This window comes from Gorilla gorilla, chromosome 9 (genome assembly GCF_029281585.2).
Source record: "Gorilla gorilla gorilla isolate KB3781 chromosome 9, NHGRI_mGorGor1-v2.1_pri, whole genome shotgun sequence".
Classification (NCBI taxonomy): Eukaryota; Metazoa; Chordata; class Mammalia; order Primates; family Hominidae; genus Gorilla; species Gorilla gorilla.
Window position 1 is genome coordinate 75,630,992 of NC_073233.2, and position 66,071 is coordinate 75,697,062.

General features: G+C 48.2%; 1 protein-coding gene and 2 pseudogenes across 1 annotated transcript; all 3 read right to left on the reverse strand.

Moving 5' to 3' along the window:
• Window positions 1-2,121: 2,121 nt before the first annotated feature.
• Window positions 2,122-8,943, reverse strand: LOC134756504 (protein unc-93 homolog B1-like). Its single transcript, XM_063693709.1, has 4 exons — window positions 8,938-8,943; window positions 6,576-6,849; window positions 4,637-4,755; window positions 2,122-2,833 (listed from the first exon to the last, which is right to left on the reverse strand). Exons 1-4 carry the CDS (start codon window positions 8,941-8,943, stop codon window positions 2,285-2,287), a joined length of 948 nt encoding a protein of 315 aa, XP_063549779.1. The 3' UTR covers window positions 2,122-2,284.
• A 10,386-nt stretch (window positions 8,944-19,329) lies between these two features.
• LOC115936290 (olfactory receptor 7E24-like) lies at window positions 19,330-20,438 on the reverse strand (annotated as a pseudogene).
• Window positions 20,439-32,219: 11,781 nt separating this feature from the next.
• LOC101123949 (olfactory receptor 7E24-like) lies at window positions 32,220-54,051 on the reverse strand (annotated as a pseudogene).
• Window positions 54,052-66,071: the final 12,020 nt, after the last annotated feature.

Consider the following 66,071-nt stretch of genomic DNA (forward strand, 5'->3'; position numbering starts at 1 on the left):
CATTGCACTCCAGCTTGGGCAACAAGAGTGAAACTCCGTTGCAAAAAAAAAAAAAAAAGAAAAGAAAAAGAAAAATCCCCACAGTGTAGATGGAGAAAATCACAGAGTTGCTTTGGGAGCAAGGGTGGCAATCAGATACGGAGGCCATGACACAACCTGCTCATCCACTCAGGGGTCCAGAACCTCCACCCAGTCACCTTATCCTGGGGTGATGGAGACAGGGGAGGTGCCACCTACGCCAGTGTCATCTCTTACAATGAGCTCTTCTCCTGCTCGAAAAGAGCCAGCCTGCTGAGCTTGCTGCCAGGGCCCGTCGCACTGCCTGCGCTGTGTTTCCCATTGCACAGCCTGTGATATGTGTTTCCCATCACATGGCCTGTGATATGTGTTTCCCATCATGTGTGCACGTGTGTTGTCATGTAGTGTCTGTCACAGGTGTTACCCATCACGTGTGTTTGCATGTTGCATGTGTGTGGCCTATCAGGTGTAAATATGTGTTGTCTGGCACATGTCAGCATCTGGGCATTCTCCGTGTGCCAGGAGCAGCCAGGTGGCCTGTGAAGCCTTCTCATGGGAAATGCCCAGATAGGAAGAGCACAGCCAGGAGCCAAGCCCCTGAGTGGCCACTCCATGTGCCTGGATCACCTTCAAGTCTGCTCAACATCAGAGCCTCTGTTCCTTGGCACCATGGACATTGGAATTGACTCGGAACTGGGAGGATCTGTAGGCCCACTATCCAGGCACCCGCTCCCCGTTTGCCCAGCATCCCAGGGGCCCACACCCTTCCAAATATCACCTTGCCCTCCATTCAGAGGTGAATCATCCCAGCGTCAGGTTGCCCAACTCCGACTGGTTTTGCTGGAGCCTGCCTGGAGGATGTGGCCAGCCACCTCCAGAGAACACTCAGTCTACAGATGCCGAGGGGGAACTGGAAGCACACAGTGCTGGCCTTCACCCAGCTTACGGTGGCACCTCGGGACCGCTTCTGGGTCTGCTTGTCACTGAAGGTCGGCGTGAGGCAGGCAGCGTTCCCTCCCAGATTTAGAAAATGTCAAGTCTCCCGCCGCACCCTTTTGTGTTTCTTACAGGGCCTGGGGCGCTTGCTGCCACCACACTAAGGGCTCCAACATGTTCCCTCACACACTCCACAGAGAAGGAACCTGTGGCTCAGATGGGAGACTCCCTGTCCAAGGCCACAGAGTCTGGCCCCAGGGACCACTAGAGGCTTCAAGAACCAAACTCACATGAGGGCAGAGAGGAGAGATGGGGCCAGTTTAGGGCTGGGAGAATCCATAGAGCGATGCTGAGGACGAGGGTCTCGCCAAAGTCAGGGGTAGAGAGGCTGTGGGGAGTGAGGAATGGTGTGGGCCAGCCCCGGGCCTGCTGGGGTGCAGCTGGGGGCTCCGTGGCCCTCCCACGGCCCCCACTTGTCCTCACCCAACCATTCAGAGCTCTTCATGGCGGGGGTGTCCCTCTCCTCTGGCCACAAGAGGAGCGGGTGGAGGAACGGCACCTTAAGGCCTTGTAGGAGGTCTGCCCCTCCACCAGCCTGTTTCTCGTGGGCATCGCAGCTGAGGCTGTAGCCGGGAAAGGGTAGTAACCGAGCGTACCTGGCCTCCAACCACCACTTCCAAGGCCCCTACTGGGCACAGGGTGACCCCACCGTGGCTCGGAAGTGGACCCTGTCCGACGCGGGGGTGGTCGCTGGAGGGCCGAGGATGCCTACACAGGCCCCTAGAAGGTGTGCCTCCGGAGTCTGTCTCGCCCTCTGGACGCATGGGGGACCAGCAACGCCGTCACACCCTCCTCTGTCTCTGCCAGCCGCTCCGCCGCTCCCTTCTCCTGGCTGGGGCTGGCAAAGGCAGGCAGGTATGTGGGGGCGGGGCCTCAGGAGGGAGGAAGGGCTGGTGGGCGGGGCCTACGGATACCTCACCCCGCCCCCAGTAGGGCTCCGCATTCCCCACACCCCGCGGTCCCCCTAGGTCAGGGCATCCCACCACCGCGCCCAGAGGCCGGGCCAGCCGGGCGTGCATCCCAGGGGCGCTCCGTCCCCCGCGGCCTGGGACTCCCCAGTCAGGACAGTACAAAAAAAAATCTCTTTATTGCTCATTTTCTGTAAAAAATCGTGGCTCTCGGCGGACCCTGGGGATAGGAGGTGCAAAGCGCGCTCACACGCGGCCCGGGTCCGCGGCCGACAGCTGGGGGGATCTGGAGCGGGGCCGGGTCGCAAGAAGACCCTGACCCTGCTCTGGGGCTGGGGCGCGTGCTAGGGGCCCGCGGGGTTTCAGCTGTATTTTCGAACCCCTGTGCTTGGCCGAGGGCTTCCCAAGGCTCCACTCCGCCTTGGAGGGGGCTGCGGAAGCCCGGAGGTGACCCGGGCTCTGGGAGGGGCGTCCCCAACATAGGGGAGGGGAGACAGGGGCCTTTGAAGACAGCGCGGGACTCGGAGGGGGTCCCCCCGACCTAAGACGTGGTAAACTGAGGCGGGCGAGGAGGGAGGCTGAGTCCGGGGACCAGGCGGACCCTCACTGCTCCTCCGGCCCGTCTCCCCCCTGCGCCTGTTCGTACGGGCAGGGCCGGCGGCCGAGTCCAGCGGGCTTGGGCCAGGCCTGGGCCCCGCGGGCGGCGCCTCCTCCTCCGCGCCGTCCCCATGCTCGCCCTCCGCGTCGCTCTCGTCCGAGTTGTCTTCCAAGTAGCGGTAACCGGGCACCTTCTGCTGGAGCCGCGGGATGCGGGGCTGAGGCGGGGCCACGCCCCGCCGCAGCTTCTGCTCCATCCGCAGGTAGGAGACCGCGGCCGCCACCAGCGTCACCAGCAGCACCGCCAGCTTAGCCTGGGCGTAAGGAGAGGGATGCCAGGGACCCGCGGCCGCCTCGCTCCGCACCTTCTCCGCCTATGCCCCTCGCTGAGATAGGCCCTTCCCTCCTCCGGGAGCCTCCGGGGCCACGCGGCCCTCAACTTCTCCAGCCCCTCCACCCACACTTCCTGGACCGCCTCCTGCAGGGGAGGCTCACATCCAGCACTGTCCCTTACAGTCGCCACGCCCCTGGCGACCTCAGTGTCCCATGCTGTAAGGGGACAATGCAAATCCCTTTGCCTCATAGGGTGCATGCGCCAGTGTTGATAAAGTGCTGGCCACAGGCCCTGCCTTCCCAGGGCTCACAACACTGTGTCCCTGACACACCCGTGGGCTGTAGTGATGCTTTTCATGGGGTTTTGACTATAACCCGCAGTCAGGAATGATTTTACACCATAGTTCAGTACATACACACATATCTGTATGCATACTTCCTGCTCTTTTCTTTTTTCCAGACACGGTCGCTCCGTTTCCCCACCGCCCCCCCACCCACTGCTGGAGCGCAGTGGCACGCTCACTTCAGCCTCAATCTTCCAGGCTCAAGCCGTCCTCCCACCTCAGTCTCCCAAATAGCTGGAACTACAGGCACGCGCCACCACGCCCAGCTAATTTTTAAATTTTTTGTAGAGACAGGGTCTCCTATGTTGCCCAGGCTGGTCTTGAACTCCTGGCCTCAAGCAATCTTCCTGCCTCAGCCTCCCAAAGTGTTGGGATTACAGGCGTGAGCCACCATGCCCAGCCCACTCACTGCTTTTCTTTTTTCTTTTTTTTTGGGAGACAGAGTCTCACTCTGTCCTCCAGGCTGAAGTGCGGTGGCGCGATCTTGGCTCACTGCAACCTCCATCTCCCAGGTTCAAGCCATTCTCGTGCCTCAGCCTCCAGAGTAGCTGGGATCACAGGGACGTGCCACCATGCCCAGCTAATTTTTGTGTTTTTAGTAGAGACAGGGTTTCACAGCCTGTTACCCAGGCTGGTCTCGAACTCCAGACCTCAGGTGATACCTCCACCTCAGCGTCTCAAAGCGCTGGGATTACAGGCATGAGCCACTGCTCCCGGCCCACTCCCTAGTATTTTTAGTTCTATTTTTATTTTTATTTATTTTTTTTTTGAGACGGAGTTTCGCTCTTGTTGCTTAGGCTGGATGGAGTGCCAAGGCCCTGTCTCGGCTAACTGCAACCTCCGCCTCCCAGTTCAAGCGATTCTCCTGCCTCAGCCTCCAGAGTAGCTGTGATTACAGGCACCTGCCACCATGCCTGGCTAATTTTTGTATTTTTAGTAGAGACCAGGTTTCACCATGTCAGTCAGGCTGGTCTCAAACTCCCTACCTCAGGCAATCCACTCGCCTCAGCCTCCCAAAGTGCTGGGATTACAGGCGTCAGCCACCGCGCCGGGCCTTTAGTTCTATTTTTTAAAAATGTTTAGCAACTGGGACTTGCTAGACCGAGCCACCATCTTTTGGGAGCAGAGCATGAGGAGCCTGCTCCCGTTCAGGCCATGAAGGGAGACAGACCCAACATCTGGAGAACAGGGTACCAAACAGCCCACAGGATGGCTGTGATGCACCCACAAATCCCCTCAGAGATGGGCAAACAGACTGGCTGGAGGTGGGCCAGTAAATGGGGTGCTGAGTTGGGGGCCACCCAATGGGCTGCAGGAATGGGGCCTTGGCCCAGAGACTGGCTTGGGAAGGGGTGGCATTTAGGAAGCTGTGAAGCCAGGGCAGGGGCTAAGGAAGTACCTGTCATTGGGCATGGGGCCCCCAACCCTGCCCAGTCTCACCTTCATGTGCAGGCTCGAGCCCAGGTACACGGTGAAGATGGCCACAGCCTGCCACCAGTGGTAGATGGTGAAGATGAAGTCCTGTCTCTCCTTGTCTTCGTACAAGATTCCCAGGAGTGCTGCAGGCAGGCAGTACAGGGCAGGCAGGGGAGAGGTGTCACCTGGGGCCTAGGGCTGCTGAGCTACCATCTATAAACTTTACTAAGCCCTGTATGTGTCCCAGCCCGGGACCAGAGAGCGCCTAGAAAGTGCTGTGAGCCGGTCCTGGCCTGCCCCCTTGTGGAGACCCTGGTCACCACACTGCTCACACGCAAAGCAGAAGTAGGAGCAGGTGCGTCGGGCTGTGTGGATGCAGGTGGTCCCGCTCCGCACCACATGCGTGGCCTCAAAAGAAGAAAGCTCTGTGCTTAGTCATGTCCTGTCCCCAACTCCAGGTGTGCAGTGCCAAGCTTGCAGGCGCTGTTTCTTCTCCTCAGCCGGGACTAGAGGGATTGAACTGTTTGCAGCTGCCAACTCTGCAAATCAAACCTGAAGCTAAGCATGGAGAGGGGGGCTTCCTTTCCAGTGAGTCCTCCCAGGGTGGGCAACAAGAGTAATGGATTGGGAGTCAGAAGATGCACGCTCGTTCTCAGGGCTGTAATGTTGGCTCTGTGGGTGATTTGGGTCCTTAACTCCCCAGAGCTGCTTTTCCCAATGGTGAGATGAGCTTATGCCTACTGTGTGCTGTGTTCTGAAGTTCTAAAGTGAGAAAGTGGGCATGGCACCTGCCAAATAATAGGGGCCACTATTAACACCTTCACCAGGCACTCAGGACATGAACACTCCTGTCTTGGGGCCCTGCAGGGTGACTTTACCCCCACAGTGCTGCTATGAAGAGACAAGGATCCCCCGGGGTTCACCAGAGGAGATGGGATATGGAGCTGGGCAGAGGGGATGCCATGACCAGACAGGGCACAACATGGGTCCAAGATACCCAGCTTGGACTCTGCCCAGAATTGGCTATCCTTGGGCAAAACGGCCAAGAGACTGTGGTGCAGTATGAGGCTCCAGCCCCTGCTACAGAAAGAGACACCGAGCCAGCCTCTGCCCTGCCAGCAGCAGGCATGACCTCTGCCACTCCACAACCCCAAGGATGACGTTCAAAACTGTTCACAGCTTCGGCCCATCAGAACAGACACTGACATGGATGCCCGGCAGGACTGCCTATGTGTGCTAGCTGTGTGTCACTGCGTGTGCCCATCTGTGGGCAGGGAGCATCCTGGAGCTGAACATGGGCCCACCTGCTGCCTTCTGCAAACAGGGCCCTGTTCCCCAGCAGCCCAGACCTGGGGCCTGGACTCTGGTACTGAGCAGACTGGGTTGGGGCTGCAGGCCTGCTCCTCTCTATACAAAGGCCCATTTCTGTATCTATGCCATGGATGTACAACAGGGCACTTGCTCCTACCACATGCTCCGTGAGGCAGAGACCAAAACATCTGCTCCAAGTGTCACGAAAACAATGCCAGGGTAAGCCCTGTCCCCTGGTATGAAAAGGGAGACTCCCTGATGTGTTTTTCACACTGTCCCTAGGGGGTGTCCACAGAGCCCCACACCTGCCCCGTGTAGCCACGAGATTTCACACTGACCCTCCAGTGTTGATGGGGCCCTGTGCCCGCCCTGGGCTATTAACGGAATATCCATGGTGTGGAACCCCCATACCTGTCTCCAGGGTGTCCACGCCCTACCCATCTGTCCCCAGTATGTCCATGAGACTTTCCTTCCACCCTCGGAGTGTCCACAGGAAGCCCCACCTGCTTCTGCCATGTCCACAGGACCCTATGTGACCATGGGACCCCATATCTGTCCCTGGGATGTCTACGTCTAGCCAACCACCCACAGATAGCCATAAAGCCCCCTGCCCCGCCCCCCCCCCCCCCCCAGTGCCCACAGCTATACTCACTGCTGGGTCCAGTATTGTTCAGGGTGCTTCCCACACCCCAAAGGGCGGCTGCCACACAGAGGATCCAGATGTGTTGCAGGACCCGAGGCACAGGGGCCCAGAAAAAGAGGATGAAGGTGAGCAGCAGGTGCACCCCTGCCCCAGCCACGAGGGGCACCAGGCGTGGCAGCCACAGGCCCAGCAGGCCCAGGAGTGAGGCGGCTGAGGCACCCAGGCTGTAAGCCATGAGGAGGTAAGCCAGCCGCTCCAGCCCCACCAAGCACATGCCATAGCCCTGCGTGGGGACAAGGGGTGAGTGTTGAAGTCCGGAACAGCCCAGACCCCAGTCTCAGCCCTCCCCGCATTATGGGATGTGCCTCACCCCCCTGCGATAGGTGTCCTAAGAGCCAGGGGAGGAGAGGGGCTGGCTCGTACTCCCCGCATCGTGGGTGGTGCCTCACCCCCCTGCAATGGGGGTCCTAAGAGCCAGGGAGGGAAAGAGGGGCTGGCTCTTACTATTCCTGAGGGAATAGTTTAGAGGGACTGATTCCCTGCTATCGTGGGTGAGATGTCTATGAAAAGGACAACCAGTGGGGGAGGAGAGCAAAATTTTGAATAAGATTTCTGAGACCCCCAGCACAACCAAGAACAGAAACTGCACAGTCTGCTGAGCGGACAGTTTGCACATTGGTCTCCTCCCATCTGCCCAGTGCACTCTTCTGTTTGTCCTGAGGAGGAGGAAACAAAACAAGGCTCCCGACTGTCCCTCAGCACTCACTTGAAAGGGTGGCCTGCCCCTCCACACCTGTGGGTATTTCTAGTTGGGTGGGAAGAGACTGAGAAAAGAAATAAGACACAGAGACAAAGTATGGAGAAACAACAGTGGGCCTAGGGGACCGGTGCTCAGCATACCAAGGACCTGCACTGGCACAGGCCTCTGAGTTCCCTCAGTTTTTATTGATTATTATTTTTATTATTTTAGCAAAAAGGAATGTTGTAGGAGGGCAGGGTGATAATAAGGAGAAGGTCAGCAACAAAGATGTGAGCAATAGAATCTATGTCATAAGGAAGTTCATGGGAAGGTACTATGACTGGAAGAGTATGTGAGCCAGATTTATGTTTCTCTCCACCCAAACATCTCAGTGGAGTAAAGAATAACAAGGCAGCATTGCTGCAAACATGTCTCGCCTCCCACCATAGGGCGGTTTTTTCCCCCATCTCAGAATTGAGCAAATGTACAATCAGGTTTTATACCGAGACATTCAGTTCCCAGGGTCAGGCAGGAGACAGTGGCCTTCCTCTCTCTCAACTGCAAGAGGCTTTCCTCTTTGACTAATCCACCTCACCACAGACCCTTTACGGGTGTCGGGCTGGGGAACGGTCAGGTCTTTCTCCTCCCATGAGGCCACTTTTCAGACTATCTATGGGGAGAAACCTTGGACAATACGCCGCTTTCAAGGGCAGGGCTCCCTGAGGCTTTCCACAGTGTATCGTGCCCCTGGTTTATTGAGACTAGAGAATGGCGATGACTTTTACCAAGTATACTGCTTGGAAACATCTTGTTAACAAGGCACGTCCTGCACAGTCCTAGATCCCTTAAACCTTGATTTCATACAACACATGTTTTTGTGAGCTTCAGGTTGGGTCAAAGTGGCTGGGGCAAAGCTACACATTAACAACATCTCAGCAAAGCAATTGTTGAAAGTACAGGTCTTTCTCCAAATGGAGTCTCTTATGTCTTTCCTTTCTACATAGACACAGTGAGTCTGATCTCTCTTTCTTTTCCCTACACTCACTGAACTGCCCTTCCCTTCTGCTGGGCCATGACCATGGAGAACAGGTCCACTGTCCTCCCTGTGTGGTGCACCATGGAGGCTCAGACTCCGTCCTCAAGGCTGGCAAGAAGGCAGGGTGAGACGTGAGCCTCCTGATACAGGTGACGGGAGTGGAGCCCACAGGACTGGAACCTCACACTGCAGGGCTGGAGGCACAGACTGACTATTTACTATTCTGTGACCTGGGGGGCTCAAGGCACAGAGCTCCTTATTAGCCAAAGTCACCCAAGTTCCCCAGCCTCTAAGGATTTCCTCATAATAAAGCAAGAAGAAGAGAAAAGCGAGTGTCCATAGAAGCTTTGGGGCTCTTCCTCCAATCAGGAGAAAGCTGGTGTGTATTCTTCGCTTCTTTCTTTTCTTTTTAAACATCCAACTGCTTTAATTTTCATCTTTTATTATGGGAAAATATACCACGTATAAATATTAAAAATTATAAATATATGTTAGTTCATATAGAAAGGCCAGTATAAACATTTAACAGTTTCCACTGTTCTTCAGTTTACAGTTTCATGACATTAAGTACGTTCACATTGTTTAGCACCCATCACCGTCATCGTGTCCGGAACAGTTTTATCTTTCAAAATGGAAATTGCACCCATTCACCAAGCTCTCCACTCCTCTCTCTCGCCCGCCCCTGGGGGCCACCTTTCCAGTTTGCAACTCTATGAGTTTAACTACTCTAGACACTTGATAGATAACTGGAATCATACCGTGTTTAATTTTTTTGTTTTGGAGACAGAGTCTTTCTCTGTCACCCTGGCTGGAGTGCAGTGGCGTGATGTCGCCTCACTGCAACCTCCACATTGTGGGTTCAAGTGATTCTTGTGTCTCAGTCTCCCGAGTAGCTGGGATTACAGGCGTGCGCCACCATGCCCAGCTAATTTTGGTATTTTTAATAGAGACCATATTGGCCAGGCTGGTCTCGAACTCCTGACCTGAAGTGATCCGCCTGGCTCAGCCTCCCAAAGTGCTGGGGCTACAGGGGTGAGCCTCTGAGCCTGGATGTGTTTATCCTTTTGGGATTTATTTATTTCACTGACGATAATGTTTTTGAAAGGAGCCGGGCACATTCCTCAGCCCTGGGCTCAAAACAAACAAGCCCAGTACAAACACATCCCATCCTCCCATCCCACCACATATCGCCATATATCTCTCAAACTTCCTGAGCCCAGTACAAACACCAGCAGGAAAGTCTCCGATAAGGAGACAGCCGTTCAAAGTTTTACTGAAAGAGCGGGAACCAAAAGAATTCCTTTGTTCCCCTGTAACTTTCAGGCTATAAAAAGCAACACTCGCATTGTTCAGGGCCCTCTTGTATGCTGTGGAATGGAGGGACCAGGTTCGAACTTGTAGTAAAGATCCTTGCCACTTGGCTTTGACTCTGGACTCTGGTGGTCTTCTTTGGGGAACTAACGGTCTGGGCATAACATCTGGGGGCCCGTCCGGAATTCCCCAAGCCCACCAGACCCCTGGTCAACGGATCTGCTAGGATCGATCTACTGATAGGTGAGCTGGCTCATCTCCGTTTGTCTGTCTGTGTCTGTTCTGAATCTGAATCTGTGACTCGCGAGGTCTGAAACTGGAGCTGGCACAGTCCTGGCGGACGCGCTATAGGACGGCCAGCGGAGACCGGTGGGAGACGTCCCCTGGCTCTCATCTGATCTATATTGCGATCTGAACTGCCCCGGTTTGGCGGGCAGCAGCTGTCTCTAATCTGGGCTGCCCCAGCGCGACCGCGATCCAGGCAGCTAACTCTGACCAGGGCTGCCAAAGTGCGCCTGCGATTAGATATCATTAATAAGTCAGATCAGATTTCCTTTACAGGGATTCAAACCCACATTCCTTTACAGGAAGAGACTACAAATTATTACAGGATAGGTAATACCCAGAGCACTCCTCTATCTCTCCTTACGAGTAATTTCAAAGAAGTTAGAGCAAGGGGCCATGATCTTGGTATAGAAATCAGGAAAAGAAAGCTAATTACTCTGTGTCGCTCTGAATGGCCTGCCTTTGATGTGGGGTGGCCGCCCGAAGGGACCTTCCGACTTGCTGTCATCACTAGGGTAAAGTCCAAGATTTTCCTACCTGGGCATGCGGGCCACTTAGATCAAATCCCATATATCCTCATATGGCAGGACCTTGTTGAGAACCTGCCTCCTTGACTGTCCCCTTTCCAATTAGCCTCTGAACCCTGTAAGGCACTGGTTGCTCGACCACTAAAATCCAAGCAACCAACTGCCCCCCCCATCCTGTTCTACCTGACAGCGGGGACCCACTGTTCACAGAACCCCCTCCGTACCCCTCTGGGCCCCAGGCCCCAGCCCCCCTGGCTGAGCTGCAGGAGGGAGAAGGCGGACGGGAGGCAGCCGGCACACATGGGCCCGCTGAAAGGGAAAGTAACTTTGAAGGGCCGGCGGGGCGGATGCGAGGGCGCACTTCGCGGACTAGCCCCCCTCAGCCGCCTGACTCCACGGTGGCATTACCCCTTTGGGAAATAGGACCCCCAGATGACACAGGAATCCCCAGGCTCCAGTACTGGCCATTCTCCACCAGTGATCTGTATAACTGGAAGACTCAGAGTGCTCGGTTTTCAGACAACCCCAAAGATTTACTGGCTTTACTGGATAGTGTCATGTTCACCCACCAGCCCACTTAGGATGATTGTCAGCAGCTCCTCCGAATCTTGTTCACCACGGAGGAGCGAGAGAGAATACAGATAGAAGCTAGAAAGCTGGTCCCGGGGGACGACGGTCAACCGACTGCCAACCCCAACCTCATAAACGCAACCTTTCCTCTGACCAGGCCGGCGTGGGACTACAACACGGCAGAAGGTAGGGGACGGCTACACCTTTATCGCCAGACTCTAATGGCAGGTCTCCGGGCAGCTGCTCGCAAGCCCACTAATTTGGCTAAAGTATATTCTATTCTGCAGGGGAAGACAGAGAGCCCAGCTACCCACTTAGAAAAATTAATGGAAGCTTTTAGACAGTACACCCCCATAGATCCAGAGGCTCCCGGAAGTCAGGCAGCTGTTGTAATGTCTTTCGTAAATCAGGCAGCCCCAGATATTAAGGGAAAACTCCAGAAATTAGAAGACTTGGAGGGAAAGCGGATTCAGGACCTCCTTCAGATAGCCCAGTGGGTTTACAATAACAGAGATACTCCAGAGGAAAAGCAATTTAAGGCCACTGAAAAAATGACCAAGGTCCTGGCAGCAGTGGTACAGAAAGAGCATCTACAGCCAGAGTACACCCAACCTAGGCGGCCCCCCCGGCATGATAATCTGAGCAAAGACCTGCAGGACCGCCCACTTCCTGACGCTGACCTCGTCTGGTTCACTGATGGGAGCAGCTTCATGCATCAAGGCCAGAGGTACGCTGGAGCGGCAGTAACTTCAGAGACTGAGGTAATCTGGGCGGAACCCCTGCCCCTGGGAACATCGGCCCAGAAGGCCGAACTGATAGCACTCACCCAAGCTCTTACCTTAGGGGCGGGGAAAAAGCTGACAGTATATACAGACAGCCGATATGCTTTTGCAATGGCGCATATACATGGGGCCATTTACAGGGAGCGAGGGTTACTGATGGCTAAAGGAAAAGAGATAAAAAACAAGCAAGAGATCCTAGCCCTGCTAACAGCCCTATGGAGGCCAGAAAAATTAGCCATTGTACATTGCCCAGGGCATCAGAAACTAACTACTCCAACTGCTCAAGGCAACTTTCTGACAGACCAAACTGCAAGGAATGTGGCGAAGGCTCCCAGCCAACTCCTTCCACTCCAGCTCCCTGACCCGGGCCCCTGGGACTTGCCATATTTCCCTGAATATTCAGAACAAGATCTCCAGTGGATTGACAAACTTCCCCTGAAACAAATCCAGAATGGGTGGTGGACTGATACTAATGACCAAACCATCCTACCAGAAAAATTAGGACAACAGGTGTTAGAACACATCCACCGAACCACCCATCTGGGGGCCTGGCGGATGAAAGACCTGATCAGATGCTCCAAGCTCAAAATCAGACATATAGCTGAGACGGCCAGCAGTATCGTGACAAGTTGCAAAGTCTGCCAGCTTAACAACGCATACCCCCAATCTCAAGCTGCAACAGGAACAAGGCTCAGGGGAACCAGGCCCAGTATCTACTGAGAAGTAGATTTTACTGAAATAAAGCCAGGAAAGTACGGGTACCGGTACTTACTTGACTTTGTAGATACTTTTTCAGGGTGTACTGAAGCATTCCCAACCAAAAGAGAAACTGCTCAGGTCGTAGCAAAGAAAATTCTGGAAGATATCCTTCCGAGGTATGGCTTCCCCATCCAGATAGGGTCAGATAATGGGCCCGCTTTCGTCGCTAAGGTAAGTCAGGACTTGGCTTCCATCCTTGGGGCAAATTGGAAACTACATTGCGCTTACAGGCCCCAGAGTTCAGGACAGGTAGAAAGGATGAATCGGACCTTAAAAGAGACCTTAACTAAATTGACTATAGAGACTGGCGCTAATTGGGTAGTCCTTCTCCCCTATGCTCTGTTCCGGGCCCGTAATACCCCTTACAAACTGGGCCTTACCCCTTATGAAATCATGTATGGCAGACTTCCACCCCTGGTTCCTAGCTTAAAAGATGATCTGCTTAAGTCTGAAACAGAAAATGTCTCTGAATTCTTATTTTCCCTACAAGCCTTACAGAAAATTCACCAAGAAATCTGGCCCAAGCTGAAAGAGCTATATGAGACCAGTCCTCCACCGACACCCCATCCGTACCAGCCGGGAGACTGGGTCCTGGTTAAGCGACACTGACAAGAGACCCTAGAGCCCAGGTGGAAAGGACCACTCCAAGTACTCCTGACCACACCCACCACCCTGAAGGTAGAAGGCATTGCGTCGTGGATCCACTACACCCACATCAAGCCAGTGGACCCAACCTCCGACCTTCTGGGGCCAATCACGGCGGCGGCTAAAGCACCGGACACGTGGACTGTGGACAGAGCTAAGAACAACCCCTTAAAACTCACCCTGCGCCGGCAGCATAGCTCACTGCAAACATGCAGTTAGGTAGTCTAACTCTAACATTAGTCGCCCTAGTGGCCGCTGGAGAAAACATAAAGCCAGCTCCTAATCCCTTTGTCTGGAGATTCTGGCTTTATAAAAACCAAACCCACCCTGGGCAACCTCATAAGCCTGGGAAATTAGTGGCCAGTGCAGATTGCCCCTCCTCAGGGTGCAATAGCCCAATTTTACTAAATTTTACCAATTTCCCAATAGCCAAACCAGTAGCACCAATAATATGCTTCGAGTATGATCAGACTAAATACAATTGTAAGCACTATTGGTGGCACCAAAGTGCCGGCTGCCCTTATAACTATTGTAACATCCATAAATACCAATGGTGGGGTGAAAAAAAAAACAGATAGATCCCAGATAGCCCTTCCATCGCAGACAAGATAGAGACCTTTCATATACATAGATAGTTAGAGACCCCTGGAACTCCCGCTGGACCACGCCTCAACACGGGGCTGTATACTACTCCTCCGCCTCCACATGGCCTAGCAGTCACCTCTATCTGTGGCGGGGTCTAGTGCAGGTACGGCCCCTGGTCCATGGAAATATCCAGCAACAAGAAAACTGCCTGACACAAGATTTACGTCCTTTTTCCTGGTTAAAATTATTGCAAGAAGGATTAGAACTTGCCAACCTTACAGGACTTCACAGCCTGTCTGGCTGCTTTCTGTGTGCCACTCTAGGGCGTCCACCGCTAACCGCTGTCCCCCTGCCATGGGGATCCTCCACCTCTGCCCAAGCTAACAACCACCGAAACCTCTCATATGCCCCTATCCCTAACGTGCCACTATACCTAAACCCCAGTCAAGAAAAGTTTCCCTACTGTTTCTCAGGAACTAATTCCAGCCTCTGCAACATCACTGCAACGCCCCCTAACATCACCTTAAGGGCTCCGTCAGGCATATTCTTCTGGTGTAATGGAACACTATCTAAAAACCTATCAAGCCCCTCTGTTACCAACCTACTGTGTATTCCTGTCACCTTAGTTCCCCGGTTAACTCTACTTACTGCCGGCGAGTTCCTAAGGTATACCGGTAACTGGACTAGTGCTGTTATTCACCCAGACCCTAGACCGAGACCTGCACGAGCCATATTTCTCCCCCTCATTGCAGGAATCTCCCTCACCGCATCCTTCATGGCGGCCGGACTGGCTGGGGGAGCCCTAGGTCACACCCTCATAGAAAGTAACAAGCTGTACCAACAATTTGCCGTTGCTATGGAGGAGTCAGCTGAGTCCCTTGCCTCCCTCCAGCGGCAGCTCACGTCCCTAGCACAGGTAACCTTGCAGAACCGGAGGGCCTTAGACCTACTCACTGCTGAAAAAGGGGGTACGTGTATGTTTCTAAAGGAAGACTGTTGTTTCTACATAAATGAATCAGGGCTTGTGAAAGACCAAGTCCAACAGTTACGCAAGTTAAGCACAGAAGTAAGAACACGGCAGTTTGCTTCAGCTGCAGACCAATGGTGGAACTCATCTATGTTTTCTCTGTTAGCCCCCTTCCTTGGACCCCTGCTGAGTCTACTATTTCTGCTTACCGTAGGACCTTGTGTTGTTAACAGAATTTTGCGGTTCGTTAGAGAAAGGTTTGACACTGTACAACTCATGATCCTCAGAGCCCAATACCAACCTGTAAACGCTGAAACAGAATCAGACTTATAAGACCCAAGATTGGCTCTAAAAATACCTGAAAAGAAAGGGGGGGAATGAAAGGAGCCGGGCACATTCCTCAGCCCCGGGCTCAAAACAAACAAGCCCAGTACAAACACATCCCATCCTCCCATCCCACCACATATCGCCATATATCTCTCAAACTTCCTGAGCCCAGTACAAACACCAGCAGGAAAGTCTCCGATAAGGAGACAGCCATTCAAAGTTTTACTGAAAGGGCAGGAACCAAAAGAATTCCTTTGTTCCCCTGTAACTTTCAGGCTATAAAAAGCAACACTCACATTGTTCAGGGCCCTCTTGTATGCTGTGGAATGGAGGGACCAGGTTCGAACTTGTAGTAAAGATCCTTGCTGCTTGGCTTTGACTCTGGACTCTGGTGGTCTTCTTTGGGGAACTAACGGTCTGGGCATAACATCTTCAAGGTTCATCCATGTTGTGGCCTGCGTCAGAAGTGCCTCTCTGTTTTTTTTTTGTTTTGTTTTTTGTTTGTTTGTTCGTTTGACTTTGTTTTGTTTTGTGTTTCCATGGAGTCTCACTCTGTCGCACAGGCTGGAGTGCAGTGGCACAATCTGGGCTCACTGCAACCTCCGCCTCCCGGGTTCTAGTGATTCTTGTGCCTCAGCCTCCCGAGTAGTTGGGACTATAGGCACATGCCACCACGCTCGTCTCATTTTTTGCATTTTCAGTAGAGACAGGGTTTCACCAAGATGGCCAGGCTGGTCTTGAATTCCTGACCTCAGGTGATCCGCCCACCTCGGCCTTCCAAGATGCTGCGATTACAGGCGTGAGCCACTGCACCAGCCAGAAGTGCCTGCTTTTTTAAGGCTGAATAGTCTTCCATTGTATGAAGGAACTGCAGTGTGCTTTTTCATTCATCTGTCCACGAACCCTTGGGTTGCTTCCACATTTTGGCTGTTGTGAATAATGCTGCTATGAATATGGGTGTACACAAATCTGTCTTCCACTCCTGGCTTCTAATTCTTTTTGGTAGGTACCCACAAATGCAACTGCGGGAACATCTGATCATTCTGTTTCTAATTTTTCCAGTAGACGCCATACTATTTTCCCCGTTCCTTCCTGGTTTTACATTCCCTCTGATCATATTCGAGCATTCCTACTCCCTCTAGTCTCACCAATGCTTGTTTGTTTGTCATATCCATCCTAATGTGTGGTATCACATTCTTGGTTTGATTTGCGCTTCCCTATGATGAGTGATTTTGAACATCATTTTAGATGCTTATTGGCCATTGCTATATCTTCTTTAGGAACACGTCTACTCGAGTCTTCTGACCATTGTTGATGGGATGCTTTGGGTTTCTTGTTGTTTAGTTCTAGCTGTTCTTTATATATGATGGATATCAGCCTCTTTTCAGATATATGTTTTGTAAATATTTTTCCTCATCCATGGGTTATCTTTTCACTCAGTTCGCAGTGTTTTTTGCTGCACAAAAGTGTCTGTCATTTAGATGTAATCCAAGGAATCTAATTTTCTTTTGTTGCCTATGCTTTTGGTGTCATATCCCAGAGAACATTGCCCAATCTGATGTTATGAAAGCATGGCCAATGTTTTCTTTTAGGCGTATGATACTTTTAGCGCTTGGGGTGAGGTCTTTGATCCAGTTTGTGTTAATTTTTGCACCTGGTGTGACATAGGGTCCACCTTCATTCTTCTGCATGTGGAAATCAAGTTTCTCCGACACAATTTCTTGAAAAGGCTGCTTTTCCACCAATGAGCTTTCTTAGCACTCGTGTGAAAAATTGTTTGAACATATAGGTGAGAAGTTATTTCTGGGCTCCAAAACAAACAAACAACAACAGATAACAGATAAGGATACAGCATGGGCCGGGCACGGTCGCTCATGTCTGTAATCCCAGCACTTTGGGAGGCTGAGGCGGGCGGATCATCTGAGGTCAGGAGTTGAAGACCAGCCTGACCGACAGGGAGAAACTCCCGTCTCTACTAGGAATACAACATTAGCTGGGCGTGCTGGCGCATGCCTGTAATCCCAGCTACTCGGGAGGTGGAGGCAGGAGAATCGCTTGAACCCAGGAGGCAGAGGTTGCGGTGAGCCAAGATTGCACCATGACACTCCAGCCTGGGCAACAAGAGTGAAACTGCATCTCAAAACAAACAAACAAACAAAAAACCAGCATGATTTCAAGAGCAGAAAGAGAAGAGCTTAAAAACCAGCATAATGAGAAAGTTAGGAAGCTTCTTACCAAAGCATCTGGAAATATGCAAGCAATTCTTGTGAATTAAAATTTTCATACTGTACTATCAAACACTAGAACTCACTTATTCCATCTTTCTGTATTTTGGGACCCAATTATCCAGTTGTCTTCATTCCCTATCCCACCCCTTTTCTTCCTAGCGTCTGCTAACCACCTTTATACTTTCCACCTTCCTGAGATTCCTTTTGTGTGTAGGTGTGTGATGGAGTCTCTTTCTGTTGCCCAGGTTGGAGTACATAGGCACAATCCGGGCTCAGTGCAAGCTCCGCCTCCCGAGTTCAAGCGCTTCTTGGGCCTCAGCCCTCCGAGTAGCTGAGACTACAGGCACGCGTCACCACACTGGACTCATTGTGTTTTCCGTAGAGACGGGGTTTCACCATGTTGGCCAGGCGGGTCTCGAACTCCTGGACTCAAGTGATCTGTGCGACTGGGCCTCCCAGAGTGCTGGGATTACAGGCCTGAGCCACCACACCTGGCCAAGGTGTCCTTTTTTCTTCCTACATAGAAGTGAGGACATGAAATATTTGTCATTCTGTGCCTGGCTTCTTTCATTTAATGTACGGACCTGCAATCTCATCCATTTTGTCGGCAGCGGAGAGGAGTTTCTTCCTTTTTAGGCTGAATAATACTTCATTGGGTGTGTATACCACAGTCTCTTCATTGAAACAAATTTCTGAAGAGCAAATATTTTTAAAATGTCTCAGAATGTGAAACTTCAGGGATACTGTGCCCATTTATTCTTTTCTATTTCCCATCTTATGTATATGCAAGTGTATAACAAAGCAGCAATCAATGTGTGTATAAATCTATAACTTCAACAAATGTAAAATGTAAATGCTAAGTGGTGGCTGGGCACGGTCGCTCATGCCTGTAATCCCAGCACTTTGGGGGGCGGAAGCGGGTGGATCACCTGGGGTCGCAAGACCAGCCTGACCAAAATGGAGAAACACTATCTCTATTAACAATAATAATAAAAAAAAATTAGCCAGGCATGATAGCGCATGCCTGTAATCCCAGCTACTTGGAAGGCCGAGACAGGAGTATTGCTTGAATATGGGAGGCAGAGGTTGCAGTGAGCCGAGACCGTGCCATTGAACTCCAGCCTGGGCAACAAGAGTGAAACTCTGACTCAAACAAAAAGGAAAAGAAAGAAATAGAAAATGCGAAATGGTAAGAAAAAAACAGCATAATAAACATTTGTATGGTGTTGATGGACAATGCATTTAAAGATAATATTTGAAGAAATCATATTACAATTAATTTCTGTTCTTACTCATTGGAGCTTGATGCCCCTAAAAACTTCGTCATTGGAACCACCTCTGGTGCTTTAAAAGAAAAAAAAAAAAAAAAATCCACACGCTCACACAGGTGCAAGGAAATCAGAATCTCAGGTATTGAGACCCAGGCCTCATCATTTGTAAGTTCCCCAGGTGATTTGACTCAAAGCCAAGATTGAGGAACGGCGACATGGATCTCTACACAGAACCTGCCTAAATAGATTCTCTAGAAGCTGTTGATACAGAAATTCCACAAGAACTGCGGAAGAGGATATGAATTTGATGTACGGTATGTCCTCACTTAACATCTTTGAAAGTCTCTTGGAAACTTCACCTTGAAGCAAAATTATGTATAGTGAAACCACTTATTTTTCATCAACAGTATAACTACACAACTATGAACAACCAATGGTGTTGGAGGACCTCCTGTACATTGTTTCCATAAAGTCAGTTTTCAGGGAATTCCAAAATGAAGTGAGGACTTCATGTATGTAAAAGGATGGTTGTGATTCCACCTGGATGACAGGGTTATTGCTCAGAAACTAAAAGAGGCCGCCTAGGTATAGAGGATTCTGTCATGAGGTTTCTGCTAAACAAAGATCCCAGAATCCTCACCCATTCCAGTGAAAGGCATAACGAAGAAAGCAATATTCACAAAGGAAATGTGGAAAGGAATAAAAGCCATCAAGCCACAAAAATAATGTGACTAAGGGGCAGGATTTGCAGATGTAGGGATTTAATGTGATTGCCGTTTCTCACCCACACAAGAAAAAGGATGGAACAGATCATGAGATTCGACTGTTCTGCTGCTCAGCCTCCACAGGGCACTTTGTATGTCCCTGCTTCTCAGGCTGTAGATGAAAAGGTTCAGCATGCGGGTGACCACAGCATACATCACTGATGCCTCCACACCATTCCTGGGGGGTGGTGACACAGCTGAAGTCAGGTACACGCCAATGCCTGTTCCATAAAATCCACAAACAGCTGCTAGGTGAGAGCCACAGGTGGCGAAGACTTTATACTTCCCATCTGACGATGAAATCCTTAGAATGGAGGGGACGATTTTATAGTAAGACAAAAGGATCCCTGAAGTGGGAAGAAAACCAAACATAGTACTATCGAAATATATGAATATGCTATTGATGACGCTGTCAGAACAGGCAAGTTTGAGAAGTTGAGAGGGGTCACAGACAAAATTAGAGATTTCCACATTCTTGATGATGGTGAATTGTAACACAATCTAACTGTGCAGCTGGGAGTCCAACAGGCTAAGGAAAAAGGACACCAAAACGAAGAAGACACAGACGTGAGGATTTATGACGACTGGGTAATGCAGAGGGCGACAGATGGCTACAAAGCAGTCATAGGCCACCACAGTCAGGAGCATGCCTTCTATACATGCAAAAAAGACCAAGAAAGACATCTGTGTCAGGCAGCCCACATGAGAAATGACTCTGCTATGCGACTGCATGTCCACAATCATCTTGGGAACCGCGGCCGAGGTGAAACCAATGTCAGCCCAGCACAGGTTGGAGAGGAAGAAGTACATGGGGGTGTGGAGGGGGGAGTCAGAGCTGACAGCCAGGATGCTGAGCAGGTTCCTCAGCACCATGACCAGATACATGGACAGGGACAGGGACAGCAAAGCGAGGGTCCTCGCTTTGTTCTGGATCCTCTGAGAGTCCCAGGAGGAGGAATTCTCAGACATCTGTGAGATTCCGTGGCTCTGTGTGTCTTGGACTCCTTGAGAAGGAAAGAGGATTGGAAAAATAAAAGATAAAAACCAGCCCTTAATGCTGGATGCAAGCAATTCACAAGGAATGTCTTCACACTTGCGGACCATACACCGCCAGCAATGTTTCTCAGTTGTGACAATTCCAAAAATCTCAGAATTATTACGTGATTTACTTTTTTTGCTATACAACGCTTTCTGTACATACTACTTTAGAGAAAATCCACTGAAGAATATTAGAAGACCGAAACGTCATATATAACAAATCCATGATCTCAGTAAAATACGGCCTACTCTTTTCAGAAAAAATACAATGCAATGACTATGTCCTTCTCTCTTTAAGAAAAAGATCTCAGTCTAAGTGAAAGGAATTAAGAAGCCGTGAAATACACTCTACTTTATTCTGACACCGTGTTACAACTTCCATTGATGTAGAATATGTAAAAGGATGACACAAGAGCTAGGACCCCATTATCTGAAAACGACATCAAACCTTATAGTTCTCAATCGGAAGACCTTTTCACATGCCTGTTACTTTTCATATTTATTATCATCCTTCGGTTTTCTGACATCATTTCTTCATAAAAGTACATGCACACTCAAAGATGGGAGCTGCGTTTCCAAATGAATTGAATCTGTAACTCTTGGCCCAGCACCATGGCTCACACCTGTAATCCCAGCACTTTGGGTGGCCGAGGCTGATGGATCACCTGAGGTCAGGAGTTCCAGACCAGCCTGGCCAACATGGTGAAACCCCGTCTCCAGTGAAAATTAAAAAAAATTAGCCTGGCGTGGTGGCGGCTAACCCTAGCTACTCGGGAGGCTGAAGCAGGAGAATCCCTTGGAACCTGGAAGGCAGAGATTGGACACCCTGTGATAGGATTTTTGATACCCTAGGGAGATATTGCTCCTGACAGCAGAGTGGGCGTACACCCTGTGATATTATTTGTAATATCCTAGAAAGATATTGCTCCTAATATCACGGTGGCTCTTCACCCTGTGATCTTAATTGTAATATCCTACAGAGATATTACTCCTAATAATACAGTGGGTGTACACCCTGTGATATTATTCATAATATATTACAGAGATATGACTCCTGATATCACAGTGAGTGTTCACCATGTTTGTACACTCTGCGATCTTATTTGTAACAACTTAGAAAAATATTACAGCTAATATCAAAGTGGGTGTACACCCTGCGATGTTATTTGTTATCTACTAGGTAGATATTACTCCTAATATCACAGTGAGAGTACACCATGTGTGTACAGACTGTGAAATTATTCGTAATACCCTAGGAAGATATTACTCCTCGTATCACAGTGAGTGTACACCACCCCTGTTTGTAAACACCCTCTGTGATATTGTTCCAAATGGCCTGTGAAAGAGTAAACATGACTCCCATCATCACGGGCGGTGTTCAGCCCTGATGATATTGTTTTCTAACATCCAGGGAAGGAGAGTATGCTATTACTCCCAATATCGCAGGGGTTGTACACCCTTTTGTGTTTTTGTGCCCAATATCCAGGAAAATAGAGGATGATATTACTCCCAATGTCGAAGTAATTGTACAGCACCCCTGTGATATTCTTCCTAATATCCCGAAAGGAAAAGAATGATATTACTCCCAACAGCGTAGCAAACGTATACTTGCGCTGTGGTATCTTTCCCAGTATCCAGGTTGGGAGAGGATCATATTACTTCCAATGTCGCAGGGTGTCTACCGCCCCTCTGTGATCTCGTTGCTAACATCCAGGTTTGGGGAGGATGACATTACTCCCAATATCGCAGGGGGAGTTCACCCCCCCATGACCTTGTTAGTCATTTCCTGGGTGGAGAGGATGATCTTACTCCCAATATCGCAGGGGGTGTACACACCCCTGTGAAAATCTTCCTATATTCAGAGGGCGAGAGGATGATATTACTCCCGGTACCGCAGGGGGTTTCCACAGCCCTTGATACTCTTCCTAATATCCACAGGGAGACAGGATGATATGACTCCCAATATCGCATGGGGTGTACCCAACCCTGTGATATTGTTCCTAACATCCAGAGCGAAAGAGGATGATATGACTCTCAATATCGCAGAGGGTGCACACCCCTCCTTTCCTATTGTTCTGAATACCCTGGGAAGGAGAGGATAAGGTTATGTTGAATATCGCAGGGAATGTACACCCTCCCCCTCTGATACCCTTCCTAATGTCCAGGGGAAGAGAGGAAAATTTCACTCCCAATATCACAGAGCAGTACATCCCCCCCCGTGATGTTGTTCCCAATATGCAAGGGGGGAGAGGATGATACTACTCTCAATATCGCAGGGCTGTTCACATCCCCAGTGACATTTTTTCCTAATATCTAGGGGAGAGACAATTATATGACAGCAAAGGTCGCAGGGTCTGTACATCCCTTCCTGATATTGTTCCTAATATCCAGCGGGGAAGAGGATGATATCAAATATGAAAGGGGGTGTATATCCCTCACCCCTACGATATTGTTCTTAATAATCGTGAGGGGAGATGACGATATTACTCCAAATATCGCAGGGGTTGTTCACAACCCCCTGTGATATTGTTTCTGATATGCGGGGGGGAGAAAATCATGTTACTTCCAATATTGCAGGTGGTGTAAACCCCACCTGAAATATGGCACCGAATATCCAAAGAGGGAGAGGATGGTATTCATACCAATATCGAAGTGTGTGTACACGCCCCTTGTGATATGGTTTTTAATATCCAGTGGGCGGGAGGATGATATTAGTCCCAACTTCTCAGAGGGTGTACACTACCCCTGTGATATTGTCCCTAACTTCCAGAGGGGAGAGGTTGATATCACTCCCAATATCTCAGAAGTTGTACATCCCCCGTGATATTGTTCATCATATCCAGGGAGGAACAGGATGACATTCCATTGAATTTCGCTACAGGCCTACGCGCACAGTGTGATATTGTTCCTAATATCCAAGAAAGGAGAGGATGATATTACTCCCAATAAAGCAGTGGGTGTACATCACTCCTGTGTTATTGCCTCTAATACCCGGGGCATGGGGAGGGGGGGAGAGGATAACATTCCCTAAAAATTAGCAGGTGGTTTGATGCCCCTTGTGGTGTTGTTTTACATATCCAGCGGGGAAGACAATATGACTATTTTTGATAGTCCGATTCATCCGCTCCACCTTTCTGGAACTCTGAGGCCGGGAGGCGGCATGCAGTTTCCATGTGATCCCCAATACCTTTGCCATCTTCTGTACCAAGGCAGCCAAAAACGCAGGCCTGTTGTCTGAGCCGATCCGTAAGGGTGGTCGAAATCTAGGAATCAGATCACGAAGAAGCACAGGGGTTACTTCGCGAGCTTTCTCAGTTCGTGTTGGATAGGCCTCCACCCACCCAGAGTAGGTACGCCCAAGAACTAGTACATATTTGTTACCTCCACGCTTTGGCATCTCTGTGAAGTCCACCTGGAGACCTTCAAAGAGGGCTGCTCCATAAGCTCGTATGCTGGGCGGAACGGCTGGACCTAGCCTCGCATCATGCTGTCGGCAGGTAACACACCGCTGCCTCACCATTTTGGCAAGGGCTGACAAAGGTGAGATGTAGAAATACCGGCCTAACAACTTTTCCAGTGACTCCTGACCTCTATGGGTGGTATCTTGCACAGCCAGTACAACTGCAGCTCCTAGCAGCTGTGGAGCAGCTACTCTCCCATCTGGTAACCGAATCCATCCTTCCTCCATCACTTGTCCTTCCCTCTACCTGAAGAAAGTCCTTTTCTTCTTTAGAAGAAGCAGGTCCAAGATCAGGTGCTTGAGGGAGCACTGATGCCCAGAAGGGGACAGATGCTGCTTTTCAAGCCTCTGAGTCAGCGCGGGAATTCCCCAAACCCAGCAAGGTGGAAGCTCGCTGGTGTCCCCTGCAATGCATAACTGCCACCTTGTGGGGTTTCCATACTGCTTCTAATCATTGCAAGATTTCCTGTTGATATTTTCTGTCTTTTCCCTCAGAGTTCAATAGGCCCTTTTCTTTCTATCACACTCCATGCACTTGAAGGGTTAAAAAGACACACCGAGAATCAGTGTAAATGTTGACAGTCTCACCCTCACTGAGTTCTAAGGCCCCAATGAAAGCAATGAGTTCAGCTTTCTGGGCTGAAGTGGCCTGGGGCAACGATCTGGCTTCAACAACAGTGTCCAGGGTTATCACTGCATACCCTGCACCTCTCTCTCCTTGGGGGTTGAAGAAGCTGCTCCCATCCACGTATAGTTCTCAGTCTACTGATGCCCAAGCCTGGTCCCAGAGGTCAGGTCTGCTAGAGTCAATTGAGTCCAACACTTCTACACAATCAGGCTCGACAGGGCTCTCTGATACCGGGAGCAAGGTGGTGGGGTGTAGGCTGTTGCAAACTTCAATGGTTATATGGGAATTTTCGCAGAGCAGTTTGGTACTTGGTGAGTCTGGCATTCGTTAGCCAATGATGTTCTTTAGTATTCATTAAAGTCACCACAGCACGGGAGGCCTTTATGTTCAGGTTTTGCCCAAGAGTCAGCTTATTTGCTTCTTGTACTCGCAGGGCGGTTGCTGCCAAGGCCCTCCAACAGGGGGGCCATCCTTTAGAGACCCCATCTAGTTGTTGAGAGAGGTAGGCCACCAGCCTCGGCCAGTTTGGGTTCAAGTCCAGCTGCCATCTTTTCTCTCTCTGATGCATACAATGGAAAAGGCTTTGTCAGATCGGGTAGCCCCAGGGCTGTCGCTGCCAGAAGTTTTTCCTTTAACTCATGAAAGACTTGCTGTTGTTGGGATCCGCATTCCAAAGGTTCCCGGTCCCCGCCCCCTTGGTGACCTCATACAAAGGCTTGGCTAATACTGCAAAGTTTGGGATCCACAGTCTACAAAATCCCACAGCTCCTAAGAATTCTCTCACCTGCCTTCTGCTCTTAGGCTCCGCTAGATTGCAAATGACCTGCTTTCTTTCTGATCCTGGGCTGCGTTCCGACCCCTGTCGGATAGTCAATCCCAAGTAACGTACCTGCTGTCAGCAGATCTGAGCTTTCTACTTGGACACCTTCTACCCACAGTCCTCCAGGTGCCGGTGTAGGGCATCTGTTCCCTTGGCACACCCGAGTGCCCTGGGGTGTCCCAGCAGAAGGTCATCAACCTACTGGAGCAACACACAGCCTAGGTCTCTGCTGGGAAACTTCTGGAGGTCTCCAGCCCACGCCTCCCCGAAGACGGTGGGGTAGTTCTTGAACCCTTGGGGAAGCCCGGTCCAAGTGTACTGAGTAGAGACACCTGACTCCGGATCTGCCCACTGAAAGGCAAACAGCTTCTGCCTCTCAGGGGCTAATCTGATAGGAAAGAAAGCGTCTTTCAGGTCCAAGCAGGTGAACCAGCTGTCCTCAGCTGGCGGAAACCCCAACAATGTGGACGGGTTAGGTACTGTTGGATGTAAAGTCAGTGTAGCTTGATGAAGCAAGCGCAAATCCTGTACCGGCCAGTAGTCCTCGGTCCGTGGCTTGGGAACAGGCAGGAGGGGAGTGTTCCATGGAGACTGACAAGGAACAATAATTCCAAAAGTTCTTAGGTGCTTGAGATGGACCTGGATACATTGAAGGGCTTCTCTGGGGACCGGCTCCTGATTTTTGCCTCACTGGCTGGGCCCCAGTATTAACTGGCAAATCCCAGAGGGTTGTCTTCTGCCGTACTCTTGGCCACCGCTTAGCCAGAGCTGGTCTTCTCTCTTGGCCCAGCTCAGTTCAGAAAAGTCTCCATTCCTCCTCTCGGGGGACCATAAGGGTCATAGTGACTCCCGTTCCGGGTAACTTTAGCAGCGAAGAGTCGTGCTCTGTCAAAGAGATAGTGGCTCTCAGCTTGCTGAGCAAGTCCCTTCCCAAAAAGGTCAAGGGACAGACAGGCATGTACCAAAACTGGTGAATGACTTTATGTCCTCCTACAGTACAAGTCCGAGGCAAGCAGAAACTTGCTTTGCTGAAACCCCCGTGGCTCCGATGACGTCAATAGTCTTTTTGGTGAAGGGGGCGACCGGGGCAGTTACTAGCGAATGTTCAGCACCGCTATCTACAAGAAAGTCAATGTCTCCACCCCCGACTGTCATTCTGACCAGAGGCTCAATGGGGACACTTGAGTCCGGTCTCCCTCAGTCCAAGAACACTTCTGCCAGGTTGAACAGGGCCCCTTCCTCCTTCTCCAGGGCCTCCTTCTCTGAGTCACCTTGTTTTCTTTTGAGCTCAGGGCATTTGTTCTTCCACTGTCTTATTTCTTTACAATCAGCACACTGGTTATGCTGCAAACTCTCACAGCCAAGCTGAGTTTCTTTCCCAGGGCCCCCCTTCCCTTGCCTCTTTGGGGGGCCCCTCTGATTGCTGCAGCTAACAAACAGGTCGGTGTTTCGCCGGGCCTGACCTCCATTCTCTTTGCCGTTTTCCTTACGGCTTACTGCATCCCTGTTTACAGACACCTGGCTAGCTATTTCTAGTAATTGGGATGGATTCATCCCTGCAAGCCCAGCCTGTTTCTGCAGTTTTCTTCTCATTTCTTCTGCGCTTTGACGGACTAAAGCCATGGGAATCATGCGCTGATTTTCAGGACTATCGGGATCAAAGGGAGTATACATACGATAGGCCTCCCACAATTCTCTCTCGTACAATTGTGCTGGACTTTCTTCTTTTCCCTGAATGACCTCAGAGAACTTGTTAACGTTTGTGGCCTTCTGAGCTCCCCTCATTAATCCTTCCAAGAGAGCTTCCCTGTCTCGGTTTAGCCTTTGCATCTCCTCTCTTTAATGTGGGTCCAACTGGGGGTCAGTTCCTGGCAACTGGGTCCTTCCATACTCTTGGGGGTTTTGATAATCAGCTGGTGCTGTTCCTCTAGCCACTTAGTTGCTGCTTGGAGGACTACTCAGCCTTTCTTCGCTGTTAAAAAGGAACATGAGCAACTGGTGCCAATCAGCCCAGGTGGGGTTGTGGGTCCGGATAACAGCTTGGAGCAAATCAATTAGGGCTTGTGGCTTTTCGGTATAGGGCTGTGTATTGTTTTTCCAGTTGAGAAGGTCAACGCAGGTGAAGGGCTGGTACCCAAAAACACGCCTTTCCACCACGTGACCATTCTCATCTATCCCAGTATACCGCTGTACTCTCAGGGGCATTTGTGTCCTTGTTTAGGGTCATAAATGAGCTGCCGAGGGAGGGGTGCAATGGCGCAATGCGACTTACCGCAATTAATAATCTCAATTATTAATTGACACTAATAATTATCAATATTAATAACCCATAATATAATTTTTAAAATCAATGCCGATAATAATGGTAATTAATATTAAATAGTTATACTAATGATAACTATACATGATTAATATTAATGATTAATGATGCCTGATATTAATAAATGATATTGATCTTATTCATTAGAAAACAGTAATATTAGCTCCTAATAATACATATTAATATTAATAATCTGAAAACTTTTTATTAGCAATTATTTCTTAATATTAATATTAATATTGGTCATTCATATTCATGTTAATAATAAATGAGGAATAATTCCTACTAATATTACACCCTAATACCTCAGTGGGTGTACACCCACCTGCGATATTCCTCCTAATGTCCAGGGAGGGAGAGAGCATCATATTAAGTTCAATATCGCAGTAGGTGTACACACAGCTGGTGATATTGATCCGAATATAATCTCCAGGGGGTGGAGTATGACATTACTCCCAATATAGCACTGGGTGTGCATCCACCTGGTGATTTTGCTCCTAATATTCACGGAAGAAGACAATGCTATTACTCCCAACATGGCAGGAAGTGTACACCCCCGTGTGAGATGGCCCTTAAAAATATTCCAAGGTGGAGGGGGTGACATGACTACATATATGGCAGAAAGTGGACACCCCCAAGGATATAGTTCTCATGATCCCGGAGGGAAGAGTATAATATTACTTTCAATATCACAGAAGGTGGACACGCCCCCAAAGATATTGTTTCTAATTGCAAAGTGGGAGAGGAGGACATGACACCCGATATCCCAGGGAGTAGAAACACCCCTGTGATACTGTTCCTAATATTCAGGGAGGAAGAAGATGATATGACTCCCAAAATAGATGGGTGTACAATTTCTGTACACCCAGGGTGTACATAGGTCTGTGAAACAGTTCATAATCTGCAGAGGGGGTGATGATATTACTCACAACAAGATAAACAGGCTGTGAGTCCACCGCGGATCCTAAGAGCCAGGGGGGCAAGAGGGGCTGGCTGTTTACTCCCCGCATCGCGGGGGGCGCCTCGCCCCCCTGCGAGGGGGGTCCTAAGGGCCAGGGGGGCAAGAGGGGCTGGATCTTTACTCCCCGCATCGCGGGGGGCGCCTCGCCCGCCTGCGATGGGGGTCCTAAGGGCCGGGGGGCAAGAGGGGCTGGCTCTTTACTCCCCGCATCGCGGGGTGCGAGGCGCCCCCTTGCGATGCGAATCGTAATATCCCGGGGCGAGAGGCTGGTGATATTTCTCCCTGCATCGCGATATCACCCTCTCCCCTCTGCTATGTGGCTCGTAATATCCAGGGGGGGAGAGGAGGGTGATATTACTCCCCGCATCCCGGGGGACACCCTCGCCCCCCTGCGATGTGGCTCGTAATATCCAGCGGGTGGAGAGGGTGTAATATTATTCCCTTTCTCCTAGTGTGTTTTCTCTACTGCCACTCTTGGTTAACACCCTGGGACATTATTTTCGATATTCAAGGAAGGCGTCACTGTTTAAGTCCCCGGGGGTATACACCCTTTGATATTATTCGTGATATTGCACGGAAATGTGAATCCTGATATCAGAAGTCTCTACAAACTCTGATGTTATTCGCAATACCCTAGCTGGACGTTAATAATAATGTCACTATGTTTGTACATCTTGTGCTATTATTCTTAATCTCCTAAATGCAGGTTGATTTTATTGTCTCACGGAGTATTTTCCCTTTGGTATGATTCGGAATGTGCTGGAGGGATGTCACTCCTTTTGTCACAGGGTTTGTACACCTTGTCAAATTACTCGTGTTACCCTTATAAGATGCCACTCCTCATATCACCGAGGGTGGACTCTCTGCCATATTATCCTCATATTCTAGGGAAATGTTACTTTTAATGCCACAGATGTTGCACACCTTGTGAAATTTTTCTTTATGGTTTTGTGGGATGTGACTCCTAACGTCACACGGGGTGTACACACAGTGATATTATGTGTAATCTTCTATAGAAATATTACTCCTAAATCACAGGTCCTGTACACACTTTCATATTCTTCGTCATATTCTAGGAAAACGTGACTACTAACGTCACAGAGCATGTAGACCCTGTCATAAAATTCGTAATATCCCAGCGGGAGTTCACTACTAATTTCACAATGCGTGTACACCCTTTGATATTGTTCGTATTATCCTAAAGAGATGTGACTACTGATGTCCCAATGCTTGTACATTCTCTGATATTATTTGTTATATCCTTGGGTGATGTGACTTCTAATGTCACACGGCGTGTACTCCCTGTGTTCTATTTCATAATATCCTAGGGCAATTGTACTGTTAATGACACAGGGGGTGTACACATTGTGATATTATTCATGATATTCTAGAAGGATGTTACTCCTAATGTCACAGGGGTGTACACCCTGTGATAGTATTCATAATTTCCCAGGGGTCTATACTCCTAACGTCACAGAAGATAACTGCCTGTGACATTATTCGTAAAATTCTGGTGCGATGATTCTCCTATTATCACAGGGGGTGTACATCCTGTGATAGTATTCTTACTATTCTAGGGCGATGTCACTCTTAATGTCACAGGTGTGTTCCTTCTGTGATATTATTGAAAATATGCTAGCTGGATATTACTACTAATGTCACAATGTGTGTACACCTTGTGATATTATGAGTAATATTCTTGGGGGATGTTACCCCTAACGTTACAGGGGTGTACACCGTGTGATATTGCTCCCAATATTGTAGGGGGATGTTACTCCTAATGTCACAGGGGGTGTACAGCCTTCGATATTATTTGTAATCTTATAGAGAGATATTACTTTCATGATCACAGTGGGTGTACACACATGGGCTACACCCACTGGGATATTATTTGTAATATCTTAGGGAGATATAACTCCTAATATCACAGTTGGTGTACCCCATGTGTGTACATCCTGTGATATTATTTGTAATATCCATTGTAAACATTACTTCTAGTATCCCACAGAGGGTACACCCTGTGATATTTTTCATAATATCATAGGGAGATATTGCTTCTAATAACACTGTGGGTGTACACCATGTGTGTACACTCTGTGATGTGATAGCTTATATCCTAGGGAGATATTCCTTCTAATCTCACAGTGAGTGTAATCCCTGTGATATCATTCGTAATCTCCTAGAAAGATGTTGCTGCTAATATCACAGAGAGTGTGCCCCCAGTGACATCATTTGAAATATCCTAGGGAGATGTTACTCGTAATGGCACAGGAGTTGTACACCCTGTTATATTATTGTAATATTCTAGGGGGGTGTTACTTTTAAAGTCACAGGGGTGTACATCCTGTGATGTTATTCGTAATATCCTACGAAGGGTTTACTCCTGATATCACATGGGTTATCCTAGGAAGAGGTTACTCCTAATGTCACACTCCTAATATCACACCCTGTGATAGCATTCGGAATATCCAAAAGGGATGTTACTTTTAATGTCACATGGGGTGTACACCCTTTGATAATATTCGTAAGATCCTAGGGACATATGACTTCAAATATCACTTTGGGTGTACTCACATGGTGTACACATTGTGTGTGAACACCTCCTGTGATATTATCCATAATATCCTAGGAAAGTGGTACTCCTAATATCACGGTCAGTGGACACGCTGTGATATTATTGGTAATATCCAAAAGAGATGTTACCACTAAGGTCACAATGTATGTGCGCCCCCTGATATTATTCGTTATATCCTCGGGGGATGTTACTCCTAATGTCACACGGGGTGTACTCCCTGTGATGTTATTCGTAATATCCTAGGGGGATGTTACTTTCAGTGTCACCGGGGGCATATATCATGCGTATTCAATGCCTGTGATGCTATTCCTAATACCCTAGGGGCACGTTCCTCCTAATGTCACATGGGGTGAACACCATACGTGTACACCTGCTGTGATATTATTTGTAATATCCTAGGGGAATATTACTCCTGATGACACAGGACATGTTTACCATGTGTGTCAACCGCCTGTGTCATTATTCAACAGGATATTACTCCTGTCGTAATATCCCAGGGGGATGTTTCCTTGAATGGCACAAAGTGTGCGCGAAAGGTCAGAGAAGGTGTACACCTTGTGATGTTATCTGTAATACCCTAGAAGGATGTTACTCCTAATATGTCACAGGGGTGTACACCCTTTGATATTATTTGTAATCTCATAGAGAGATATGACTTCAAATATCACAGTGGATGTTCACACATAGTGTATACCCTGTGATATTATTCGTAATATCCTAGGGAGATGCAACTCCTGATATCACAGTGCGTGTACCCGGTGTGAGTACACCCTTGATACGAGTCGTGATATCCAGGGTAAATATGACTCCTCATAACACACAGTGTGCACATCCTGTGATATTTTTCATCATACTTTAGGGAGATATTGCTTCTAATATCACAGTGGGTGTACCCCATGTGTGTGTACTCTGTGACAGTATATTCTATATCCTAGGGAGGTATTACTCGTAATGACACAGTGGGTGTTCACCCTGTGATATCATTCTTATTTGACCTTGCTGCCTTTTTTAACCCACCCTACAAAAGGAATGGAACAGATAAGAAGATATTGAGATCAGACTGCGCTGCCGTGCGGCCGCCGCAGAACACTTTTAATATCCCTGTTTCTCAGGCTGTAGATGAAGGGGTTCAGCATGGGGGTGACCACCGTGTACCTCACTGAGGCCACTGCACTCTTTCTCGGGGAAGATGACACATCTGAACCGAGGTACTCTCCAACACCTGTTCCACAAAATCAGCAAACAACTGGAAGGTGAGACCCACAGGTGGAGAAGGTTTATACTTCCCACCTGATGATGAAACCCTTAGAATGGAGGAAACAATTTTACAGTAAGAGAAAAGGTCCCCGAGATGGGAAGAAAACCAAATACGGCAGCAGGGAAATACATGTTGTTGTTCCTGGTGAAGGTGTCACAACATGCAAGATGGGGGAGTTGAGAAGGTTCCCAGAAGAAATTAGGAATTTCCACATCCTTGAAGCAGGTCATTTGTAAGGCAATCAAATTGTGCAGCTGGGAGTCTAAAAGACTGAGAAAAAAACCAAAACAAAACAAAGACAACAAATCTAGGAAGCCACAGAAACACGCGTTCAAGATGGCTGAATGATATAGAGGGGGACAGATGGCTACAAACCGGTCATAGGCCATCACACTCAGGAGCATGTCTCTCTTCCATGCCTCCAAAAATGGCAAAGAGAGACATCTGAGTCAGGCAGCCTGCATAGGAGATGACTCTGCTGTGAGACTGGATGTCCACAATTATCTTGGGGACTGTGGTGGAGGTGAAACCGATGTCACGCAAGGGCAGATTGGAGAGGAAGAAGTGCATGGGGGTGTGGAGGTGGGAGTCAGGGCTGATGGCCAGGAAGATGTGCAGGTTCCCCAGCACTGTGACCAGGCACATGGACAGGAACAGCCCAGCGACGACTGGCTGCAGTTTTGGATCCTCTGAGAGTTCAAGGAGGAGGAATATAAAGACATCTGTTAGACTCTGTGGATCTGTATAGTTTGGAAACCTTTTGCCTGGAAAAGAGGGTTGAAAAATCGGAAACAAGTAAACCAATACCCAGCATTGTGTTTGCATTTTGGATATAAGCAATTCACAAGTCATGTTTTCAGATTTCAGAGCAATCCACACTCAGCAATATTTTGTAGTTCTGACAAACTCAATTGCCTTATAATGCTTTCAACATCGATTGCTGTGTTATTCACGTCTTGCTGTACACACCTGCCTTAGAGACACTAGCGTCAAGAACGTTCCAAGAACCAGATCATCATATATAACAAATTCGTAATTGCTAGAAAATACAGCCTATCTTTTCCGAAGAACAAGATGTAATAAAAGCATTGTCTTCACTTTAAGAAAAAGGTTATCCTAATTAAAGGAAATTAAGAACTCAAATATTTTATTTATTCTACTAGATTGATACAGATTCCCTTGATTTAGAACATTTGTAAACAAGGTGTAACAGCTGAGACCATGCCATCTGGAAATGAAATGAAAGTTGATAGTTCATAAGCAGAAAATAGTTCCACATGCCAGTTAGGTCTTAGTGATTTCATCATTCTGTTTTCGGACTTTTCTCCTTCAAGAGAGGAATTGCTTACTCAAATCAGTGGGTCTTGTTTTAAAATTCATGGAAGCTGTAACTCCTGTCCTTAGCTTCGGTGGACTTAGAGTTTTCATCAGAAAGTTTGGCCGGACGCGGTGGCTCACGCCTGTAATCCCAGCACTTTGGGAGGCCAAGGAGGGCGGATCACGGGGTCAGGAGATCAAGACCATCCTGGCCAACATGGTGAAACCCCGCCTCTACTAAAAATACATAAACTTCGCCCAGTATGGCGGTGCGCGCCTGTAGTCCCAGCTACTCGGGAGGCCGAGGCAGGCTAATGGCTTGAACCTGGGAGGCAGAGACTACAGTGAGCCGAAATCACACCACTACATGCCAGCCTGGGCAACGAGAGCAAAACTCCGTCTCAAAAAACAAAAAACAAAAAGAATCAAGTAAGTCAAATTCACGCTGATGACAGCCAATTTTGATGAAGCAAGGAAGGGTCAATTCAATCATTAACATAGATTTTGACTTTTGCTGTCTCCTATGTGCCAAGCACGATATAGGCTCTGGGGAATCAGAAACCAAAGAGACTCCCTTGTTCCTCTCACAGTACTCAGTACTTACTGAGAGAAGGACGAAACAAAATGTCCTGTCTGGAATGCGGGGAAAGCAGAACTTCAGGTCAGGGGATATTTCCATTGAATTGTGTGGAGTTGAAGCTGGAAATCTTAAGGAATGTATCTAAAATTCACTTTGCCTTTACTTTATGCATCTGTCACCTAGAGATCACGCAGCGGGCACCCACGATCAGCTTAATCATCACTCACTTCCATCGGATGAACTGGGAATCAAGTCAGATGAGAGTGCTGAGTCTCAGAGGATGGATATCTCACCCCTTGCCACACAGAGAAGTAGAAAGGGTGGTATTCAAAATTCATGGCCAGACTCGAAGTCCCGGGTACTATACTTCCTGGTCTTCCAACTCTCAAAAAGTTGTGGGTTTTTTTTTGGTTTTTGTTTTTGTTATTTTGAGACGGAGTCTCGTTCCGTTGCCCAGGCTGGAGTGCAATGGAGTGATCTCGGCTCACCGCAACCTCTGCATCCCAGGTTCAAGCTATTCTCCTGCCTCAGCCTGCCAAGTAGCTGAGATGACAGGCGCCCACCACTACGCCTGGCTCATTTTTTTCTATTTTGAGTAGAGACGTGGTTTCACCATGATGGCCAGGCTGGTCTCGAATTCCTGACCTTGTGATTCGCCTGCCTCAGCCTCCCAAAGGGCTGGGATTACAGGCGTGAGCCACCGCGCCCAGCTTCCAAAAGTTTTAAGCAGAGCTCAGAGGTCTTAACCACAGGCACATCGGAGGAGCATTTTTGAAACGCTTTCCAGCTTCCTCAATAGGAATGGAAGCCAAACTCCGAATTGATGACTCCTTTGAGGAAGTCGAGAGCTGTAAGGAAAGCCAGGAACAGGGGCAAGGGAGAGATGCGTCCCGAATGATCCTGTGCCAATTCTTTCTGGAATCCTCGATGTGATCTCAGCTGCCCTTTCCATACTTGACACAGTGATTGTGACACCCACTGGTCTAGCTGTGGTCTACAAGGAACCCCCAAAGGGAAGGGCACAGTGAGCAGGGCATCCGCCTGAGTGATGAGGATTTGAGAGAGCAGGTTGGTTGCAGGGAGGGGACTGGCCAAATGCCATGTGTCTGGACTTAGACTGCCTGGTTCAAATTGGACTTCACTCTTTTTGACTTCGTGATCGAGTATGAGTTATTTGAAAAGGCATTGCTCCTTTTCTAGTCTGTAAAATTATCCTGAAATGGGCACTAATAACGTGGAGACTATGCAGATGAAATAAAACAAGCTGCATAGAGCACAGAGCTCGGAGCCTGGCCTTTAGGAAGCCCTCAGTAAGGGTTCAGATGCCATGGTGTCTGTCATCATCCTCTTTATCCTCATCATCACCTTCGTAATCTTTTTGTTTTTCTTAGGGAATAGTTTAGAGGGACTGATTCCCTGCTATCGTGGGTGAGATGTCTATGAAAAGGACAACCAGTGGGGGAGGAGAGCAAAATTTTGAATAAGATTTCTGAGACCCCCAGCACAACCAAGAACAGAAACTGCACAGTCTGCTGAGCGGACAGTTTGCACATTGGTCTCCTCCCATCTGCCCACCACACTCTCCTGTTTGTCCTGAGGAGGAGGAAACCAAACAAGGCTCCCGACCATCCCTCAACACTCACTTGAATGGGTGGCCTGGCCCTCCACACCTGTGGGTATTTCTAGTCGGGTGGGATGAGAGGCTGAGGAAAGAAATAAGACCCAGAGACAAAGCATAGAGAAACAACAGTGAGCCCAGGGGACCGGTGCTCAGCATACCAAGGATCTGCACAGGCAGCGGCCTCTGAGTTCCCTCAGTTTTTATTGATTATTATTTTTATTATTTTAGCAAAAAGGAATGTTGTAGGAGGGCAGGGTGATAATAAGGAGAAGGTCAGCAACGAAGATGTGAGCAATAGAATCTATGTCATAATGAATTTCAAGGGAAGGTACTATGACTGGACGTGTACATAAGCCAGATTTATGTTTCTCTCCACCCAAACATCTCAGTGGAGTAAAGAATAACAAGGCAGCATTGCTGCAAACATGTCTCACCTCCCACCATAGGGCGGATTTCCCCCATCTCAGAATTGAACAAAGGTACAATCGGGTTTTATACCGAGACATTCATTTCCCAGGGTCAGGCAGGAGACAGTGGCCTTCCTCTCCCTCAACTGCAAGACGCTTTCCTCTTTGACTAATCCACCTCAGCACAGACCCTTTACGGGTGTCGGGCTGGGGGCGGTCAGGTCTTTCTCATCCCACGAGGCCACATTTCAGACTATCACATGGGGAGAAACCTTGGACAATACGCCGCTTTCAAGGGCAGAGCTCCCTGAGGCTTTCCACAGTGTATTGTGCCCCTGGCTTATTGAGACTAGAGAATGGCGATGACTTTTACCAAGTATACTGCTTGGAAACATCTTGTTAACAAGGCAAGTCCTGCACAGTCCTAGATCCCTTAAACCTTGACTTCATACTACACATGTTTTTGTGAGCTTCAGGTTGGGTCAAAGTGGCTGGGGCAAAGCTACACATTAGCAGCATCTCAGCAAAGCAATTGTTGAAAGTACAGGTCTTTCTCCAAATGGAGTCTCTTATGTCTTTCCTTTCTACATAGACACAGTAACAGTCTGATCTCTCTTTCTTTTGCCTACACTCACTGAAATGCACTTCCCCTCTGCTGGACCATGACCATGGAGAACAGGTCCACTGTCCTCCCTGCATGGTGCATGATGGATGCTCAGACTCCATCCTGAAGGCTGGCAAGAAGACAGGTTGAGACATGAGCCTCCTGATACAGATGACGGCTGTGGAGCCCACAGGACTGCAACCTCACACTGCAGGGCTGGAGGCACAGACTGAGTATTTACTGTTCTGTGGCCTGGGGGGCTCAAGGCACAGAGCTCCTCATTAGCCAAAGTCACCCAAGTTCCCCAACCTCTAAGGATTTCCTCATAATAATGCAAGAAGAAGAAGAGAAAATGGTTGTCCATAGAAGCTTTGGGGCTCTTCCTCGAATCAGGAGAAAGCTGGTGTGTATTCTTCGCTTCTTTCTTTTCTTTTTAAAGATCCAACTGCTTTAATTTTCATCTTTTATTATGGGAAAATATACCACGTATAAATATTAAAAATTATAAATATATATTAGTTCATATAGAATGGCCAGTATAAATATTTACAGTTTCCACGCTTTTTCAGTTTACAGTTTCATGACATTAAGTACGTTCACATTGTCTAGCAACCATCACGGCCATCAACTCCGGAACAGTTTTATTTTTCAAAATGGAAATTGCACCCATTCACCAAGCTCTCCACTCCTCTCTCTCGCCCACCCCTGGGGGCCACCTTTCTAGTTTGCAACTCTAGGAGTCTAACTACTCTAGACACTTGATAGATAAGTGGAATCATATCTTGTTTAATTTTTTTTTTTTTAGATACAGAGTCCTTCTCTGTCGCCCAGGCTGGAGTGCAGTGGCGTGATTTCGGCTCACTGCAACCTCCACATCGGGGGTTCTAGCAATTCTTATGTCTCAGTCTCCCGAGTAGCTGGGATTACAGGCGTGCGCTATCACGCCCAGCTAATTTTTGTATTTTCAATAGAGACGAGCTTTCACCATATTGGCCAGGCTGGTCTCGAACTCCTGACCTGAAGTGATCCGCCTGCCTCAGCTTCCCCAAATGCTGGGGTTACAGGTGCGAGCCACTGAGCCTGGGCATGTTTATCCTTTTGGGATTTATTTATTTCACTGACGATAATGTCTTCAAGGTTCATCCATGTTGCGGCCTGCGTCAGAAGTGCCTGTTTTTTTTTTTTTTTTTTTTGGTTTTATTTTGTTTTGTTTTGCGTTTTCATGGAGTCTCACTCTGTCGCACAGGCTGGAGTGCAGTGGCGCAATCTGGGCTCACGGCAACCTTCGCCTCCCGGGTTCGAGCGATTCTTGCGCCTCAGCCTCCTTAGTAGCTGAGATTACAGGTGCGTGCCACCACACCAGCTAATCTCTGTATTTTTAGTAGAGATGGGGTTTGCCATGTTGGCCAAGCTGGTCTTGAACTCCTGAGCTAAGGTGATCCACCCGCCTCAACTTCCCAAAGTGTTAGGATTACAGACGTGAGCCACTGTGCCCAGCCCAAGGATGTGTATATTTTCTATAGACTTTTGATGATAATACTTTGACAGTAAATATATTGTGACTATCTATCTATCTATCTATCTATCTATCTATCTATCTATCTATCTATCTATATAGAGAGAGAGCGTGTGAGAGAGAGAGCGAGAAAGAGAGAGAGTCTCCCTTTTTCACCCAGATGGGAGTGCAGTGGCACATTCATAGCGTGCTGTGGCCTTGAATTTCTGGGCTCAAACAATCCTCTCACCTCAGCCTCCTGAGTAGCTGGGACTACAGGCATGTACTACCATGCCCGGCTAACTTTTTATTATATTTTTTTGTAGAGATGAGGTCTGACTTTTTTGCCCGGGCTGGTCTTAAACTCCTGGCTGAAAGTGATCCTCCTACCTTGGCTTCCCCAAGTGCTGGGATTACAGGTGTGAGCCATTGCATCTGGTGTGAAGCTGAGATTGCAGGTGTGAGACATGGCATCTGGTGTGAATATCTCCTGGTAAATACCTTGTACTTTCACTTTCATTAAGATGTCTTTCGACCTCATGAAATTATCTGAAAAACAGGGATGAAACACTGTTCTGCTCCATCTTCCCTGCAGGCAGTTGGGCCCCATCCTGCTCTCTTGCCCCCCTCTTCTAGTGAATGGCCAGATAGGAACTATTGCAGGTTTATGTGCCATGTGGTCTCTGTTGCCAATATAACAGCTCTGCTGTTGTAGTGCAAAAGCAACCACAGCCCATATGGAAACCATCTTTCCTGCATGGCCTCTGTAATCTTTTAGAAATACCCGTTGGGTCACACCACTGCCTGACTGAAAACGTATAGATGGCCTCTTTTGTCTCCTAAGCTATTAGGTTGGTGCAAAAGTAAATGCTGTTTCCATTAAAGGTAATGGCAGAATTTGGCTGGGCATGGTGGCTCACACCTGTAATTCCAGCAGTTTGGGAGACCGAGGCAGGTGGATCACTTGAGGTCAGCAGTTTGAGATCAGCCTGGGCAACATGGTGAAACCCCGTCTCTACTAAAAATACAAAAATTAAAATTAGCTGGGGGTGGTGGCGTGTGCCTGTAGTCCCAGCTACTTGGGGGGATGAGGCAAGAAATTGGCTTGAACCTGGGAGACGGAGGTTGCAGTGATGCAAGATCACACCACTGCACTCAAACCTGGGTGACCGAGACAGACTCTGATAAAAAAGGAAAAAGTAATGCGGAAATCACAATTACTTTTGCACCAACCTAATAAAAGTCAAGTCCTGACCACAGCCTACGAAGCAGGCTATGACCTGGCCCTTGTCACCCTCTACAAGTTCAACTCCCGAGACCTTCCGTTTCCTCTCTGCTCCCTGCTCTGGCCTCCCATTCCTCACTCGTGTTGCATCAGATGCCTGCGCACCCTGGTGTTTCCGCATGTGCTCTTCTGTTAGCCTGGAAAGTTATTTCCTCCCTCTTCATCCAGCACTACTAGATGCATCCCCCTGCCTTAGCCTAGCTAGGTCCCCTGTCATTTAGTCTTAGAGTATCTTGAATGTCTTCTTCACAGCCCAACTTACAATCCTCACTCACTCGCTGAGTGGGTGCCATCCTTTCTCTCCACCTAGAATGCAAGCTCCCTGAGGGCAGGGGCTGGAACCGTCTTGTTCTTTGCCAAATCCCCAGTGCCATCTCTGGCACAGAGTGGGCATTATGAAAATATTTGCTAGTGCATAAAAGGAGGGAATCATGGATTTGAGCCCTCGGCTTGGCGCCCTGGGGATGTGGCTCCGTAAAATCAGTTCCCATTTTTTCTCTCTCCTCTTCTCCTGGGAGGTGGGTGTCTGGGTTCTCCTGCCAGGAGAGCTTCTCTCTCATAAGACTCCAGGTGCCTCTTGACCTAGGCCTGCCTCCTGCTAAGTGAGACTCTTTAGGGCTAGTCTGCATTGACTCTGCTGAGATGCAGCCGCCAGAGATGGGTAACGTGGGCAACCCTTGGCAGGTCCCTGGGAATGAGGCTTCCGAGTCATCTGGATCAACTAGTTTGAAGTTACAAACTCACCAGATGTTGGTCAGCTGGAATCTTAGTGATGAGCTGCTCCGACCCCTCCTGTTGTAGTCAAGTCACTTGTGCAAAGCCACCACTTGGCTGGGACCCCAAGCTCAGGCCCGGGCTCTCTCCACGGTCCCAGGCTTTACACTAAGGGAATGTCAACTGTTCTCTAGAATCACTTGGACTACTTTATACTCTTGTGTCTCCTTTTCCTATTCCGTATTCTGGAAAAACAAAGTTTTCCTTGTGATTGAACAGAATCTTCACACTGTGTTGTTGCTGGCATAGTTCTAAATTTAGCCTTGGTTCATCCCCAGCTGGAGTGAATGACTTTAATTTGATCAGCTGCTGTATGTGCTTGGGAGCCTCCGAAGGGCGACCTGTGGTCTTTAAGGCCCCTTTCCACCCTTAGATCCTGACCTGGGGCAAACACACACTCCAGCTCGTTCATGTCCAGATAAGACACCCAGAGGCCATGGCGAGGGTTCCCCCTGTCGGGGCCCTATTGCTGTTGAGTGGATCAAGGCAGCAGTCAGGGCCTGAGGGTTGTCCAGAAGAAAGCACAAAGCGTACAGAGCGCTGGTCTGACAGCACTTAGGGGTGTGACAGAAACCTTCTGTCATGGAACCAGAGATTGGAGACCGTGGGAACACATCCGAATCCACATCCCGTGACAAGGTGGTGCTGATTTCCAGTGGTCCTCCCTGGTTGGGGAATCACGTAGCTCTGACTCTGGATCGTGTTGTTGTGTTTCTCTTTCAGTATGAGCTTGTCTGTGGCCCTAGAGTTCCTCCCTTATGAAATAATGATGCCTCCCAACACAGGACATCCCAGGCTGCAAGCCTGTCCCTTCTGCCCAGCTTCCTTACCCCTGTGCCCCAAAAGCCCACAGCAGGGCCTGCCAGAGGCTGACATATCTGTCACTGTCCCAAGGGGGCAGGGGCAGCGACGGAAATATTAGGCCACAAAAGGCATGCCTGCAGGCACATATGAGGGAAACACCCAAAGCCAGATGTCAATGAAACAGTAATTCGGTGGAATAGGAGAGGTCATATTCTCATGCAAGACTGTCTAAATACATAAGTCTCCTTGGGCACAATCTGCCAGGAGACAATGGTTCATGCCGAGACAGCTATTACACTGCCTTGCTAAGAACTTCCAACACACACTTACACACACACATACACATGCACATATGCAAGTACACACACTCATGCATACACGCGTGCATACACACATGCACCCACACACACACATGCAAGCACATAGATACACACACATGCACAAACACACATAGAGATACACATACATATAGGCACACACATGCACACACACAGATACACACTCATGCACACACTGATACACACATGCACACAAACACACGAAGGCACACACACACGCACACAAATGCACATGCATACAGACACATGCACACACAGGCAACACACATGCACACACATACATACACACAGGCACACACAGATATACATATGCACAAGGAGATACACATGCATGCACACACATGCACACAGACACACATATGCACACGCATGCACACACACAGATACACATGCATGCACATACAGGCACACACATGCAAACACATGCACACGCAGATATGCATGTACACACATGTACACACATGCACACACATACACACACATACACATGCACAGAAAAATGTGCACACACATGCACACACATACACACATACAGGTGCACAAACATGCACTCACACACATACAGATGCACACACATGCACACACAGACACATGCACACAGATACAGACACACATGCACACACAGGCGCACACACATGCACACATCCACATGCACACACATGCACATACGTGCACACGCATGCACACGCAAGCACATGCACACGTGCACACATGCACACACACACATGCACACATACACACACACCACTCCTTTTCCATTTCTCTAATTTCCAATTTTTTTCTATGAGCTTCCTCAGACTCATGATCTTGATTCTAGAATGAATTCAGGGAGTAACTGTGTATTATTGAAATAACAGTAAATTCAAACATGCCTAAGAAGCTTTCTGAATGTTGGGGAAACCATCTCACAGATCCTTCAAATGACCCGAGGAGACACTTCACCAGGGACCCTTTGACATCTCCGTGTCCCTTCTGCCAACCTCTGTGCTTTAATATCAGGGGACAAACCTCTCGATTTTGGTTTCTCATCTCTTTGTCCCCATGTACACTGGACTGCACTACTGTGTCAAAGCTACTTGTAGCCTGACCTGGCAAATGTACTTTTGGATTCACTCGATTTGCCACCTATTTGGGTGGTTTGGGCTGGAAACTGCCCTGCTCACACTCTTGGCTCCCAGCTGCTCCTGCTTTGGGGGTGCCTAGAGACCCCAGCTCATCCCGTGGGTCATATCCCCACAGTGGTGCCAGGGATGCGACTGAGAGTTGTCTGGGCACCTCTCTCCAGCAGCATTGAAGATGGCGCTCAGCACTCTGTGACGTTGGCTGGTGGCCACTGCCTGTTTAGGTCGAAATGGCCCAGCCTGATGTCCACATGCACCTCTGCAGCACACTGGCCTGCAGACCTCCGAGCATGAGCTGCATGCTTCTCACCTCTAGAGTGGCCACCCAGACAGCGAAACAGACACACCAAGAAAACCCACAGGCAAGCCCAGAGGCGCCCGTTCTACTAGGGCCTTGTGAGCCTCTGTGATTTGAGTCACGAGCTTCTTGTGGTGATTTCATTTAGCTAACATCCAACACAGTGCATTTAGAGACTCTTTCTCTTGGCCATTATATGGAGGCGTGGCCATGGTTTGCTGAGATAAATGTCCCAAAACACCCCTCAATAAAACCAAATAACAGCTCATCAACTCCTTACATTTAAAAAAAAATTGACATCTTATAAATAGCAAATATTGGATGACAATAAGGCACAAGAAAAAGCTCATAAGCCCAGATCAGCAGTCATCATTCAATTGTTCCTTAACTACTGACTGTGCACCTGTTCTGTACCAGCACCGCATCCTAGATACAGGGATACCACACGAAATAAGATGATAAAGCACCTGCTCCTGTGGAGCTGAGCCACTAGCAGGAGAGACAGTCACTAAATGAATATCTCTATCCTGTGGTTTCTGGGAATGACAGTCACATAAAATGATAGAAAGGGATGGAGGAAAGCTAATTTAGACAACTCAGGATCAGAATCGGGAGGTGGTTGCATCCCTCAAAATTCAGAGTAGCTGGAGTGCAAGCCTTGTATTAGCTGAGCCTGAATCCTGGCCCTGCCGTTGTCCATGGTGTCCTCAGGCAAATGGCTCAACTTCTCTGACCACCGGCTTCAAGTGCAGAACAGGGGACCAGAGTCCCATCTCTCAGGGTTGTTGCTGTGGACTGAATTGTGTTCCCTCCAATTCACTCATTAGGAGCTAATTAACGTTAAAGGAGGTCATAGGGGTGGAATCCTAATCTGATAGGATTGGTGGATTCATAAAAAGAAGAGATGTCTCTGTCTCTGTCTCTCCCCCTCTCTGCCATGTGAGGACAAGCAAGAAGGCTGCTGTCTGCCAGCCAGGAAGACAGCCCTTACCAGAAAGGGATTGGTGGATACTTTGATCACGAACTTCTGGCCTCCAGAACAGTGAGAAAATCAATGTCTGTTATTTAGGCCATCCGGTCTCGGGTACTTTGTTATGGCAGCTGGGCTGGCTGAGGCAGTTGTTGAGAGGAACCGACAAGGTAGTTGGGGTAAAGCACACAGCACGGCCACAGCTCACTGAGCACAATATCAATCTCATTCCCCTTCAATTGTTATTCTCTGTCTGGAGGATTTTCATGATGGCTTTTCTCCAAGAAGCTCCCTGGGGTCTTTGTAAATATGGGGATATTTCTGACAAGAAAAATCTTTATGGTTCTTAACATTGACAATGACCAGGAACAGCAAGACATGAAAATGAGAAGGTGGCTAGAAAAGAGAGGACCCACAGAAGAAACCAACAACCAGACAACACACACACACAGGAGGAATCCTAATGCAGGAGGAGAATAGAACATCAGGGGACCCCGAGACTGAACTCTGCATCTCATGTATTGAGATCATTCCCTGATATGGTTTGGCTGTGTCCCCACCCAAATTTCATCTTGAATTGTAGCTCTCCTAATCCGCTTGTGTCATGGGAGGGATGTGGTGGGAGGTAATTGAATCATTGGGTGGGTCTTTCCCATGCTGTTCTCATGATAGTGAATACGTCTCATGAAATCTGATGGTTTTATAAAGGGGAGTTCCCCTGCACAAGCTCTCTTGCCTGCTACCAAGTAAGACGTGACTTTGCTCCTCATTCACCTTCCACCGAGATTGTGAGGCCTCCTTAACCATGTGGAACTGGAGTCCATTCAACCTCTTTCCTTTATAAATTACCCAGCCTCAGGCATGTCTTTATTAGTAGCATGAGAACAGACAAATACATTCCCTAAGCCTCTATTTTCCTCTGAGACAGGCTTAAACCGAATAGCCCCATCTTTGCAGGCCTTGAATAGTAATACTGTTATGTGTTATATTAACATGTATTTTACTGAAAGTCTCTGGTTTTTGTCTCTCTGAACACAGGTAGGCCTTGCTGAAACTTGCCGATGACATTCCAAAATGCATTCTATCTTAAGATAAGCAGAGAGGGTGGTGAGGAAAAATTGTACATACCTTCCCCTCAATGAAGAGGTCCCCGAGGTGTGGCCAGCCTTGGTATAAGCTTTTTGGCTCTGTTAATTCATGAGGGCTGAGTCTGATTGATCCTCATGGGGAAGACTAACAAAGGAATCCTTGCAACCATTAGGAATAACACTCATGACCCAGAAAGTGGTTCTGTCTTCATGGGGCATCGTCTGTCTTGTTTACTGAGTGACCTTCTGGCTCATTTTTCTTCCAGCCAGGGTTGGAATTCAATAATCCTAGTTCCTTCCCAAATTTTAGAGCTGGGAAATGCATTCCTCGGGTTCCTACTTTTCAAAAGTGAAGAATATCTGTGGAGCTCAACTCCTAAATAGTGTGACTTTGTCTGTTTATGTGGTTCTCTTGCTGACTGCCTGGTTGCGATTGTGCCTGAACTCAGGCCTCTGTGTTTCTGAATCTTAGAAGCGGTGGTTGGCATGTCAAACTTGAAGTCATTGTCCTTTAGTTATATGAGTGTTATAATTGAACAGCACATTTATGAACAAGACTTTAGTAAATCCATCAGCATTCTAGGAAGCTTTGATTCATTGACCTATCTCTAATGTAAGCAAAGGCTGCCAGAGAGTTGCTAACAAGAATTCCATCTTTCCTCAGAACCTGCAGTTCTCTTGGGTCGAAGTTGATACCTGTTTCATGAAAAATGCAAAACCAATTAATTACAGCTGTTCATAGTATGCCTCTTTTAAGAGACCTCTGCTGTTCCTACCCCAGGGACTGCCAGAATAATTAAAAGTCACAGAAATCAAACAAATGGGCCTCTGGCTAAATTATAGAAGATTAACCCAGGAAGAGCACTTATTAAATAGTATGCAGTCCCCAAAAATATTAAAGTACAAAAAGGATTAGAAATTGTTTTAAGTGTTGGTTCCAACTTCAGATGCTGGTCTTCCACTCCACTGCGGAAAGGAACAAATGGATTTTCCCATCCTAAAGACAGTGACATTCATCACGCCCCTTGGAGGCTTAATAACATCTCGCTTTATTTTATTTTAATTAATTAATTATTTATTTATTTTTGAGATGGAGTTTCACTCTTGTTGCCCAGGCTGGAGTGCAATGGCACTATCTCCACTCACTGTAACCTCTATCTCCTGGGTTCAAGCGATTCTCCTGCCTCAGCCTCCTGAATAGCTGGGATTACAGGCACATGCCACCATGCCCAGCAAATTTTTGTATTTTTATTAGAGATGGGGCTTCACCACGTTGGCCAGGTGGGTCTCGAACTCCTGACCTCAGGCGATCTGCCTGCCTCAGCCTCCCAAAGTGCTGGGATAACAGGCGTGAGCCACCGCCCCGGCCAATAATATCTCACGTGAAGCATGGAGTTGCTGTCTGCTGTGTGGCCAGAGAGAAAACAAGCCGCCATTACAGAGGGAGGTGGTATTGGGCTACTTTCCTTTGGAAACAACAACAAAATGTGAGGCAAATCCGCTTTTAGATCCTGGTTACACTGCTGGATGGAGCTTAGCAAGCCTGTGATAGGGTAGCCTGGTGGTGGCTTGGGGGATTCCTAGCCATGTCAGACAGGACAGATGCCTTTGAGGAGAGATGGCACAGTGCTGGCTCTCAGGCCCCGATTGCAGGGGGACCAGGCTGTTTATGGATCGGGTGGGAACCCTGTTAGAAAAATAAGAGGAGGCTGGGTGTGGTGGCCTACACCTGTAATCCCAGCACCTTTGGAGGATGAAGTGGGTGGATTGCTTGAGCCTGGGAGTTCGAGACCAGCCAGGGCAACTTGGCAAAGCCCTGTCTTTAGAAAAATAATAATAATAGTTAATTAATTAGTGAATTTTTTTTAAAAAAAGGAAAGAGAAGTGGAGCTAAGGAACACAGAGCCTGCCAGAAAGCCAAGGTGGCCAGCTAGAAGGACAAAGAAGAACATTACCATGGTTCTCTCTGAGCATTTGGACTAGGGGTGCTTTCATGTGGTTTTCATATCAAACATACTTTACTTTTATACTTAGGGGGGAAAGACCTAATACATACAATAAATGTAACATGAGACAAAACTCTCACCAAAGCCTCACATCTTAGATGCTCTACTGGGTCTCTGCAATTTCTATTAGGGACCCCATTGGTTTGAATTCCATTCTAGATTTGATAAGAAAATCCAAATGCTCAAACCCATCAACCCCCCCCCCCCACACGTCCACCCCATTTACAAAAGCCAAGTGAAAACTAAGGAGGGGTCGGGTGCAGTGGTTCACACCTGTAATCCCAGCACTTTGGGAGGCTGAGGCGTGGGGAACACCTGAGGTCAGGAGTTCGAGACCAGCCTGACTAATATGGTAAAACCCCGTCTCTACTAAAAACACAAAAATTAGCAAGGTGTGGTGGTGGACACCTATAATCCCAGCTACTTGGGAGGCTGGGGCAGGAGAATCACTTGAACACGGAGGCAGAGGTTGCAGTGAGTGGAGATTGTGCCACTGCACTCCAGCCTGGGTGAGAAAAAGTGAAACTCCAAAGAAAAAGAAGAAAGAAAGGAAGAAAGAAAGAAAGAGAGAAAGAGAGAGAGAGGGAGAGAGGGAGGGAGGGAAAGAAAGAAAGAGAGAGAAAGAGAAAGAAAGAGAGAGACAGAGAGAGAAAGAAAGAAGAGGAAGAAGGAGAAGAAGGAAGGAAGGAAGAAAAGAGAGAGAGGGAGAAAGAGAGAGAGGGAGGGAGGGAGGAAGGAAGGGAGGAAGGAAACTAAGGACGAAGGTGGCGTGTACAGAGGTACAGAGGCCCTTAGGTCCTAGCTGGCCCTGGGCGACTAGAGTGAAACTCCGAAGCAAAAGGAAGGAAGGAAGGAAGGAAGGAAGGAAGGAAGGAAGGAAACTAAGGAGGAAGGTGGCGTGTACAGAGGTACAGAGGCCCTCAGGTCCTAGCCGGCACTGGCGCCTACGCAGGTTCCAATGGGCTGAGCTTTGCAAAAAGCTCATTGTGTAACCCAGGAAGCCCAAATTTATTTCTGAGCAGATGTCTTTTCAAAGTGATTTTCCTTTTAGGAAGTGAGAGGAGAATGACGGGGAGGTTTATCCTACTTCTGATGTTAAAAAAGTCAAAACAAAATAAATTGGTGTTCATTGCAACTATTGGCCAAAGCACTATCATCATCAGGACCGGTACCTCAAACACACCTCCTGACAGCCCCTTCCATTCTAATCAAGGTGTGCCCAACTGTGATCACCCAGGGGCTGTTTACCTTTACTTAAAGAGAAATGCTGGTAGTAAGCCGTAAAAATTACCATATTCACCATCTTTCTGCTTCAAAGAAGGTTTTAGATTAGCAATGGCTGGATCAATCTCTGTGAGTATGTTCTTGGGAACTAAAAGCCAAAAAGAAATAATTTAAATACATGGTATATTTTTAAAATGTGGACTCTTAATATATTTTTAAATGCAATGTAGATAAGATTTTAAAATCACTTTCCAAATCGGTGCAAGAGTCACTCCCTCTCCCTGTTACATACACACACATACACACAACCCAATGGTATCCACGTGATCATCAAATGCTCCAGAGAGGTGGTTTTAGGCCCATTTTGCAATATTTAAAAAACGGAGAATAAAAACAAGATATGATATATCCATCCAGCAGAATATGCCTCAGTAATAAAAAGGAATGAAAAGCTCGGCATGGTGGCTTACACCTGTAATCCCAGCACTTTGGGAGGTCGAGGTGGACAGATTACTTGAGGTCAGGAGTTCGAGACCAGCCTGGCCAACATATTTGAAACCCCGTCTGTACTAAAAATACAAAGTTAGCTGGGCTTGGTGGCACAAGGCTGTAATCCCAACTACTTGGGAGACTGAGGCAGGGAGAATTGCTTGAACCCAGGAGGCAGAGGTTGCAGTGAGCGAAGATCGCACCACTGCATCCCAGTCTGGGTGACAGCGTGAGACTTCAACTCCAAAAAAAAAAAGTGAAGTACTGACATGATACATGCTACAACATGGATGAACCTCTGAAACATTACATTCAGTTAAAGACGTCAGCCGTGCACACACACACAAAACCATCCACTGCATAATTCCATCTGTATGAAATATTCAGAAAAGGCAAATCTAGAGAGAAAGTAGATGCGTGGTGACCTGGGACCGGGGGGTTGGGAATGTTGCAATGATGGCAAATGGGCACAAGGGAGCTTCGGGGGATTGTGAAAATGTTTTAAAACTGGAGGGTAGTGATGGTTGCACAACTCTAAATTTACTAAAAATCATTGAATTTTATTCACTTGTAATAGAATTTTAAGAAAAATAAACAACACCTCAATAGAGTGGTTAACTCTGGGCTGGGCATGGTGGCTCATGCCTGTAATCCTAGCACTTTGGGAGGCTGAGACAGGTGGATCACTTGAGTCAGGAGTTCAAGACCAGCCTGGCCAACTTGGTGAAACCCCGTCTCTACTAAAAAATACAAAAATTAGCCGGACGTGCTCACTTGAACCCAGGAAGTGGAGGTTGCAGTGAGCTGAGAGTGTGACACTGCACTTCAGCCTGGGTGACAGAGCAAGACTCCATCTCAAAAAAATATATATATAATATATATATTATATATATATAATATATATATATGGTGGTTAACTCCGAAGATGAGCTTCCCTGGACTTAGTAAAGCAAAATGACTGTGACCAACTCAAAATCCACCATCAAACTCTCCCAGCACCTGCTCTTCTGCTTTCTACCCCAAGCTCTTTGCCTCTGTGTTTCCATCATAAATCTGGAAAGAATTTGAAGACTCTGTGCTAAAGTGATTTGCTAAATATTATCAGAAAGGACGACAGAAAGATGCAGAGAGGACGGCAGCGTGACCGACTGCTTTGAAGGTGGTTTAAGACTCTGCTGAACTGAACCTAAGAATAAGCCCTGGGATGTCAGAATCCCCAGGCAAAGCAGCTGGCAGATGACAGCACCCGCTGAAACAGAGGGCAGAGCAAGAATTCTGCAGGCCAAGCACACTGCCGCAGGCTGGCAGAAGGGAGTGGAAACTGAATATTCCTCCTGCATAAAATTGCTTATTTTTGTTTGTTCCTCAGCCCAGCTGAGATCTTGGAGAAGTAGCAACAGGAAATGGAAAGAAAGCAAAAACAAACTGCAAATTCAATTGCACTGCTTTTTAAAAAAAGAACAAGTGAGACATCTTCGGCAGCAAGAAAACCTTGTTTCCTTTCTTGGAGGGCTTAACTAAATTCTTCTGGGGATGTCCCAGGATCAACAACCACAGGACATTCCTAGATTGTGAGTTTTCCATGTACAGGAGGCCCTGGTACCTTGGTGCCCATCAGCAGCAAGGGAGACTTCCCAGGGAGGCCCGGTGAAGTTGCTGGAGGTGGCTGATGATTTCCAGGGCCTCGAGGAATGTCCCTTGGCTGTCCTCAGGGCACACCACTGATCCTGGGACCATGGCAGCTTTGGAGAGCTGAGCGGAGCTGCTGCAAAATGCTTTCTGCTTTAATTACCTCTCATTCATTTCTGGGTCCTGAGAAGGATGCAGTGGCCTGGGAAGTGTCAGCTCTCCCTGCCAGGGGTGGGACTTCTTTCTCATGTCTGCCTCTTGGCTTGTTCTCAAACAATGGCTTCAGGAGGGCCTTGACTCTTGGCAAATGCCAGAGGCTTTACAGTTTGAGAAAGAATCAGAATTTTGAAGAGGAGCTCAGAGAGGAAGGTCATTCTAGGATGCACTTTGCAGAATAACCAGGCAGTGAAAAGGTTAAACTGGCTGTGTATGACACAGGCCACTGCAGGGAATGTGTCCCTCTACTATATGAAATTGGTTCTGAAATCCAGAGAATCTCTTAGGACCTTTAAAATCACCGTTGTCAACACACTTGTCAGATTTTTGCATCTCCTTGTTTCAAACTGGTTCAGAATGAGGTCGGGGACTGGGGTGTGATTGATCACCGTCCTGCTCCACTTCAGATATGTTGGCGAAAACACTAGGAACCACTCTTCGTGGAGCTCCTACTGTGTGCAGGACCCTGTTCTCAGCAGTTTAAACCAGGGCCATCTTCCTCCTTATCAACACCTTTCCTCTCCCACTCAGCAACCTCAGCGTCTCAGCCCCCAGTGTGCAGCTAGTGCACATACCCTAGTGTTCACCCTACAGGATGCTTCTCTTTGGAAGACTTAAACCACCACTCCCAAGCTAAATTAGGCCCCCTCCACTGCTATAGTCTTCTTCCCTTTTCTAAAATAGCATTTGTCACAATAGGGCATGATGATGTGTCTGTCTATTTGGTAAATGCTTGCCTTTCTCCCTCAACTGTTCACCCCATGAAAACAGGAACGTGTCTTTCTTTTTTTTTTTTTTTTTGATACAGAGTTTCACCCTTCTCACCCAAGCTGAGTGCAGTGGTGAGATCTCAGCTCACTGCCAACTCCACCTACCAGGTTCAAGTGATTCTCCTTGTTACAGCCTCCCGAGTAGCTGGGATTACAGGCATGCACCACCATGCCCAGATAATTTTGTATTTTTAGTAGAGGCGGGGTTTCACCATGTTAGCCAGGATGGTCTCCATCTCCTGATCTCTTGATCCGCCCACCTCGGCCTCCCAAAGTGCTGGGATTACAGGCGTGAGCCACCACGCCCTACATTAGTTTAGTTTTTCAGAGACAGCGTTTCACTCTGTTACCCAGGCTAGAGTGCAGTGGTGCAATCATAACTCACTGCAGCCTTGAACTCTTGGGCTCAAACCTAGGCTCAAAGGATCCTCTCGCCTCAGCTTCTCAAGTACCTGGGAATATATGAATGCACAGCATGCCCAGCTTACATTTATTTGTTTAAAAGACAAGAAAGAGGCCAGGAACAGTGGCTCACACCCGTAATCCCAGCATTTTGGGAGGGAGGCTGAGGCAGGAGGATTGCTTGAGCCCAGAAGTTGGAGACCAGCCTGTGAACCATAGCAAGGCCTCGTCTCTAAGTTAAAAAAAAAAAAAAGCAAGAAAGATGATATGATACCAAATCAAATCATTTCCTTTCCTAGGAAAAGGGCAAAAACAAGGCACGGTGTCAGTTAAGAATCCCTCTTTAGAGAAGCATGAAAAGTCTGCCCCAAATCTGGTAAATCCAGGAACAACTGACGGCCAAACTGATGGTGCATTCTAGGTTAGCATGATTTGGACCAGGTTGTACTTTGTTTCCAAAGAATTCAAGGAAAAGTTTGTTTGTTTATCTGCTTATCATGGTAAAATCTTTCTTTGCAATGTCATACAAAGTTGGCATTATGTGTACACTGTTGAAGAAAACATAGTTAATTGTTTTTTTAAAAGACTGTACTCCAAAACCATTTAATTAGTAAAAATGTTTAATAATGATTTGATTTTTCTTTGTTTTTTTTTTTTTTTTTTTTTTGAGACGGAGTCTCGCTCTGTCGCCCAGGCTGGAGTGCAGTGGCGGGATCTCTGCTCACTGCAAGCTCTGCCTCCCGGGTTCATGCCATTCTCTTGCCTCCACCTCTGGAGTAGCTGGGACTACAGGCGCCCACCACCACACCTGGCTAATTTTTTGTATTTTTAGTAGAGACAGGGTTTCACCGTGTTAGCCAGGATGGTCTCAATCTCCTGACCTTGTGATCCACCTGCCTTGGCCTCCCAAAGTGCTGGGATTATAGGCATGAGCCACCGTGCCTGGCCCTTTGAGTACATTTTCTAAGAAGCTGGTCATGAGTTCAGATATCTGCCTCAAAGAGATACTTGTGGTTTCCATTAAAGAACCCACCTTCCCTTTCTACAGGAGTATTTATGGGAGATATGGGCCTGGAGGTTGGAATCTATCCTGGTTGTACTTTGCTATACTGAAGTAAGGAGTAAACCTACAAATAAATTCATACTGAAGTTTACAAAGGGGGCTCTACAATAGATAGGAATTCTATTTAGTTTTGTTGGGTAACAAATCCTTTCAGAAGCAAATAATAGCTCACCTACAAAACTGGAGATCTGTATAAGTTGGGATTTTTCATGGATCAGTTTTGCTTGGATTGAACCACATAATCACAAATATATTTATACTCAGAGAGAGAGAGAAGGAGTGTCTGTTGAAACTGTATCATCTTAACGTGTCTATAAAAGGCAATATCTGGAAGGTGGTGGGTGCCACACAGGTTAAGCTGTCTTCCCTCTGGTAGGCAGGCTTCTGGGAACTACACATTTGGTAATCTTGCCCATAAAATGCCGATTGGACACTTATCGTAGAATGCCGAGGGCACTGTAGATTGAAATAGTCCCCATCACAGGCATAGGTGGTGTGGTTTTGCAGGAGTTTGGTTAGGTAACCTGAAAAATATTTAGTCGGGTTACAAGAGGCCCAGGAACCCACCACTCCTCCTTGGGTTTGGGGACAGGAGGACGTTGGTTCCCCTAGGGAATGGCTGTTGAGTTAACAACATGTGGGGTGGGGCCTCCGTAGCAGCTCTGGTGCAGAGGTCACCAAACCAGGCCCAGAGGTGGGGCACAGGAGCCAATGTCAGCTTTCATGTTGACATGGAAGGGGGGCAGGGGAGTGCTGGGCAGAGAAGGGTGGGGTCTCTGGTGAGGGTTCCGCCCTCAGGCTTGTGCCCTTGGACCTTAGTGAGAACAGGCACTCCTGTTTTCATGTCCAAATGTTGCATTTTCCAAGACTACTCTGGCCTACTATGACCCCATCCTGTGTCCATTAAAAACCCAAGACCCTAGTGGGCACAGACACAAGTGGCTGGACGTCGAGAGGAGCAGAGAAGCAGAAGAGCACACCGACAGACATCAGCAGATGCTGGCAGGCTTTCGGCAGCGGAGAGATGTGGAATTCAGTTGGGGGCCGTCGGAGGACAGTCTGGCTGCTGGACAGCCTGACTCTAGGGGAAGACCACCTTCCCACTCCATCCCCCTTCTGGCTCCCCATGCATCTGAGAGCCACCTCCTCCACTCAATAAAATCTTGCATTCATTCTCGAAGTCCACGTGTGATCTGATTTTTCAAGTACACTAGGGCAAGAACCCGGGATACAGAAAGCCCTCTGTCTTTGTGATAAGGCAGAGGGCCTAATTGAGCTGACTAACACAAGCCACCTGCAGATGGCAAAACTGAAGGAGACCACTGTAACACATGCCCAATGGGGCTTCAGGAGCTGTAAACACCCAATTCTACACGCTGCTATTGGGTCCCAGCCCAGAAAGGCTCCCCATGACCTGCCCGTCTGCATACTCCCTCTAGGGGTTTGAGCAGCAGGGTACTGAGAAGTGAGCCATGACCCTGTCGCATGCCCTGCAAGGGGGATAAGGGAACTCCTCCTGTTTCATTGTCTGGGTCAGAAACCTTGGTCTGGGATGGCCCACCCAATGGTTTGGAGGGCTCTTTCCCCTTCAGGACGCACTAAGGTATTGGCCAGGAGCCAGGAAGTCCTGAAGCACCTTTATAAACCAGGAAAAAAAATCGGGGTGAGTATCCCCTGGATGTGTGGATTCCCTTCCTGAGGGAGGCTTTCATTTGCTCATCTCCCACTAGTGAGGCCATGCCTTGTTGGGATGAGAGGATGCAGTTTCATTTCAAGAAATCACTCTTGGCTCTGTCTTGGTGCTGGAGAGGAAAGACAGGCAGGGTGCCCTGTGCAGAGAAGGGGCCTGCTCAGAGGGCGTGGTACAGGGAGGTGATGGTGGGGCTCTGCTGTGGGTTGAATTGTGTCCCCTCAAATTCACGTTCATCACTGTGGGGAAAAGCAAGAGAGATCAGATTGTTACTGTGTCTGTGTAGAAAGTAGACATAAGAGACTCCATTTTGTTCTGTACTAAGAAAAATTCTTCTGCCTTGAGATGCTGTTAATCTGTAACCCTACCCCCAACCCTGTGCTCCCTGAGACATGTGCTGTGTCAACTCAGGGTTAAATGGATTAAGGGCTGTGCAGGGTGTGCTTTGTTAAACAAATGCTTGAAGGTAGCATGCTTGTTCAGAGTCATCACCACTTCCTACTCTCAGTACCCAGAGACACAAAACACCACGGAAGGCCGCAGGTACCTCTGCCTAGGAAAGCCGGGTATTGTCCAAGATTTCTCCCCATGTGATAGCCTGAGATATGGCCTCCTGGGAAGGGAAAGACCTGACTGTCCCCCAGTCTGACACCCGTAAACGGTCTGTGCTGAGGATTAGTGAAAGAGGAAGGCCTCTTTGCAGTTGAGATAAGAGGAAGGCATCTGTCTCCTTCTTGTCGCTGGGCAATGGAATGTCTCGGTGTCAAGCCCGATTGTATATGCCATCTACTGAGATAAGGGAAAACCACCTTAGGGCTGGAGGTGGGACACTCTGGCAGCAATACTGCTCTTTAATGGATTAAGATGTTTATGTGTATGCACATCAAAAGCACAGCACTTAATTCTTTACCTTGTTTATGATGCAGAGTCCTTTGTTCACCTGTTTTCCTACTGACCCTCTCTCCACTATTACCCTATTGTCCTGCCAAATCCCCCTCTCCGGGAAACACCCGATAATGATCAATAAATACTAAGGGAACTCAGAGGCCGGTGCCGGCACGGGTCCTCCATATGCTGAACACTGGTCCCCTGGGCCCTATTTTCTTTCTCTATACTTTGTCTCTGTGTCTCTTTCTTTTCCAAGTCTCTCGTTCCACCTGATGAAAAATGCCCACAGGTGTGGAGTGGCAACCCACCCCTTCAATCAGGAACCTCAGAATGTGACATTTGGAAATTGGGTGGTTGCAGATGTAACGAATTAACTTGGCGACATACTGGAGTAAGGTGGGCCCTTAACACCATATGAATGGTATCCTTATAAGAAGAAAAGAAGAGACACAGAGGAAAGACAGTGGCGTGCAGCTGGAATGAGGCACCTTAAGCCAAGGGATGCCGCACATTACCGGCCACCACCCAAAACTGGAAAAGGCCAGGAAGGATTCTTCCCTAGAACCTTCAAAGGCAGCACAGCCCTACCAACACCTACATTCAGACTCTGGCCTCCAGAACTGTGAGAGGATGAATTTCTGTCGTTTTCATCCACCCAAGCTTAGGAAATGGGTTGCAGCAGACTGGGAATAAGACAGGCAGCCAGTCGGCCTCCGTGGAATTCCCAGGCAGCTTGCAGGAGCCACAGTGGGCCCTGGGCTCTGAAAAGGTCTGAGGCCCAGCAGGCACAGGGGACTAAACTATTTCTTGGCAAGGATGAAGGAAGGTTCATCCAGAACGTAGATCCCCTTCCTCCTTCTCACACCTCACAAGGTCACAGCGAGGTGGCTGGGAGGACAGCCAGGGACTTTTCACTGAGATGTGTGGGAGAGAGCTTGGCAGCCCTTGGCCTCTGAAGGGAAGAGGTGGTGTGAAGGAGGGCAGCTTCTGAACTTCCCAGTTCCTGCTTGATGACCTGTGTGTAAAGTATTCCTGTTTAGGTTTCAAAATCCTCTCAGAAACATAATTCTCAGAAAATCCAGGCACCCAATCCAGCTCCCTGGCCTTCCCTGAAATCTGAAGTCAAAGGGGCTGAGCCAGTCTGCCCTGGGTGTCAGGCCTCTGAGCCCAAGCTAAGCCATCATATCCCCTGTGACCTGCACATACACATCCAGATGGCCAGTTCCTGCCTTAACTGATGACATTCCACCACAAAAGAAGTGAAAATGGCCTGTTCCTGCCTTAACTGATGACATTGTCTTGTGAAATTCCTTCTCCTGGCTCATCCTGGCTCAAAACCTCCCCCACTGAGTACCTTGTGACCCCCACTCTGCCCGCCAGAGAACAACCCCCCCTTTGACTGTAATTTTCCTTTACCTACCCAAATCCTATAAAACGGCCCCACCCCATCTCCCTTCACTGACTCTCTTTTCAGACTCAGCCCACCTGCACCCAGGTGAAATAAACAGCCATGATGCTCACACAAAGCCTGTTTGGTGGTCTCTTCACACAGATGCACATGAAATTTGGTGCCGTGACTGGGATTGGGGGACCTCCCTTGGGAGATCAATACCATGTCCTCCTGTTCTTTGCTCTGTGAAAAAGATCCACCTACAACCTCAGGTCCTCAGACCCACCAGCTCAAGGAACATCTCACCAATTTTAAATTGGGTAAGCGGCCTCTTCTTACTCTCTTCTCCAACCTCTCTCACTGTCCCTCAACCACTTTCTCCTTTCCACTCTTCAATCTCTCCCTTCTCTTAATTTCAATTCTTTTCATTTTCTGGTAGAGACAAAGGAGACACGTTTTATCCGTGGACCCAAAACTCTGGCACAGGTCACGGACTGGGAAGGCAGCCTTCCCTTGGTGTTTAATCATTGCAGGGATGCCTCTCTGATTATTCACCCACGTTTCAAAGGTGTCAGACCATGCAGGGACACCTGCCTTGGTCCTTCACCCTTAGTGGCAAGTCCTGCTTTTCTGTGGGAGGGGCAAGTACCCCAACCCCTCCTCTCCATGTCTCTAACCCTTCTCCACCTTTCTAGGGGGTAAGAAACCCCCAACCCCTTTTCCTTCACCCTTAGTGGCAAGTCCCACTTTTCTGGGGGAGGGGCAAGTACCACAACCTCTTATCTCTGCACCCCAATCCCTTATTTCCATGCCCTGACCTCTTATCTCTGTGCCCCAATCCCTTATTTCTGCAACCTGACCTCTTATATCTCTGCACCCCAATCCCTTATTTCCATGCCTGGACTTGTTATCTCTGTGCCCTGACCCCTTTCCCACTCTTCTGAAGGGGAAGAACCCCCAAACCCCTTCCCTCCATGTCTCTACTCTCTCTTCTCTCTGGGCTTGCTTCCTTCACTATGGGCAACCTTCCACCCTCCATTCCTCCTTCTTCTCCCTTAGCCTGTGTTTTTAAGAACTTAAAACCTCTTCAACTCTCACCTGACCTAAAATCTAAGCATCTTATTTTCTTCTGCAATGCTGCTTGACCCCAATACAAACTCAACAGTAGTTCCAAACAACCAGAAAATGGCACTTTCAATTTTTCCATCCTGCAAGATCTAAATAATTATTGTCCTAAAATAGGCAAACGGTCTGAGGTGCCTGACATCCAGGCATTCTTTTCCACATTGGTCCCTCCCTAGTCTCTGTGCCCAAAGCAACTCATCCCAAATCTTCCTCCTTTCACTCCTGCCTGTCCCCTCAGTCCCAAACCCTAGCATTGCTGAGTCTTTCTAATCTTCCTTTTCTACAGACCCATCTGACCTCTCCCCTCCTTCCCAGGCTGCTCCTCACCAGGCCGAGCTAAGTCCCAATTCTTCCTCAGCCTCCGCTCCTCCACCTGTAATCTTTTTATCACCTCCCCTCCTCACACCCGGTCTGGCTTACAGTTTCATTCCGTGACTAGCCCTCCCCCACCTGCCCAGCAATTTCCTCTTAAAAAGGTGCCTGGAGCTAAAGGCATAGTCAAGGTTAATGCTCCTTTTTCTGTATCCCAAATCAGATAGCGTTTAGCCTCTTTTTCATCAAATATAAAAATCCAGCCCAGTTCATGGCTTGTTCGGCAGCAACCCTGAGAGGCTTTACAGCCCTAGACCCTAAAAAGTCAAAAGGCCATCTTATTCTCAATATACATTTTATTTCCCAATCTGCTCCCTACATTAAATAAAACTCCAAAAATTAAATTCTGGCCCTCAAACCCCACAAAACGATTTAATTAACCTCAACTTCAAGGTGTACAATAATAGAAAAAAGTTGTAATTCCTTACCTCCACTGTGAGACAAACCCCAGCCACATCTCCAGCACACAAGAACTTCCAAACGCCTGAACAGCAGTGGCCAGGCATTCCTCCAGGACCTCCTCCCCCAGGAGCTTGCTACAAGTGCCAGAAATCTGGCCACCAGGCCAAGGAATGCCTGCAGCCCAGGATTCCTCCTAAGCTGCGTCCCATCTCTGTGGGACCCCATTGGGAATCGGACTGTTCAACTCACCTGGCAGCCACTCCCAGAGCCCCTGGAACTCTGGCCCAAGCCTCTCTGGCTGACCCCTTCTCAGCTTAGCAGCTGAAGACAGATGCTGCCCGATTGCCTCGGAAGCCCTGTAGACCATCACGGACACCGAGCTTTAGGTAACTCTCACAGTGGAGGATAAGTCCATCCCCTTCTTAATCAATACAGAGGCTACTCACTCCACATTACCTTCTTTTCAAGGGCCTGTCTCCCTTGCCTCCATAACAGTTGTGGGTATTAACGGCCAGGCTTCTAAACCTCTTAAAACTCCCGAAATCTGGTGCCAACTTAGACAGTACTCTTTTAAGCACTCCTTTTAGTTATCCCCACCTGCCCTGTTCCCTTATTAGGCCGAGACACTTTAACTAAATTATCTGCTTCCCTGACTATTCCTGGGCTACAGCCACACCTCATTGCCAACTTTTCCCCCAGTTCAAAGCCTCCTTCACATCCTCCTCTTGTATCTCCCCACCTTAACCCACAAGTATAGGATACCTCTACTCCCTCCTTGGTGACCGATCATGCACCCCTTACCATCTCATTAAAACCTAATCACCTTTAACCCACTCAATGCCAATATCCCATCCCACAGCATGCTTTGAAAGGATTAAAGCCTGTTATCACTCACCTGCTACAGCATGGTCTTTTAAAGCTATAAACTCTCCTTAAAATTCCCCCATTTTACCTGTCCTAAAACCAGACAAGCTTTACAAGTTAGTTCAGGAGCTGCGCCTTATCAACCAAATTGTTTTGCCTATCCACCCGGTGGTGCCAAACCCATATACTCTCCTATCCCCAATACCTCCCTCCACAATCCATTATTTTGTTCTGGATTTCAAACATGCTTTCTTTACTATTCCTTTGCCCCCATCATCCCAGCCTCTCTTCGCTTTCACTTGGACTGACCCTGACACCCATCAGGCTCAGCAAATTACCTGAGCTGTACTGCCACAAGGCTTCACAGACAGCCCCCATTACTTCAGTCAAGCCCAAATTTCATCCTCATCTGTTACCTACCTCATCATAATTCTCGTAAAAACACACGTGCTCTCCCTGCTGATCGTGTCTGATTAATCTCCCAAACCTCAATCCCTTACAAAACAACAACTCCTTTCCTTCCTAGGCATGGTTAGTGCGGTCAGAATTCTTACACAAGAGCCAGGACCACACTCTGTAGCCTTTCTGTCCAAACAACTTGACCTTACTGTTTTAGCCAAGCCATCAGGTCTCTGTGCAGTGGCTGCTGCCGCCCTAATACTTTTAGAGGCCCTCAAAGTCACAAACTATGCTGAACTCACTCTCTACATTTCTCATAACTTCAAAAATCTATTTTCTTCCTCACACCTGATGCATATACTTTCTGCTCCCTGGCTCCTTCAGCTGTACTCACTCTTTGTTAAGTCCCACAATTACCACTGTTCCTGGCCCAGACTTCAGTCCAGCCTCCCATATTATTCCTGATACCACACCTGACCCCCATGACGGTATCTCTCTGATCCACCTGACATTCACCCCATTTCCCCATATTCTTCTTTCCTGTTCCTCACCTGATCACGCTTGATTTATTGATGGCAGTTCCACCAGGCCTAATCGCCACACACCAGCAAAGGCAGGCTAAGCTATAGTACAAGCCACTAGCCCGCCTCTTAGAACCTCTCATTTTCTTTCCATCATGGAAATCTGTCCTCAAGGAAATAACTCCTCAGTGTTCCATCTGCTATTCTACTACTCCTCAGGGATTATTCAGGCCCTTCCCTACACATCAAGCTCGAGGATTTGCCCCTACCCAGGACTGGCAAATTAGCTTTACTCAACATGACCCGAGTCAGATAACTAAAATACCTCTTGGTCTAGGTAGACACTTTCACTGGATAGGTAGAGTCCTTTCCTACAGGGTCTGAGAAGGCCACCGCAGTCATTTCTTCCCTTCTGTCAGACATAATTCCTCAGTTTAGCCTTCCCACCTCTATACAGTCTGATAACAGAGCAGCCTTTATTAGTCAAATCAGCCAAGCATTTTTTCAGGGTCTTAGTATTCAGTGAAACCTTTATATCCCTTACAGTCCTCAGTCTTCAGGAAAAGTAGAACAGACTAAAGGTCTTTTAAAAACACACCTCACCAAGCTCAGCCACCAACTTCAAAAGGACTGGACAATATTTTTACCACTTTCCCTTCTCAGAAGTCAGAGCTGTCCTCAGAATGCTACAAAATACAGCCCATTTGAGCTCCTGTATAGACGCTCCTTTTTATTAGGCCCCAGTCTCATTCCAGACACCAGACCAAGTTAGACTGTGCCCCCCAAAAAACTTGTCATCCCTACTATCTGCTGTCTGTCATACTCCTATTCACCATTCTCAACTACTCATACATGCCCTGCTCTTGTTTACACTGCCGGTTTACACTGTTTCTCCAAGCCATCACAGCTGATATCTCCTGGTGTTATCCCCAAACTGCCACTCTTAACTCTGGAAGTAAATAAATAATCTTTGCTGACAGGACTATGCTGAACCTCCTTAGGCACTCTCTAATTAGACGTCCCAGGTCCTCCCAATTCTTAGTCCTTTAATACCTGTTTTTCTCCTTCTCTTATTCCATTTAGTTTTTCAATTCATACAAAACTGTATCCAGGCCATCACCAATAATTCTAAATGACAAATGTTCCTTCTAACAACCCCACAATATCACCCCTTACCACAAAATCTTCCTTCAGCTTAATCTCTCCCACTCTATGTTCCCACGCCGCCCCTAATCCCGCTCGAAGCAGGCCTGAGAAACATCGCCCATTCTCTCTCCATACCATCCCCCAAAATTTTCGCCGTCCCAACACTTTACCACTATTTCATTTTATTTTTCTTATTAATATAAGAAGACAGGAACATCAGGCCTCTGAGCCCAAGCTAAGCCATCATATCCCCTGTGACCTGCACGTACACATCCAGATGGCCCGTTCCTGCCTTAACTGATGACATTCCACCACAAAAGAAGTGAAAATGGCCTGTTCCCGCCTTAACTGATGACATTTATCTTGTGAAATTCCTTCTCCTGGCTCATCCTGGCTCAAAACCTCCCCCACTGAGTACCTTGTGACCCCCACTCTACCCGCCAGAGAACAACCCCCTTGGACCGTAATTTTCCTTTACCTATCCAAATCCTATAAAATGGCCCCACCCCTATCTCCCTGCGCTGACTCTCTTCTCAGACTCAGCCCGCCTGCACCCAGGTGAAATAAACAGCTATGCTGCTCACACAAAGCCTGTTTGGTGGTCTCTTCACATGGATGCGCATGAAACAGGGGTCCTCACACCCACCAGCCCAGAGTGCTCTCTAGAGGAAGGCTACAGACACTTCCTGGTTCGCTCATCCAGACGTTAGCTGTCTTGCTGAAACTCCTTTTTTCACCCTTGAAAACCACTGGAAGAATGGCCAAGAACCCAGCTATCCTGAGTAAGTTCACTTAAAGAAGCAAAATCTAACATGAGTAGCAAAACGGACATTGGCACCAAGAGTGTGGCTCAGGGTCCTACCCCTTGGAAGTACATCATCGCTTGTACAGTGTACCCCCCAGGCACCAAGAGACCAGGCTGAGACCCTTCAGTGGCCCTGGGCCTCTGGTCAGTGTCTCTCCGCCTGGCACACAGGCAGTCCCTCATAAAACAATGAGTACTGAAAGTTCCAGCCTTCTGGGTGGGTTCTCAGTACCCCGTCGTGAGCCACACCCTGCCACAGGGAAATCAGGGTCACCCTGATGCTACCCCTAGGCCAGTGCCCCTTCTGCAGTGCCCCAGGCTGGCACCCCTATACTTAGATCTCTTCAGCCTCCTCATGAAAACCTTCTTGTCCATCACCCCAGCATTCCCTGGACTGTGCCAAATGAGCAGCTGACCACACGTCAAATCAATTTTCAGAGTTTGCCTTTGGTTTAACATTCATGGCTTATCCAAAAGATCTTGTCACCATAGCTAGATGAAAAAAATGACAAGGCTCTGGAGAAGCAGAGCCACAAGATGGAAGATACCTGGGTCCCAGGTTCATGAGGAGAGGAGCTTCCTGCTCCACAGACTGTCACATGAGTGGGAATGAAACTTTTGCTGTTTTAGACCATTACCTTTCTTCACTCTGTCACATAGTCTATCCCCGCTAAACAGAACTTGACCTCCGCCAGACCGTTTACATCAAGACCTGTATGTGTAGTGCAGTGGCCTGAGCCTCCAATCCATGCCCCACCTATCCAATCGGCCTTGCCATATTCTTACTCTGAGAGTGGTATTCTGGGGGCCGAAGCTCAGTACATAGAATTGACTAATGCCAGATCCTTCAGGCACTTTGCACTTTGAAGTCTATCTGTCCTAGCACATTCCAAGTGCAAAGAAGACACTTCAGCAGTACAACCTGGCCTACACTCAGTTCAATTCCTTCTTCAAAAACCTAGGCCCAGCCAGGTGTGGTGGCTCACATCTGTGATCCCAACACTTTGGGAGGCTGAGGTGGGTGGATCACCTGAGGTCAGGAGTTTGAGACCAGCTTGGCCAACATGGTGAAATTCCATCTCTACTAAAAATGCAAAAAATTAGCTGGGTGTGGTGGCACCCCCCTTTAATCCCATCTACGCTGGAGGCTGAGGTGGGGAAATTGCTTGAACACTGGAGGCGGAGGCTACAGTGAGCCGAGATTGTGCCACTGCACTCCAGCCGGGGAAACAGAGGAAAACCCCATCTCAAAAAAAAACCAAAACCAAAACCAAAACAAACAAACAAACAAAAAGCCTAGGCCCACATCCAGACAATGGAATGTTATTTAGCACTAAAATGAAATGAGCTATCAAACCACAAAAAGACATGGAGAAATCTTAAATGCATATTCCTAAGTGAAAGAAGCCCATCCGAAAAGGCTGCACACTGTATAATTCCCACTATTTGACATTCTGGATAAAGCAAGACTATGGAGACAGCGAAAATATCCATGGTTTCCAGAGGTCAGGAGAAAGGAGGAATGAATTGGTGAAACACAGAGGATTTTTAGGGCAGTGAAACTACTCTGCGTGATACTACAATGGTGGATCCACGTCATTGTCCATATGTCCAAACCCACGCAATGTACAACACCAAGAGTGAGCCCTCATGTAAACTATGGACTCCGGGTGATAGTGACGTGTCAATGTAGGTTTATTGATTATGACAAATATCCCACTCGGGTTTGATATTGCTAGTGGGGGAAGCTGCACGTGTGTATGTGTGGCAGGTGAGAGTAGAGGTTGATGAAAACTCTGCACTTTCTGTTCCATTTTTCTTTCTTTCTTTTCTTATCTCTTTCTTTCCTTTTCCTTCCCTTCCTTCCTTCCTTCCCTCCCTCCTTTCTTTCTCTCTCTCTTTCTTTCTCCTTTCTTTTTTTCTTTCTTTGTCACCCAGGCTGGAATACAGAGGTAAGATCTCAGCCCACTGCAACCTCCACCTCCCAGGTTCAAGCAATTCTCCTGCCTCAGCCTCCTAAGTAGCTAGGATTACAGGCATGCACCACCAGGCCCAGCTAATTTTTTGTATTTTTAGTAGAGACAGGGTTTCATCATGTTGGTCAGGCTGGTCTCAAACTCCTGACCTCGTGATCTGCCCACCTCAGCCTCTCAAAGTGCTGGGATTACAGGTGTGAGCCACGGCACCTGGCCTCTGCTCCATTTTTCTATGGACCTAGAACTTCTCTAACACATTAAGTCTATTTAAAAGTAAAAAAAAAAAAAAAAAAAAAAAATCCCTATCCCCAGGATAGCATTACCTTTGGGAGGAGAGGAGCTAGCGTTAGGGAGGGGAGAATGAGGCACTCAGGCGAGCTGGCCATGCCTTGTTCCTTGATCTGCATGGCGTGCATGTGCTTTACTTTGTGAAAGCTCAGCCAGTTATCCACTTTGGATATGTGAACAAAAATGTTTAAGAAAACTTCACCTGCAGTTATCTGACCTACACTTTTAAACAATAAAGAAAGCCTAGGCATGTGGAGCCCTGGGTAACTCATGGAGCAAGGGGGTGCGGAAAGCTTTCCATAGCCAGCCTCAGTCCCACGAGGATGGGCTGCTGGGTGACAGCAGGACAGGCTCATGAGGACCAGCCATCGCCCAAATGCTCTGGTCCTCCTGGCTGCCTGCTGATGGCTCAAGCTGTTTGGTCTACAGTGCCAAAAGGTCAGGAGGAAGGACAGTTAGGACAACCCCATAGTTTCAGCAACACGGAGGCCATCAAGATCCATTTTGAAACCATATGGGATGGGGGGTGGGGAGAGAAGCTTGTTTGGAAAAGGTTGAAAAGTGAGTGGAGGGGCCAGGTGCAGTGGCTCATGCTTGTAATCCCAGCACTTTGAGAGGCTGAGGCAGGTGGATCACCTGAGATTGAGAGTTCAAGACCAGCCTGACTAACATGGAAAAACCCCATCTCTGCTAAAAATACAAAATTAGCCGGGCGTGGTGGCAGGCGCTTGTAATCCCAGTTACTCAGGAGGCTGAGGCAGGTGAATCACTTGAATCTGGGAGGCAGAGGTTGCAGTGAGTTGAGGTTGCAGTGAGCTGAGATTGCACCATTACACGCCAGCCTGGGCAGCAAGAGCAAAACTCCATCTCAAAAAAAAAAAAAAAAAATGAAAAGTGAGTGGAAGTTAAGAAAGTCAAAAATGGTCCATGTGGTAGGCAGAATAACGGCCCCCAAAGATGTCCACAGATCTTAATCCCCAGTACCAGTGATTATGTTACCAGACACTGATGGTAAAAGGGACTTGGCAGATGTGATTAAGTTCAGGATTTTGAGTGGGGGAGATTATCCTGGATTATCTGAAAGGGGTTTATATAGTCACAAGAGTCCTTAAAAGGAGGAAGGTGGCTGAGTGCAGTGGCTCACACCTGTAATCCCAGCAGTTTGGTTGCAGTGAGCCGAGATCGCACCATTGCACTCCAGCCTGGGCAACAAGAGCAAGACTCCATCTCAGAAAAAAGAAAGAAAGAAAGAAAGAAAGAAAGAAAGAAAGAAAGAAAGAAA

Coding starts and splice junctions, on each gene's coding strand:
- LOC134756504 (XM_063693709.1), bottom strand. Junction 4,756..6,575: donor GAACAATACTGGACCCAGCA/GTGAGTATAGCT, acceptor GCCTGCCTGCAG/CACTCCTGGGAATCTTGTAC. Junction 2,834..4,636: donor GCTCGAGCCTGCACATGAAG/GTGAGACTGGGC, acceptor CCTTACGCCCAG/GCTAAGCTGGCGGTGCTGCT.